At 51.9% G+C, this 69,042-nt stretch overlaps 1 protein-coding gene, 2 long non-coding RNA genes and 1 pseudogene across 7 annotated transcripts; 1 reads left to right on the top strand and 3 right to left on the bottom strand.

The window, feature by feature from the left end:
* Positions 1 to 20,554: 20,554 nt before the first annotated feature.
* Positions 20,555 to 44,660, top strand: LOC123345554. 4 transcript variants are annotated; one of them, XR_006572811.1, is made up of 6 exons: positions 20,555 to 20,692; positions 21,087 to 21,151; positions 21,478 to 21,625; positions 33,342 to 33,440; positions 39,007 to 39,069; positions 42,860 to 44,660. It is a non-coding gene; the product is annotated as an uncharacterized LOC123345554 (long non-coding RNA). The 4 variants fall into 4 exon arrangements; XR_006572808.1 differs by having other exon boundaries at positions 21,087 to 21,625; XR_006572809.1 differs by lacking the exon at positions 42,860 to 44,660 and adding an exon at positions 41,965 to 42,021 and having other exon boundaries at positions 21,087 to 21,625.
* Positions 20,681 to 25,272, bottom strand: LOC123345544 (annotated as a pseudogene).
* On the bottom strand, positions 35,592 to 67,591 carry LOC123345526 (zinc finger protein RFP-like). Of its 2 annotated transcripts, none has more exons than XM_044982503.1 (7): positions 66,949 to 67,591; positions 64,384 to 64,479; positions 63,552 to 63,782; positions 62,934 to 62,956; positions 59,988 to 60,103; positions 58,293 to 58,352; positions 35,592 to 37,243 (listed from the first exon to the last, which is right to left on the bottom strand). In XM_044982503.1, exons 1-7 carry the CDS (start codon positions 67,363 to 67,365, stop codon positions 36,738 to 36,740), a joined length of 1,449 nt encoding a protein of 482 aa, XP_044838438.1. In that variant the 5' UTR covers positions 67,366 to 67,591; the 3' UTR covers positions 35,592 to 36,737. The 2 variants fall into 2 exon arrangements, with proteins under 2 accessions (XP_044838438.1, XP_044838437.1); XM_044982502.1 differs by lacking the exon at positions 35,592 to 37,243 and adding an exon at positions 55,038 to 56,715.
* On the bottom strand, positions 37,953 to 41,988 carry LOC123345550. The gene is made up of 4 exons (XR_006572803.1): positions 41,959 to 41,988; positions 41,320 to 41,342; positions 40,480 to 40,595; positions 37,953 to 38,834 (listed from the first exon to the last, which is right to left on the bottom strand). It is a non-coding gene; the product is annotated as an uncharacterized LOC123345550 (long non-coding RNA).
* Positions 67,592 to 69,042: the final 1,451 nt, after the last annotated feature.

Here is a 69,042-nt window from a genome sequence, read left to right as displayed (position 1 = left end):
CTCTTTTGCTCCTGTGAAGAGTCACTGAGACTTCACAGGACATCAGCAGCCCCTGTCACAATGTGCTTGCAGGAGCAGGGTCTGTGTGTGTCTAAGGAAGGATAGTCAGGCTATTGTGTGTGTGTATCTATAATTTTGATGTATAATATTGGTGTTTGTTTTTAAGCATTTTTTCTTTATTGAGTGACATTTTCATAGTTACAGAATCTGATGGGTTTGAAGCTTTGTTTTTAGATTTTTCTCAATTTAAATTTTCACACTTGTGGAAAATTAGTGGGGGATATGACAATAGCGAGTCAGACTACAATTCTTTAATGATAGCAGACACCGAGAATCCAAAAGTTAAAGCTTTATACCCAGTAAAACACAAATTGTCAACATCACATGTCCAAAGATGCAGAGTAACTCTCCTTAAATCAAACTCAAAGAAGTTCTCATGCAGCACTGTTTCTTTTGTGCCTGTCTGTACATTCTGATTATCGTTGATAGAAATATATTGTCATTGATTTGCGTGTAAAGTGAAATCAACATTTATCACCGTTTACTGATAAACTCTAATCCGTCTAAGCCTAGTGATATTAAATCCACAGGCAAAAAACTTTGTTAATCTGGAGTCCATGTTTCAAAGGCCTGATTCTCAAGGCTGCTCTTCCTCAATGTAAACAGGCCTTAATGCAAGCAGTGTCATCACCTCTCATAATTTTATCATGAGTCTCATTATATTTGGTGCATTTGCTAAAGCCCTGTTACAGGGTTTATTCCATCACCCTCTCACTTCTCTGGTCCTTCTTGCATGAACAGAGAGCAACAATACCCGAAGTCTGAAGGTGCAAACAATTTGATGTTTATTGGGGTGAACTTCCAGCAAGCTTAAATCCAAGTTCCTTTTTCTTTATTTTCGAATCCCAATTTACTTCCTGTTTGCCCCTAATTTATATAGTACTATTCTTAGCTATACCTTAACCAATCATTCTACTGAAATCTATCTGACCAATCCTAACACATTGTAACATAATTCTCTAACCAGTTGTATCCCACTACCCTAATTAACTTACACCTAACAACATTAATTATACAGCAGACAGAAACAATTAGAGAAACAGACAGATTAACAATAGAAAAGTGGGGGCCATACAGATAAAACAGTAGAGAAATGAGGGTTTCACAACCACAACTACTGAGAAGTGATTTCTTGCCAGACAGGATGCTATCAAACTACGTTTTCTTTATCTGGTGGTGTAGCAGGGTGCTTACCCTCCTCCTGCCCTGAAGGGCTTAAAACAGCCCAGGAGGGGGCTGTGGCTGGAGAAAGCAGCTACTAAGCTGGGCTGATTGGGAAGTGGCTGCAGCTGGGTCACACCCAATCAGGCCACAGCTGGCCTGTATAAAGAGGCTGGGAGCCAGGAGCTCAAGAGTCTCTCTGTAGCTGTAGAGGGAGATGGGCCTGGCTGAAGGGAGCTGGACATAGGGTACCTGAGTGAAGCAGGGCTGGGGAAAGGTTGAGGAGCTGGGGAGCTCTAGCCTGGAAAGCCCCAGGCTGCGGCCTAGCATTGGGTTAACAGATACTGGGGGTTGCAGAGGGCAGCCCAGGGGTAGGCAAAGGCAGCAGGTCCAAACCCTCCTTGCCTGTGATGAGCAGGCTGATACTACAGTCTGCCCCACAGTGTGGGGGCTAGACTATGACTGGCAGTAGCCATATACTGAGGCAAGGTGGGGATAGAGGGTGGGGGTTTCCCAGGGAGGGGAGACCCTGAGAGAAAGGGGTTACTTCCAGGGGGCAGCACCCCATATAAAAGGGTCCAGGGAGGGACACGGGGGCCAGAGGACAGGTGGATCACCGGCCTGCAGAGGGCGCTCTGGAGCTGGAATCGAGCTAATTTCCAGAAGTCACCAGCAGGAGGCGCTGCAGGGGTGAGTCCACTCGTCTACAGGTGGTGATAGGCATTATCAGGACAGGACTGTCTTTCTAACAGCCCAATAGCACCTTATTTCAATGTGACTAGTTTGGAATGTGAGGATGTGACCATTCGCTTCCCAGCTTATGGCTGCCTCTGCTGCTTAGCCAAAGGCCTTAGCTTAAGAACAGGGCCTCGGACTGTCACAGTGAGAGAAGGCCCTTACACAGGCAGATTGTGATCTTGATTTTTTTTTATATACCTCTGTCACGGAGAGAATATAGAACATGGTTGCAACCAAAGTCCCGTAGTGGCACTAAATCTTGTATAAAGGGGGTCAAATGAGGTGTCTTAGACAAGGTTATGGTTTGTTGGTTATGATTATGCTGTCTATATGTGTGTATCAATGTTGTAGTTGAAGTTATGAATATTGGCTCTATACTGTCTGTATTTCAAACTTATTCTGTGCTTCTGGGTGACACCCCAGACAAGGTGGTGTTAGCTCTGCCTAGCCTGCTTGATGGCCCATTAAGGACCATCAGCAACACAACTAACCCATTGAGAGAAGGCAGACACTCCTTGTGACTCAGCAAAGTGTGCAGGGACTGGCCCATGTGACTCCAGACTCCATTTTGCTGTAATTTTCCACAGTAAGAACAAAGAGGTTCTTACACCTGGAAAAGACTATAAAAGGCTACTGCCTCATCTCCATCTTGTCTTCAATCCTGCTTCTTACCTCTGGAGGGACTTTGCTATAAACTGAAGCTCCACACAAAGGACTGATGACCCATCCCAGCTGGGGATGTACTCCAGAGACTTGATTTGAACCTGCAGTTTATTTCATCACTGCTACAAGCCTGAACCAAGAACTTTGCCATTACTGTATGTAATTGATTCCATTTGACCAATTCTAGCTCTCATCTCTATCTTTTTCCTTTTATGAATAAACCTTTAGATTTTAGATTCTAAAGGATTGGCAACAGCGTGATTTGTGGGTAAGATCTGATTTGTGTATTGACCTGGGTCTCGGGCTTGGTCCTTTGGGATTGAGAGAACCTTTTTTTTTTTTTACTGGGGGTATTGGTTTTCAGAACCATTTGTCCTCCTAACGAGTGGCACTGGTGGTGATACTGGGAAACTGGAGTGCCTAAGGGAATTGCTTGTGTGACTTGTGGTTAGCCAGTGGGGTGAGACCAAAATCCTCTTTGTCTGGCTGATTTGGTTTGCCTTAGAGGTGGAAAAACCCCAGCCTTGGGCTGTAACTGCCCTGCTTGAAGCAATTTGTCCTGAATTAAGAACAGGAGTACTTGTGGCACCTTAGACTAACAAATTTATTTCAGCATAAGCTTTCGTGGGCCACAGCTCACTTCTTCGGATGCATCTTTTTGCCGATACAGACTAACACGGCTGCTACTCTGAAACTTGTCCTGAATTGATACTCTCAGTTGGGTCCCGCCAGAACCAGCGTCGTTACAACCTATAACTAGCTAAATGATAAACATATACCTAAATTAAAGTATAAAGTATTCTTAAAGTATAGCCTTTACAGACAGGCCTGAAAAGCCCCAGCTCCTGGAAGCATGTGATGAGATGAGACTCTCAGTTTTAATTTTTATGCAATGGAAGATTCTAGCCCTCTCGGGTCACTTTTTATAGATTTTCTCTGCAACCAAGTGCTGCCTACAGGTCTGAGCAACCAAAACCCTAATAGAAACAATCTAATTTATTATTATTACATTTCATAGAATCATAGAAGATTAGGAAAAGACCTCAGGAGCTCATCCAGTCCAATCCCCTGCTCAAAGCAGGACCAACACCAACTTCATGATTTTGAGGAGCTTGACTTGTGCTTTGTAAATGCCTGCGGTTAGCAATACTGTGCCACACGGGTGCTGACTTCTAGTTTTCCTGGAGGTGCTCCACTCCCTTGCCCTCCAGGGCACATCACTCAGGGCAGGCCAGGGGGTGGGAGCTTAGGGAGAAGAGGAGGAGCAGGGGAGGGGCCACTGAGAGGGATCGAGATTCACTGCCGGTTGGGGGCTAAAGGCCAACTTCAACTCCCCCACCAGGAAGAAGCTGGCACTGCCGGCAGGGGCTACACTTCACATCCAGTTTGCTGATCACCTTATCAGCTTCCCCACCATGAAGTGCAGCCCCTGTCGATGCCATTCCACATCTGCCCAAGGCTTTCAGTTTGGGGGGTTAACGTGGCCCCTTCCCACTCAAACAATGCCCATGTTAAAAAGGGGGGGAATAGCCCCTTGGCCCCAACTGGTTCCAGTGCTCCGGTAAACACTGCATTGCTTACATCCTCTGTTACTGGCTTTCAGGAGCCATTCCATAATGCCCCACACTAATAGTATGATCAATACAAGCGTTCCTGGTGAGGACACACACCGCCAACACAAGAAGCAAAGTGCAGACATGCACAAGTGATGCAGTTACCATGGCATCTGTATGCCGACATAAGTTAGGTTGACTTAATTTTTTAGTGTAAACATGCCCTGAATGATAGTCTACTTGCTTTTTATTGAAACAGGTCTTTAACTGCCCACAGCTGGGGAGAATGTTTACCAGTACCAGTGAAAAGTTGGATCCAGTATGGTGAATGTACAGCAGTTTATTTGAGAATGAATTACACAAGCAGTATAAGGTTATCTAATGCACATCTCCCTAGGGAGTCTCAATTCACCAAGCAAAACTCCTCAGTAACTATGCTGGCCTTACACTGTGTCCTGAATGGCAAACAAAGTGGGTATAGCTATCGCTTCTAGATGAAGGCCTCTTCTCTTCTCTTGTCACTTGGCCTGTCAAATATCTCCCAAGGCAGAATCTTGGCTACTCTGAGATTGTCTTATGGCATTACAGGTCTCTTCGGAAGTTAATTAAGGAGCATTTTCTTTCTTCCTTCCTTCTAACCCTAATTTACTTTACTTAATATTTATACCTTTTTTTCCTCCAAGAAGTCATGTGAACCAGAAACATTCCCGGTGGGTGTTTTATTTAATATTTTGGAAAGGGGTGCACAGAGGTACTGACCAAAGATCACTCCATGTTTACCCTCTCATCAGTCATTCACTCAAGCTCTCAGAAGGATGTCTTCCAAAGGGGGTCATTTTGCTCCAGGTCAGCTTGTGCCAAGCTTACTAAACGCTTGTCTTCGTGCATCTGACAAGTGGGTTCCAGCCCACGAAAGCTTATGCCCACATACATTTGTTAGTCTTTAAGGTGCCACAGGACTCCTTGTTGTTTTTGCTGAAACAGACTACCATAGCTACCCCTCTGAAACATGTTTTTTACATTTTCTTTACCTAGTGGGCTGGCTTATTGACTGACTATTCCAAAGGTCAGTATTGAAACATACACACAGAACAGAGCCAGCCAGTGAATTTCCACTTCAATTACCTGATGCTAAGAGAAGAATCCTGTTCCCAGAATCCTCTAGCAAATTCAGACATGTCAAGCCATACCACATTCATTCACAACAACCAAATCATACTAATTCAGCACTGTCCCAACAGGTCTCATTGCCAGGAGGATCAGCTTCACTCCCAGCCTGGATGGAACAGAATGGGACTCAGACTCCGAGTTACCTTAGTTCACTATCCCTGGCAAAGAGTTTCTGCTGCTTTTCTTCATTTCCCCTCCCCAATCAATTATTTTAGGGCAGCAGAAGTGAAACCCAGGAGCAGTGGGGCAGAGACTGGAGAGACAAATTCCTCAGTCTGTGCCAGTTACAGCTATTGGTGCTAATACTATACTTCCCAGAGCGTTTGCCACAGCAGCAGAGTTGAAGAAGGGGGAGATATTGATGCATGTGGCTTTGGCCTAGTTCTGCTTAGCAACCCGGTTCAGCTTAGAAACTGATCAAGGCCTACTGAAAAAATGTACTGGCTGGGGTAGACAGGCCACCTGTACGACCTTGTTAGATAAGAGAATGCTTGCAGAGGCTGGGGAAAATGCTTGCAGACACTTTTTGAAATAATTTGTATTTCTTTGTATTAATCTCGGTTTATTGAGAGAAACAGTTGTTCTTTGTTCTCTCTTGTATGCTGGGAAAGTATAACTGGGAAGGTACAGTGATGATGCGACGTAAGTGATGATGTGAAGGAATAGCTCATAAAAACAGTTTGCATCTGTAGTGGGGGGGCTGGTTCTGTATGGAGTGAGTTGGGCAGTTCTCTGTTGTATGGCATGCTACAATAAAGAACTTAATAGTTGGATCCTTGCTGGTCGTTGCCTGTCTCTTTGCGGTCGGACAACAAAACCTGAGCCGTCTGGGATAAGAGAGATCCCCGACAAATTTGGCAACTCTGCCGGGACCCGTCCAACTCTCCGTAGAGGGGGTCCATCTCCGACGCAACGCAGCGCACATCCTTCGATTGAGAGGAGCCTTGCCCAGGAGTCGGATCTCACGTCGGCGATAAGGCGTTGTCTCATGAACCAGCCTGGGCCCATTTAAATCCAGCAACATCCACCTGCCCTTTGAGCAGGAGTCCCGGGAACTAGGTAAGTGAGCGCTTGGTACAGGAAATGGGACAAGGTGGCAGTAAATGCCCGGGGGATGACCCATTATCTCTCATTCTGAGAGAGTGGAAGGATATATCTGGGACGGCTGGATTGTCCAAGGCTAAGATGAGAAATTTGTGTCGCCTCCAATGGCCGTCATTTACCTTTCATTTATCCCTGACTAGAGACTGGCCGGAGTGTGAAACCTTTTCCACAGATAGGATGAACTCCTTAAGGGATATTTTGGTCGATCTTAGGCCGGGACAAATAGATTATTTGTTTGTGTGGTATAATTATAAACCCACGGAGTGACGGGTAGCTTTTGAAGCTGTTTGTATGGAGAGCTCTTGTAAAAATCCCCCACCATACGCCCCAGAGCCACACTGGGAGGAGGACGACTTTGTTCCTGTTCGTCCCCCTGTCCGGCGGAGTTTCAGGCTTCAAAAACAGCAGGTTAGGGACAGTTCAGGGACAGAGGAGAATCAAGGGGGGGCTCAGGGTGATGTTGCCTCATCCTCAGAGGGATCAGGCAGCCTCACCCCCTCTGTGCAGCCTTCAGCCAGCCTTTTTCAAACTTGGCCAGGGGCTGCTTCTCAAACACTCCCAATATTACAGCAGCCCTCGTCCTCGCTCTTGCGGACCCCCTCCAGGTTACTTAACTCCATGAGGGAGGATGTTTCTGAGGCACCCCTGATATTACAAGCCCCGTTGAGAACTTATCCAGTTCCACTGGTTGCTGGGGGACACGAGATGGTTTTTACCCATACCCCATTTGCAACTTCAGATTTGCTTAATTGCCAGTGCACTATGCCTCACCTACGAGACAATCCTGAGGCAGTGGAAAGAATGTTCCACACAATCTTTTCCACTCATGTGCCCACATGCCTGACAGAGGATGAAAGACAAAAAGTAAAAGAAAAATCTAGAACCCATTTGAATGCACCGTGGCCAATTGATGACCCTAAGTGGGATCCCAAGAATTCAGCTCGTAAGACAAGTTTGGATAATTTTTTGAAAGCTATTTTGAAAGGCATTAGGGATGCAGGGGAAGCTACTCCAAATTGGAGCATGGTGTCTGCTTGTGTTCAGCATCCAGATGAGCATCCCTCTGACTTTTGTGCCTGACTGATTTGTGAAGTTAGAAAGCATGGGAATTTGGATCCTGAAACTGATCATGGAAAGGATATACTTAAACTGGTTTTCATGTCACAATGTGCAGAGGATATTGCTAAGCGATTTAGAGAGCATCCAGACAGTATACAAGGGAAAAGTTTTGCCTGAGCTAGTTAGCATCGCTACTAGAGTGTTTAATGGAAGAGAGGAGAAGAAAGAAAAAGAAAAAAGGAAGGAAAAGCAGAAGGATATAAAGGAGCAAGTGTCACTGTTGGCAGTAGCAATGACCGGGGGAAAGGGAAGAGGTCGTGGATGGAACAGAGGTGGATGGAATGGAAGGGGAAGAGGAGGAGCAGCGAGAGGCAGAGGACGTGGAGAAGGAGTTAGAAGTGGTGGTTGTCATTATTGTGGTGCAGAAGGACATTGGAAAAGAGAGTGCTGTAATGGAGTAGGAAGCACAGACTGTCTGTGCGGGGGAGGGGAGAGCCAGAGGTTTAGGTGAAGATGCAGGAATTCAACTGTGAGCTGAGCTTGGCCTGGGGGAGGGGAGATGACACCTCTGGCCAGGGGAGACAAAGGAAAGGAGCTGAGGAAAGAGGAGGGGCCGGAGGGAATGGGCAGACGAGTGCTGGCTGGAGAACAGAGGGGAGACAGGGAGACCGAGCTCTGATCCCCAAGGGGGGCTGTGGGGCCCCCCAAGATGGACCTATCCGGGGGATCCGGTTATCTGTGCCTGCAAGACCTGTGTTGGACTGTGTTCCTGTCGTCTAAATAAACCTTCTGCTTTACTGGCTGGCTGAGAGTCCTGATGAATCTGCAGGGAGTCCGGGGGTGCAGGACCTGACTCCCCCACACTCCGTGACAACTGGTGGCAGCGGTGGGATCGGCGGCACCCCGTGGACGGCGCTTCCTGCAGTAAGTGACTGGGGAGCAGTAAAACGAAGGGGCGAGTCACCCCTGGGCGAGTGTGGCCAGAGAGCAGGACTTTGCAGTAACAGGGTCCCCCGGGGGATCACAGCGAGCGATCCCAGGGGCGGAGGAGTCTGCAGCTCGACCCTGGCAGAGAGGTGGTGAGCTCAAGGACTGGCACACTAGGGGTCCCCCTGGAACCCGTGGGGAGCGGCGAGCACCCCAGCCTGCGAGTGGCCAGCAGGAAGATGTATTCCCAGAAGCGCAAGTGTGAGCTGGTGGAGCTGTGCAAGCAGAGGGGGCTGCACTGTGGGAAGCTCACCAAGGCCCAGCTGATTGCCCGGCTGGAGGAGAGAGATCGCAGGAATGAACCGGTCCCTGTCTCTGAGGGAAGCAGCCGGGCAGATGCAGCGCAGGCACCAGTGTCTGTCCCCGCTGGGAGTGGTCAGCCGGCCGCTGAGGGCGTCCCGAGACCCCCCACCCCTAGGCCTAGGGGGAGGGGGAGGAGGAGCCCAGCTACGGAGGGCACCGTGACTCCCCGGCCAGCAGGGGATCGTCCCGGCGACGCTCGGCCTCCGTGGAGCGCAGGCGGCTGGACTTGGAGAGAGAGATCAAACTGAAGGAGATGGAGATGGAGGACCGGCAGAAGCAACGGGAATACGATGAGAGGGAGAAGGAGAAGCAACGGGAATACGATGAGAGGGAGAAGGAGAAGCAACGGGAATACGATGACAGGGAGAAGCAGCGCAGTCATGAGCTGGCCATGGCCCAGCTGAACAACAGGGAGGCCCCGGCTGCGGTGAGTGAGGGGGGGCCCAAGCCTACAAAGAGCTTCGGTAAGAGCTTCCTGGCCCCGCGTAAGGAGGGGGAGGACATAGACACCTTCCTGACGGCCTTTGAGAATGCCTGCGAGCTGCACCAGGTTGACCCCGCAGACAGGATCCGGTGCCTCACCCCCTTACTGGACTCCACCGCCGTGGAGGTGTACAGCCGAATGAGAGGGGAGGAGGCGCGGGACTACAACCTGTTCAAAGAGGCCCTGCTCCGCGAGTTTGGGCTGACCCCGGAGATGTACCGGAAGAGGTTCCGGGGTCAACGTAAGACCCGGGAGGGCACATACCTGCAACTGGTCAACCGGGCGCAGGGGTACGCCCGCAAGTGGACGGCTGGGGCCCAAACTAGAGAGGACCTGCTTGACCTAGTTGTACTGGAGCACCTGTATGAGCAGTGCCCATCTGACCTGAAGCAGTGGCTGATGGACCGGAAGCCGGAGAACCCGCAGCATGCAGGCCGGCTGGCCGACCAATACATGGACAGTCGGGCGGGGGATGGCAGGGAGGCGTCTCGAAGGAGCAGGTCTGCCTCAACGCAGAGAGAGAGTCACCATGGGACCTCCCAGAAGGAGCCGAGGGAGGGCCCCCACCAAAGGGAAGCATCTGGCGTCAGGTCCAGCCGTCCCACTCGAGGGGACCCACGAGACATGGGCTGCTATCAATGTGGCCAACCGGGCCACGTACGGGGCCAGTGCCCCAAGCTCCGGGACAAACTGAGCAGACCAACCCCACACCGGGTCAACTTGGTAGAGACCCAGCCGGATGAGGGGCAGCGTTCGCACGAAAGGGGGGTGGGCCGCGTACCCCCTGCGAAGGAGGGAGGGGGGCCCCGGGTTGACCCCTCCGAGGGGCTGGATGCTCCCAGCCCTGAGTTTGGGGTTTACAGGGTGGGCACGGGACTACCCCTCCGGAGCGAGTGCCTTGTTCCCCTGGAGGTAGACGGGAAGGAGGTCACTGGGTACTGGGATACGGGCGCAGAGGTGACGCTGGCCCGGCCGCAGGTGGTGGGCCCAGATCGGATGGTGCCCAACACCTACCTGAACCTGAGGGGTGTGATCGGGACCCCATTCAAGGTGCCTGTAGCGAGGGTGCACCTAAAGTGGGGGGACAAGGAGGGCCTCAAGGACGTGGGGGTGCACCCATATTTGCCCACGGAGGTGTTAATGGGGGGGGACCTCGAGGACTGGCCAAGTAACACCCAGGGTACCCTGTCCGTGAACCGTAGTCAGGGTCGACGCAGGGCTCTGCACCCTGACCCCGGGGAAAGTACTTTGGCCGAGACACCGGACCCTGACCCGGTAGGGAGGGAACGCCCAGGGACGGGGCTCAGAGAGGCTGTGGCCCCATACCCAGCCGGTGAGAGAGAGCAGATCCCCGCCCCTGCCCCAGCGGCTGAGTACCAGGCCGCGGTGCGGGAAGACCCCTCCTTGCGGAGGATAAGGGACCTGGCCAACCTCGGGGGGGGACAGACCATGGGACGAGGTGGCCGGAAAAGGTTCCTGTGGGAGAAGGGGCTCCTGTACCGAGAATGGGCTCCCCCAGGGAAGATGGAGTCAGGAGGGATCAGGAGGCAGCTGGTGGTACCCCAGGAGTATCGCCACCAGCTGCTGTGCCAGGCCCATGACATGTCCCCCTCAGGGCACCAGGGAGCCTGGCGTACCCAGCAGAGGCTGCTGCAGAACTATTACTGGCCTGGGGTCTTTGCCCATGTCCGGCAGCACTGCCGCTCCTGTGACGTCTGCCAGAGGGGGAGGAAGGCCCGGGACAGGGGGGAGATGGCTGTAAGGCCCGGGCCCCACCCCGAGGAGCCTGTCCGGAGGGGGGGCCAGGGTCAGGAGGGGGGCTCTGAAGCGAGAGAGCCTGAATCACAGCCCCCCAGACTGGAACGTGGGGGGAAGGCCCCAGCCCCGTGTGCACCCCAGGGGTACTGGGGTGGGGAGAGGGCGCGGGCGGCATAAGGTTGTAGGTGGGTCCGAACTTCCCCGGGTCACTGGCTGGAGTGACCCCGCTCAGTTCAGTCTCGGAGGGGGGAGAGGTGTAATGGAGTAGGAAGCACAGACTGTCTGTGCGGGGGAGGGGAGAGCCAGAGGTTTAGGTGAAGATGCAGGAATTCAACTGTGAGCTGAGCTTGGCCTGGGGGAGGGGAGATGACACCTCTGGCCAGGGGAGACAAAGGAAAGGAGCTGAGGAAAGAGGAGGGGCCGGAGGGAATGGGCAGACGAGTGCTGGCTGGAGAACAGAGGGGAGACAGGGAGACCGAGCTCTGATCCCCAAGGGGGGTTGTGGGGCCCCCCAAGATGGACCTATCCGGGGGATCCGGTTATCTGTGCCTGCAAGACCTGTGTTGGACTGTGTTCCTGTCGTCTAAATAAACCTTCTGCTTTACTGGCTGGCTGAGAGTCCTGATGAATCTGCAGGGAGTCCGGGGGTGCAGGACCTGACTCCCCCACACTCCGTGACAAGTGCCCAGTGCGCCCTAAGGAGGAGTATAAGCCAGAGGCAGCAGGGCAATTTGCGGAGGACAGCAACTGAAGGGAGGCGCTGCTCCCCTGGAGTCCTGAGATTTATGAGGCTGGACTTGTGCAATTTAAATGTGATACCCAGTCCCCTGTGATTCCCCTTAAAATAGGGAACAAGACTTTTGAACTGTTAGTGGATACCAGCGCTACTCATTCAGCAATTCCCGAGGGAGCGGCCCCAAAAGGAAATATTGAAAAATGTGTGATAGGAGTTACTGGAGAGACAGAACAATGTTTTATGACCAGCGAATGCATGGCCACTTTAGGTCCTTTAAATATCCAGCATTCCTTTTTGCTTATGAATGGACCAGTAAACTTGCTTGGGCGAGATTTGCTGTGTAAACTGCATGCTCAAATTTTTTGTAATCCAGATGGCATCATTCTAAGGTTCCCATTGGAAAAGGCATATTTGTTGACAGGGCTGGAAGTTCAAAGCCTCCCTGTGCGAGTGCAAAATGAAGTTAACCCTATAGTGTGGGGAGGAAAACATGCAGTGGGACTAGTAAAGTCAGCTCCCTTTTTAAATCTGACAGTGAAAAGTGACAAGCCTTCGCCTGCCCAGAGACAAGACCCTCTGAAACCTGAAGCTCTTCAGGGGCTAGGGCCCCTCATACAGGATTTAAAAGAGAAGAAAATTCTGGTGCCATGCGTCTCCCCTTGCAATACCCCTATTCTGGCTATTAAGAAGCCTCAGCCTGGGCCAGATGAAAAACCAGTGTATCGAATAGTTCAGGAATTAAGACTGATTAATCAATATGTGATCCCAGAACACCCTGTAGTGCCAAATCCTAGCACCATACTGGCAATGGTGCCGCCAGATGCAAAATGGTTTACTCGTCTGGATCTGGCAAATGCTTTTTTCTCCGTACCGGTTGCCCTAGATAAACAGTACCTTTTTGCATTCACCAGGAAAATACCAGGTGCAGCTGGGCAAAGGGGGGAGAAACAGGAAATTCCACCCCCAGGGCAACTTATGTGGACTAGAATGCCCCAAGGTAGAGGCACCAGGAATGTTTGCTAAAATTTTAGCAGATTTAAAAGATGTCCAGTTACCCCGCGGCTCTACTTTGGTAACTTATGTTAATAATAACTTAGTGGCATAAAAAATGCAGGAAGATAATGAAACTGATTCCATCTCTCTACTTAATCAGTTGGCAGTGAAGGGACACAAAGTCAGCCCCACAAAACTGCAGTGAGCAAGACAAGAGGTGAAATATTTCGGGTGTACTTTAGGGCCTGGAATTCGTTGCATAGAGCCCCAGCGGGTAAAAGCGATATTAAATATTCCTTTTCCCACAACAAAACAAGCAATAAGAAGCTTTATTGGAATAACTGGATTTTGTCGTTCATGGATAATGGCTGCAGGTGAATTATTAAAGCCTTTACATGAGTTAACTAAGGAAGGGGCAGAGGAGCCTTTACAGCCAAATGCTGAGCAGTTAAAAGCCTTCAGAGCACTCAAGGAGTCCCTTGTTCAGGCCTCCGCTCTAGGGCTCCCTAATTATAACAAACCCTTTGGCTTGTATGTCCATGAAGCTCAAGGAGGGGCGCCGGGAGTGTTAACACAGTTATCTGGAGGTTCCCCTCGACCTGTTGCTTATTTGTCAGGACAATTAGATCCTGTAGCTCAAGGCCATCCAGGCTGCCTAAGAAATGTTGCAGCAGCTGCTCTCCTTGTGGAAAAAGCTCAAGAAATGGTACTAGGGCACAGCCTCACAGTGCACACGCCCCAGGCTGCGGCCAGCCTGTTAAATTCACAACAGCACAAGCATCTGACTAACGGACGACTGTCGAAATATGAAATTGCTCTCCTAACGACTCATGGGGTAACCCTCCAACGATTTGCCGCGTTAAACCCAGCTTCTTTGTTGCCCCAGGAGGGAAGCAGTGGGTATGTGCATGATTGTCTGCAGGTTTGGGACTTAATTTCCACCCCTCGCCCTGACCTTACTGGTGTTCCCCTCCAAGCCCCTGAAATGGAGTTGTTTGTGGATGGATCTGCCTTTGTCCGTGAGGGAATCAGACACTCTGGATACACAGTTACTGATAGCAAGACTGTATTAATAGGGAAAGCTCTTTCGCCCGGGGTGAGTGCCCAAGCAGCAGAGCTTGAAAGCCCTGACTGCAGCCTGCCTCTATGCTAAAGGGAAGAGGGTAAATATTTATACGGATTCAAAATATGCTTTTGGGGTGTGCCACGCCACAGGTGCAATTTGGAAGGAACGAGGTTTCATTACCTCATCTGGAGCTCAGATTGCCCATGGAAAGGAAATTGCTGAACTGCTTCAAGCCATTCAGGCTCCTAGGGAGACTGCGGTGATACACTGCAAAGCACATACCAGGCAGACTGATCCAGTCGCAATGGGAAATCGCTTGGCTGACAGGCCAGCCAAGGCAGCAGCCTTACAAGGGGCCCAATTAGACCTGATTTCTCCCGTAGCTCAATGGCAATTACAAGCTTCAGATACTGAAAAGGCAACATGGGAAAAGTGGGGTGCACAGTTTAATCCAGTGGGAATCTGGGAATGTGATGGTCGTCCTATCCTACCTAGAAGCATCAGCATGAGGTACTACAGAAGGCTCACAGTAACACCCATCTAGGAGCGAATAAAATGGTTCAAATCGTTCTTAGGCAGTTTGTATCTCCTGGATTAAGTGAAATGGCTAGAGGGGTAGTGGAAAGTTGTATTCTTTGTCAGCAATGTAATCCTAAGGGCACACGCTGACAAGCGCCACCCGGTGGGCTCATAGGCCCATGCAGCACATTCAAATTGATTTTACTGATTTACCTTCTTCAGAAGGAAAGAAACATCTGTTAGTGATCGTGGATCAGCTTTCAGGATGGGTAGAGGCCTTTCCCACTGCCCAAGCCACAGCCAAAGCAGTCTGCAAGGTGCTTCTTAATGAGATCATGCCAAGATTTGGCCCTCCTGAAAAGATTGATTCTGACCATGGAACGCATTTTACAGCAAACATTTGCAAGGAACTCACAGAGGCAGTTGGGACGATATGGGTTTTTCATGCCTTCTGGCATCCTCAGAGTTCAGGCCAGATGGCGCGTATGAATGGAACTCTAAAGACCATCCTAATTAAGTTGTGTAAGGAAACTAAAATGGACTAAAGTTCTTCCTTGGCTTTGTATATTGTCCGGACTACCCCGAATTCTAGGACTAAGCTAGCGCCCTTTGAGATACTTTTTGGACATGTACCCCCTTCCTTTACTACTTTGGTTTCAATGCCTAGTGACACTGATCTGACTTGTGAAACAGAAGTTTATGTAAAAGCATTGCAGCAGCATTTAACAACATTACAACAGTACTCAGCACAGTCTCAATCTTTACCATTGTGGGAAGCTGTTCATTCTATTTTGCCAGGTGACCCGGTGTGGATCAAAACTTACCGAAAGACTCCACTTCAACCCCAGTGGCTAGAACCGTTCGAGACTATCCTGGTGAGCCCTACTGCTGTTTGGGTCAAGGAACTTCCCACTTGGATTCATCATACCAGAGTCAAACGGAGCCTCGCTAGGGAGCCCGACCTGGTAAAGGGTTCCCCAGAAGCAGACAGCATCGGACTTCGAGGGAGCCACGCATGTTCACCCCACCGCGAACCGGGTGAGCCAGAAGCAGACTACCTCCCTGCCCAGGACAAATGGACTGCTACCCCTTTGGGTGACCTGAGATTAAAATTCAAGAAGTATACTGGTGCCGTTCCCCAAGGAATGGCAGCGAATAATCGCCTGGGGAGTTGGTGGACTCATTTGTGTATTGTTTGTTTTTCTTTTGTGGTGGTTGAACTAACTAGGGGATATGAACATAAGTCCTTTATTCGCTTTGCTCATGAAATGAAAGCCCGTATGCCAGCACTGAATAACATTTCATGTTGGGTATGCTCCTTAATGCCAGTAGATCGTCACTGAGGTCTTCCCATGATCCCCATACCTCTTAGCCCTATGAATATGACATGGACTCCTTCATGGAAGGACTCCTCAGGCTTGCAGAACCTAACCTGGGCAGATTCAGGAATCAGATTAATAGATACCTTATGGTGTGGAAGCGACCTGGTGAGTGGTGTTTCCTGGGCTCAGGAAATGTGCCTGTAGGAATTAGCAATTGTAAAGTCTATTTTAATGGAACCCATTTTGGTGAAAGATGGGGACCTGATTGTACTCTTGTACAAGGTTTACCCTGATCTGGAAAGTCCTGGTATGTTTTCCCTGCTAACTTTTGCAGCTTGTTTAATCGGTTGGTATTGGATAAACCTTATGTGTTTACCATGTGTATACGTTGCTTTATAGCACCAGATCTATTGCACACTAATTGCACCGCAGTGCTTGAGCATTCAGAGATCATTCACATACGCTGCATAAAAAAGCATTCTTTTAATTCTTCAGGTACTGAATACTCTATGTCAGTGTACTGATAATGCTACTAATAGTTTTCAGTCTCTCTGCCTGGTCTGGATGGTATTACAAACCCCAATATACTGCATGTATTATATCTAATCCCTTGTTTAGAGTCTATTGGGTGTGTGGAGAAAAGGCTTATTTTAGCTTGCCTGACTCCTGGAAGGGGTCATGCTATTTGGCCTGGTTAGAAACCCCTGTCCTATATCAAGATCACCTTTCTTCTGGACGTTTAAGAAATGTGTGAGGTGCCAAAGAGGATGTTGACTGGTCTCGACCCCTTACCTGGAAAGCACTTAATGATTGGACAGGAACCTGTGCAGCCTTTTTCTTTGCATGTGGAGATGCTACTTACCGTATAGGCAAGATATAATGAGATTACAAGGAGTGTTAGAAATAATGGCTAATACCACTGGTGAGGACCTCATTGATCTGGCTACCGAGCAAAAACAGCTTAGGCAAATGATTCTTCAAAATAGAATGGCCCTGGACATTTTGTTAACCTCACAAGGAGGGACATGTGCCTTAATAGGACAATAATAATAATAATTGGAGATATACCAATCTCCTAGAACTGGAAGAGACCTTGAAAGGTCATCAAGTCCAGCCCCCTGCCTTCACTAGCAGGACCAATTTTTGCCCCAGATCCCTAAGTGGCCCCGTCAAGGATTGAACTCACAACCCTGAGTTTAGCAGGCCAATGCTCAAACCACTGAGCGTGTGCAAGCAGAATCAGGATGAGCGCTACCCTGACATCTGGTGGTGAATTATGGGGAGTGTGGAAAGAATTTCGGGGAGTGTGAAAAGGAATTTCTGGTGTTTGCATTGGCACACCCACCCTGCGTAGCATAGCCCTTGGCAGCCTGGGATGGTTATTTTAACAGCTCTGGGATCCCCAATTTCTTTGTTATTGGAGCAGGAGGAATAAAGTGTGTCACCCTGATTATGTGAATGAGGAACTATGAGACTGCTTTATGACAGAGAATCTCACCATCAATTAAGTAGCACTTGCTAGACAAGGGACATGGGTGCCAAAACCCAGTGAATTGAGAGAGGTTGGGGACTGGTGTGTGTATCTGATGGTATGGGCCCCCCTTTGAGGGCCTGGACCACCAATTGCACCTCTGTCACTCTCCGCTGTTAAAGAGCAGAGCTAATTTTGATTCCATTAGGAGTCCATCTAGAGGCTGCTGAGCTGAATTCACTTTGGGCCAATGGTGCACCAGCACCGGGGCTCCCCTACTACAAGCTGAAATCACTAAAAGAGCTAAACTTACTGAGCTGAGAGCACTGAGTGCTGTGTTAACTAGTGGGGGAGCCTGAAGATCTATCGCTAAGCGGCTGGCAGAGCAGAGCAGTTGCAGCACAGTTGGAACAGCCCACGGAACAGTGAGCGGAGTGGAGTGGTTTGCGGGAACGGCTGGAGCGGCTCATGGGTCAGCTGGAGGAGTGGCACACAGTGAGTGGTGTGGAGCCGATCGTGGTGAAGGCTGCAGCAGAACTCCATGGAGAGGCGGGGCAGTTGGCCCTGGCCCACGTAGGGTGCCCCTAAGTCCCTGTGGGCCCACCCCATTTCCACCCAGGCTAGGGGGGTAAAACTCTGCAGATAAACTTTTGAACTCTGGGGCGGTGCTGACCAGGGACAGAGACTTTTGGGTTGTTGGACTGTGGGGTGATTGGACTTAAGACCCTAAGGGGAAAAGGACATTGCCAAAACTTACTTGGTGGGTCTTTTGCTCATGGTTTATACTATGAATCCTATTTGTGGTGTTTCCCCAATATGATGCCACATTGTTTCCCTCCTTTATTAAAAGGATTTTGCTACACTCAGACTCTGTGCTTGCGAGAGGGGAAGTATTGCCTCCTAGAGGCGCCCAGGGTGGTGGTATGTAATTGTCCCAGGTCACTGGGTAGGGGCTCGAGCCGGTTTTGCATTGCGTTATTGAAATGGAACCCCTGGATACTGAACCCGGCCCTTGTTGCTGCCAACTCAGAGGGGCAGAAGGGTTACACATGTATATTCATGATGTTTATAACGCCACATGGGAGAGGGCAAAACATCTTGAAAAAATTGCAAGGGATCATGGAGAGGAGCACCCAGGCTGGAGCTCCTGGTGGAGTGATTTATTTAGCTGGTTGCCTGATGTAGGTGGATGGCTGCATAACTTGCTTAAAAGCACTGTTATTTTTATGTGTGGGTTACTACTGCTTTATATAATTATAAAATGTGGGTGCTGTGTAACTGCTCAACTCTGCAGAACAGCCCCTAAGGTCAGGCAACCTTATCATGTAATGTAAGTTGTGTTCCTTGAGTCCCCTTAGTGGGTCCTCTAGGAACAAAGGGGGGACTTGATGAGTGTAGTTTTGGCCTAGTTCTGCTTAGCAACCCAGTTCAGCTTAGCAACCGATCAAGGCCTACTGCAAAATTTACTGGCTGCGGTAGACAGGCCAGCTGTGTGACCTTGCTAGATAAGAGAATGCTTGTAGAGGCTGGGGAAAATGTTTGCAGACACTTTTTGAAGTAACATGTATTTTTTTTTTGTACTAACCATGAAGTTATCAGGACATAACAGTTGTTCTTTGTTCCTCTCGATCCTTGCTGGTCATTGCCTGTCTCTTTGCGGTCGGACAACTAAACCTGAGCCGTCCGGGATAAGAGAGATCCCCGACACCCTCTTGCTGTCCCCTGCTGCTCTTGGTTCCCCTGTCAGGGATATTTTCCTGTCACTCTTCTCATTTCTGTTCTCCACCATTTCTCACAGACTCTCTCCCTTTATTCTTGTTTTATTTAAATTTACATTTTTCTTCTGGCTTCTTCTAATTCCCTCTGGTTAAACCTGCCCTGCGGCAGGAGCTCTGGCTGGGAGACCCCAGTGAGATCTAATCCCACAGATCTGTACAAACCGCTCCCTGCTGCTGCTTCTCCCCAACCCCCGAAACCCTGATTGATTCACGCTGTGTCCCTGCCCCCTCCTACCTCTGCCTGCCCCCTGCCCAGCCCCCACCTCTGCCCCTCAGGGCCCCTCTGCCCCTCCTGCAGACCCAGGGGTTTTTCCCCCTCCCCCTTCCATCCCTGGAGCTGCAGGGAAGGGGAGAGGCTTCCACAGGTCATAGAGATGAGGAGCCAGGAGCTGAGTCATAGAGACTGGGGTGTGTGAGGCTAGAAAGGCTGATTTCGGTTCCCCCGTGGGATATTCCCCCCCACCCCCTTCAGGGACACAGGCAGAGCCGGGATCCCCGCCCCACCCAGAGCCAGGGTCGGATTCTCCCCCCAGGGACGGAGCCCGGTGGGAAAGTGAAGATCGGGGCCTCGTCACCAGCATCGATAAATGTCACCTGCCCCCGGTCACAGTCCAGACAAACCCGGATCCTGCTGGGGGCCCGGCTCAGGGGCAGGGGGGGCTCAGGGGAGGTGAGAGCCTGGAACTGATCCCCCCACTGCTCCACAGCCCAGATCCCCCCCTCAGGGCTGAGGCTGATCTCTCCCTTCCTCCTCACAGACTCTCTGGCCACCCCCACAGCCCAGTATCCCCCAGCCCCCACCTCCACCTCCCAGCAATGTCTCCCCGAGGTGAATCCTTCACAGCCCAGCACACAGCCCCAAGTATCATATCTCTCAGGGTTGTTGGGCAGTCGCTGCCGTGTGTCTCCCCATCTCACACTTTTCTGATCCTCAGACAGGACGAGGTTGGGATGAGCCGTGTCTGGATCCAGAGTCACATTCGCTGGGGAGAGAGAGAGAATCAGACCATTGGGGCAGAGCTCTACCCTGGGGGAGGCTGGGGCCATTTCTCACACTCCCCAGCAGCCCCGTCCTGGCTGGGACAGGCCTGGATCCCAGGGAGCTGCCTCTGCCCTGGGCACCTGAGACTGAGCAGGGACGTCACTGCAGTTCTTCAGTCAGTGTAATAGGACCCACTTCATTCATTTTTCATTTGCTTGCTGACGCTTCAGCTCTCTGCTCCCTCTCTTGGAGCTGCTCCATTCCCAGCACCAGAGACCCAGCAAGGAAGGTTTTAGTGAGGAGGGAGCAGAGGAGGCAGGTACCAGCTTTGAACCCCGGAGCTAAGCTCCCTCCCGTAAAATGCAGCCTCCACTCCCCAGCCAGAGAAGGAAGAGCCAGTTAAGAAAAGAGAGTAGGAAATGGATTGGGTGGGGTGGCCTCCACTCCCGGGCCAGGGAACAGAGAGGAAGGTGCAACTTTGGGGAAGAGCTGATTAAGAGCAGAGAGTAGGAGGTGGCATTGGGTGGGGAAGCCCCATCCCCAGCCCAGAGAGAAGGGAGGAGCTGCCAGCATCACAGGGAGAGCATCTCCCCAATCCAGGAAGCAGGGAGCAGCTCTAGCCCTGCCCAAAGGAAAGGCAGGATGTTGGAGAAGAGTGATGGGGAGACCCCTGCACTGGGATAAAGCAGAGGGATGTGTCAGCCCTGAGGGCAGAGAGCTCTGTTCACATGCTGCTCACAGAGAGCTTTTCTGTTCAGCAGCATGGGCATGAACTCAGCACTAAGGTTGGTGTCAGGAGTGTTTGTGTGACTTCAGCATGGGAGCGCCTCACTGTTCAGTGTGTTGTTTTTAGGGGTCTGTGTGTCATGGTCAGTGTTGGTTTGGTTGGTAACTTTATCAAAAAATGTCTTCATGAGACTGTAGCTAATTTAAAGAATCTCAAGCTGCAATCTCACTCTGTCTGAATGTTCCTAGGGATCCTCCTCTTTTTGTCTCTAGTGCAGATGGCAGAGTGTCTGGAGGAGAAAGGAGATGAGATTTCAGGATTTCACATTCATAATAGCATTTCCACTCTCAACTCCTAGAACTGTCTTTAATTATGACAGAGAAACACACCAAGAAACACTCAGATATTTATATAAAAAGGTTCTGAAACTGTCTCTTTCCTCTCTCATTCAGCCATTTCCCAGCAATGGAACCAGCATCCTTGCAGCCTTACAACCATCCCAGGACAGACAATGTCGGTGAGATTTACTTTTCCCCTTCTCACCCCCTCCCCCACTTCAGACTCCAGTTGGTATGTCTCATTTATTTACTGCCTTTTGTCATAACCTAGACCCAGAGCCTGCAAAGACTTTGGCATAAAAGTAACTTTACTCACTCCATCTTCTTCTACCCCCTCCCTCTTCCACCCACTCTCACCACCCCCACCCCATTCCCAGCCCTCTCCGGAACATGCCTTGTGCCTGCAGCTGCTGGGGAGGAGGCTCTTGTTCCTCCAGGAACTGCCGCAGTTGCTGAAATTCAGACATAATCTTCTGCCTCTTGGTTTGTGTATTTCTCTGTGAAGGAAAATAGGGAAAGGACTGGGACACATGTTTCTACTGAAGCTGGAACTCAAAACAGTAAACAAAGATTGCACAAGAGGATTCCTCAAGATATAATTGAACATCCCCCAAACTCTGAGCTAAGAGAAGATTGAAAACTGTGAAACTGAGGTATGAATGTTTAACAGTGAGGGTTTGTTTTAGTGCACTGGATTTTCTAAGTCAAAATTCTGTCATTTCATTAATGTAAATTGTTTCCTATGAAGAGAGTAATTACACTAACAGTAGTTAATATACACTAGATAAGAATAATAGTTACAGTAGTTTATGGCAGTGGGTTTCAACCTGTGGTTGGTACAGATAATAGATTTCCAAAGGGGTCTCTGCACCCCCAGTTCAAAATTATCAAATGCAAAAAGGTTGAAACCCACTGGTTTGTGGTGTAGGCCTAAGTAGTAATTCCTGCTAAAACAGCTAAATCAAAATTACTTGTGATTATTCCCCACTTAACGGATTTCTGCTTTACCAGCCCCAACTGATTGAGATAAAACATAATTGGGCCTCTAAATTGCCCCTGCCTCTCGTTATTGCTCTGATTCAGAACGCCCCTCCATCCGGCTCATTACAAATGCAGTTTAATAACAGGCACCTACCAGATGTTCCTGGCTTCTCTTTTCTCCACTCACTTTATATCCCAGGAGCTTTTCTCTGTTCCCTCAGCATCTTCAAATGGGCCTGAATCTTTTCCTGAAGAAACAAACTGATTTGAGTGATGTTATGTTTATTGTTAGGAGTCAGAGTGTGGGTGGGAGCTTTTCCAACACAAACACTCTACTGATGAATGGAGAACCCAGTAGGTTTACGGTATCAGTGGTACCAAGGAATTGAAGTCATATTAATGGACGCTGGGAGTGTTTCATTGTTTGACCCTTCCCCCTACTTGATTTATACCAACATGACACTGGCGTCACATCCTTGGAGTTTTCTTTCACTGTGTGAAATATTCTGTTTTTGAGGAGGCTTAACAAACAAAGTGATACAAATCCCAGAAACCTCCAGGGCTTGAAATATGGCCCAGGATTCTCAAAGGAGCCCGATTTCCACTGAATTTCAGCCCTGAACCCCTGGGGACTGGACTGGGTGGATAGAATTGGCTTGGGCATTAGGGCAAACCATATTCGATGTGTTCATTTTTGTCAAGAACAGTCGGGGTTTGCCCTAGTTCTGTCCTGGACCCTTATAGAGGCAGGGCTGCCTGGGTGCCTCTTCCCCAGCTCAGCTCCCAGAAGCAGTGAGTTCTAGAGATTTCAAAATGCCGCACAGTGGGAGAGCAGTGTGAGGATTAATGGAACCAGTTCGGCTGGTTCTTCAGCCTGACCCTGGTCACCACCACCCAGGGGTTAGTTTTGCTGCAACCCAGACTAATCCCCATGGTATTTGGCATGGACCTGCGCTGCCTGGAGCCCTTTTGTGTGAGGACTCAAGGTGCTCAGAGTCCACACAGTGTTTAGTCCAGTGATCTCCTCTAGTGCAGGCCGGCAGCATCTGAGTTTAACCCCTCATGGAGCAGCACAGGAGTTCAGAATCCACAACCCATCTACAACTTCCCATGATTCACTGGTGGGTCACAAGCCACCATTTGGGAAATAGCACCCAAGGAGGCCTCAGCTCCCTTACCCTGATTCTGAAGTCTCTGCCAAGCCCACAGGAGAGAGAAGAGATTGGGCCATGGACTCCCCCTCGTGACTACTGCCACTCAGCACCTAAAACATTCCCCATAGAAAAGTACAGGCATCTAAGTCTGCACCATGGAAAATGGACAGCTTTGAAATATGGATGACCTATCGTGATTACCAGTGTGTGCAAACACAAGCCTCTTTAACTGTCCCCCGCTCCCAGCCCCGGTTCTTTCTTTATCCACTTGCTGCATATCGTCTTCATTAGACTGTGACTGTGGGCCCTTTGCCTGATTTGTCTGTACAGTGCCTGGCACAACAGGGCCCTAATCCCTCATTGGGGCCTGGAGATGTTACTGCAGTAGAAATCAGAACATTCTATTGGTTATGAATTCTTATTGTTATTGATGTCAACATGGAAACCTTTGTGGGCACAAGGTTCCCACACTGAAATCTACGGCCAAAATTTCCAGACTGAAAATTGCAAGATGGGGACTATCTCCCTGTGTCCTCAGGAGATATGAAAGAGGGACGATGCCAGTCACAGGGTGTCTGGCCCTATAAAGAGAGAGGGGTCTCAACCCCACCTGTGATAAACCAGTTCTCCTCCCCAGGCGAGCACAATGAAGGAGTGGTGATCACGGCTGGGTGTGACATAGCCAGTTCTCCTCCCCAGGTGGGGAGAATGAAGGAGCAGTGATCTGGAGAGAGGGGGGTGTCATGTAATCCAAACAGCCCTGGGATAGGTAAAATAGAGGCCTATGGAGAGCCAGAGAGAGGAGACCCGTGGAGAAGGCAGAGGGAGGCCTTGGGATCTTCTTCAGGGTGATAAGGCCGAACTCCAGACCAGAAGATCTGGGAGTCACTACTGGGAGAGCAGGGGTGTTTCTGGCCACAGAAAAGCCTTTGTGGATTATTTCTGGGAACCTCAGAGGGAAAATGAGGTAGGGCTACCCCAGGCCACGAGGGGACACTCTGGAAGCAGTGACCCTGCTACAGTGCCCCATTGCTCTGCTGCCTGCTCCCACCCAGTCCCTGCTTCCTGCAATCCCATCTCTGATTATATCAGACAGACTTGCTGGGGTTTGCAGGACTGGAGCTCCACTCCTGTGCTCCCCGTCAGTCTCATGAGGGTGGGGCTCCCTTCCTGTCTGTGTGAGGAGCTCTGCAGGAGAAGGGCAAAGGGGATGTGTGCCAAGCGGGCAGCCCCAGCTGCTCCCTCAGCCCCAAGGAGAGTAGGAGCACGGACGTGGTGTTTATAGTTTTGGGAAGGGGTGGAAGTGGGGAAGGGCAGAGAAGGGGGGTTATTCAGTGCCCAGAACTCTGTGTATGAGGAGCGGGTGGGGTGGGGTGGGGGTTCCTCACTCCCCCTCCCTCCAGCATGGAAGCCTTACTTAGGATGTTTATCAAGGGCCACAATTCTCCATCTGCATGAGTCTTTGGAGGATTCCCAGTTGCTGGGAAACCTCCCTAGGCCTGAAACCCCTCGTTCCTCTCCAGTGGAGCTCACTGACTGGCTGTCTGGGGCTAACGGAAACTCTAATGCCGGGGGAAGGTGAGTTCCCAAAGGCTCTGGTTATAAAAATAACAGTTGGTGATTTCCTACCTTGAATTCTTCGGCAGCTTCCTCTGCAGGAATGACGGTGTGAGCTCTGTGCTGCTTGGATCTGTCACACACCAGGCAGACGGAGATTTCATCCTCTTTGCAGAACGGTTTTAGAGGCTCTTTGTGTTTCCCACACAGTCTCTCCGGTTCTGGTTCCCTCCCTGAGGGCAACCCGAGTTCTCTGGCTGCTTCCACAACATTCCTGAGCTGCCTGTTCAGCCTGAGGTTCCTCTGGGGAAAGATCTCTCTGCACCGAGGGCAGGAGAAGTGTGTAGCCAATCCCCCCAGCACTGGGTGATGCAGGCTCGGCAGAAATTGTGATCACAGTCTAGAGACACCGGATCTTTAAAATAGTCCAGACAGATGGGACAGGTCAGTTCACTCCGGAGAGTTTTTGCTGGATTCGCAGCAGCCATGGCTTCTAGTGCAGGAAAGAGACGTAAGTGGGGGAATGGTACCAGTATTGTGGGCAACTTTCCTGGCTTACACACTACCCCGGTGAAATGGGCCAGCAGAAGGATCTGAGTCCTCACTCCCACCCCCTTTACCCAGATGCCTGCCTGACCCTGAGGCCTCCCTTCCACTCTCCTCTGTGGCAGAGTCCTTGTAACCCCGACAAGTCTGGGCCCAGGATTCCTGGGAGGCTCGACCTCCGACCCTGTCATGGTCACTTAGGGCAGGGACTAGGGTGTCCCCACTCTGGGGTACTCTCTGCACTGGACACTTCTCTGACCACTGATCAATACATACAATTTAAAGCAAATACAATTTATTTAAACAGCAATCAATACAAATAAATAAGGGAAAAAATGGGAAAGGTTAAAGGTAAACACATAACCCAGCTCTGTGGCAGGGAACATCACAAGCAGTGTCTCTGGGATTTAGGGCAGTTCACGCTCTGCTCCTCACATGTCCCAGGCCCTGGCTGTGCTGCAGGGACCCTGTGCTTGGACACTTGCTGTGGTGATGGCCCCACACCTCCAGGCTCTGGGTGGTGGGACCCTTCTTCCCAGCATCAACCTCCCCGTCTGGTTATGATTCCCCTCCCAGTCTAGCCTGCAGGACCCTTGTCTGCCCAGAGCCCCCATCACTCTCCTCAGCTGCTCACCACACCCTGCTCCAGCCCCAGCTCCACTCTCTGCTGTTCTGCTTCCAGGCCCTCTGCCTCTCGCCCCTCTGGCTTTGTGGCTGCAGCCCTGCTCCCAGCACAGGATCTGCTCTCCCAGGCCGTGTCTCTGGCTTTGTGGCTGCAGCTCTGCTCCCAGCTCAGCTTGGGCCCCTTCCCTCTCCTTAGCGGGCCCCACTCGGTCTGCCTGATCCAGGGAGATTCCAGCCCACATGGACAACGGGATCTCCCTGATCCCCTGCCTGCCTCATTAGCCTGCTCACCCTGTCAATTGGTCTCTCCCCATTGCCCCTGGGGACTGTCAGTCTCAGGGTCCTGGTTTCCCATTGACCCCTCCCCTTTCTTTTCGAACTGGGAGCCAGCCAGCCAGAACGTCCCCAGAGTGTTAGTTAGGCCTGGTCTACACTAGGAGTTTCTGTCGAATTTAGCAGTGTTAATTCGAATTAACCCTGCACCCGTCCACACAACGTAGCTATTTAGTTCGACATAGAGGACTCTTTAGTTCGATTTCTGTACTCCTCCCCGACGAGGGGAGTAGCGCTAAATTCGACATGGCCATGTCGAATTAGGCTAGGTGTGGATGGAATTCGACGTTAATAGCTCTGGGAGCTATCCCACACTGCACCACTCTGTTGACGCTCTGAACAGCAGTCCGAGCTCGGATGCTCTGACCAGCCACACAGGAAAAGCCCCAGGAAAGTTTGAATTCCTTTTCCTGTCTGGCCAGTTTGAATCTCATTTCCTGTTTGGACATCGGGGCGAGCTCAGCAGCACTGGCAGCGATGCAGAGCTCTCCAGCAGAGGAGTCCATGCAATCTCAGAATAGAAAGAGGGCCCCAGCATGGACTGACCGGGAAGTTTTGGATCTGATCGCTGTGTGGGGCGATGAGTCTGTGCTTTCGGAGCGGCGCTCCAAAAAACGGAATGTAAAGACCTATGAGAAGGTCTCCAAAGCCATGGCAGACAGAGGATACAGCCGGGATACAACGCAGTGCCACGTGAAAATCAAGGAGCTGAGACAAGGCTACCAAAAAATCAAAGCGGCAAACGGACGCTCCGGATCCCAGCCCCAGACATGCCGCTTCTACGAGGCACTGCATGCCATTCTCGGTGGGTCTGCCACCACGGCCCCACCAGTGTGCGTGGACTCTGACGATGGGATAGTGTCGACGGCCGGTTCCTCAGAGATGTTCGCAGACGGGGAAGATGAGGAAGCAGATGAGGAGGACGAGGCAGTCGACAGCGCTTACAGCGCTGATTTCCCCGACAGCCAGGATCTCTTCATCACCCTCATGGAGATCCCCTACCAACCGTCCCCGGCCGTTAACCTGGATCCTGAATCAGGGGAAGGATCAGTCGGTAAGTGCTTTAAACATGTAAACATTTATTTCTAACAGAACAGGAATATTAACTATGCGAAAAGAAGGTCAATATATATGGGGATAGAACAGAAATCCTCTTCGGAGATCTCCACGAAGCTCTCCTGGAGGTAATCGAAAATCCTCCGCATGAGGTTCCTGGGGAGAGCTGCCTTATTGGGTGCTCCGTGGTAGCACACTTTTCCGCGCCAGGCTATCCTCAGGTACTCTGGGAGCATTGCCTCCACGAGCATGGCAGCATAGGACCCCGGTTTGTGCTGGCTTTCACGCAGCATTCGCTCTCTATCTCTTTCAGTGATCCTCCTCAGGATGATCTCGCTCGGCGACTCCTGCATTGAATTAGGTCAATTAGGGTAATGTTAGTATTGGGAATGCTTCACTGTTCCTTTGCATAACAATAAGCATCGGTTTACAGCCACGTGGTGGAGGCTGCAAAGGGGCAGCATACAGGGATCTTTCCCGGGGACAGCCGTGAGGGGGTGGAACAGGGGCAGAGTTCATGCTTTCCGGATTGCCTGCAGCAGGAGGTCACTGCTATACATTAAGTTTTAAGCAGCCAAAAGTCTACGGCTTACCATGCCTGCCTGCTCCACGCATTCTGCTGTCCTGCCCCGCTTGTCTGATCTCCAGTGCAAGACCCCAGGCAATGAATGCGAAGGCCGAAAATTCGAACTTGTCCTGAGTGCGCATGAGATAGGTGCTGTGCATGGTCTTGTTCACAGAGACAGACTAGACTATGTTCATTGTTCGCAAAAATGTATCTTTGTAAGGAATTCACTCCCTTTTTCCCATCACACAGCTGCGACTGTCTCCCGACCTGCCCCAGCATCCCCCTCACAGAGGCTGGCGCAGATTAGGCGGCGAAAGAAAAGGACACGGGACGAGATGTTCGCTGAACTTATGGGCTGCTCCCGAGCCGAGGTGGCCCAGCAGAGCCAGTGGAGGGAGACCCTCACTTAGTACCAGTGCTCACACAGCGAACGGGAGGACAGGTGGCGTCAAGAGGTCCAGCAGGTGACTCAAACGCTGCTTGGACTAATGAGGGAGCAAACTGACACGCTCCGGCGCCTTGTGGATGTTCTGCAGGACCGCAGGCAGGAGGACAGAGCTCCCCTGCAGTGTATCTCTAACCGCCCTCCCCCACCACAAAGTCCCATACCCCCCTCACCCAAAGTAACAAGAAGGAGGGGTGCCAGGGGCCTTGCACTGTCTCTCCACCCCTGCAGAGTGCTCAATTACCAAAAAGCTCTCATTCCCTAAATTTTGAGAAGTCCTTCCCTTCCTGACTCACACAAGCCCCAATCCCAGTTTCATCCCCTAACTGTCTAGTTGATTATTAAAAATACTTTGCTGTTAATTACTGTTTCCGTCATGTTCTTGTACAGAAGACTGTATTTGAAGGGGGGAGGAAGGGGGTTGGTAATTGCATAGGACAGTCACCTTTACCAGGGTACAGACACGGGGGCAGGATCAGCAGCAGGTCACACACACAGTGCAGTCAGTAGGCACCCTGGTCGGTCTGGGAAGTGGTTTTCATGTTCTGTGTGGGTGGGGGGGGGTATGTGACTTTGTGGCGGGGGAGGGCGGTTACAGATCTTATGCAGCGGTCCTTGTCCTGGATCACAGAGCCACGCAGCAGGGGAATCTGTAACTGTCCTCCCCCGCCACAAGATCACATAGCCCCCACACACAGAGTCCCGAAAAGGAGGGGTGGCAGGCTCCGTTGAAACAACCAGTCCGCCACTGCGGACCGCTCTAGGAGCAGGAGCCTGTCATTCCTCGAGTTTAGAAGCGGTCTTTACATCACTACACACCCTACCCAGCACAGTCTGCTTCCCAGTTTCAACCCTTTAACGCGAAGTCATTAATAGAGAAAACGTTGTTAATTAACAATGTTCCATGTATTTTATTTTTAAACGTGTGTTGGAAGGGGGGAAACGGGGTGAACGGGGTATGTAACTGCAGAGGATAGTCAACAGTAACTGAGTAAAGAAACAGGGGCAGGTTCAGCTTCTCTGTAAAGAAACTGAACAGTCACAGGTCACGCTGCTTGCTGAGGAACCTAGCTTTCAAAGCCTCCCGGATGCACAGCGCTTCCCGCTGGGCTCTTCTAATCGCACAGCTGTCTGGCTGAGCATAATCAGCAGCCAGGCGATTTGCCTCAACCTCCCCATCCCGCCATAAAGGTCTCCCCCTTGCTCTCACAGAGATTGTGGAGCACACAGCAAGCTGCAATAACAATGGGGATATTGGTTTAGCTGAGATCCGAGCGAGTCAGTAAACTTCGCCATCTCCCCTTGAGACGTCCGAAAGCACACTCCACCACCATTCTGCACTTGCTCAGCCGGTAGTTGAAGAGTTCCTTGTCGCTGTTCAAGGCGCCTGTATAGGGCTTCATGAGCCAGGGCATTAGCGGGTAGGCTGGGTCCCCGAGGATCACTGTAGGCATCTGCACATCCCCAACAGTTATTTTGTGGTCCGGGAAGAAACTACCTTCCTGCAGGCGTCTAAACAGACCAGAGTTCCTGAAAACACGTGCGTCATGAACCTTGCCCGGCCACCCGACGTTGATGTTGGTAAAGCATCCCCTATGGTCCACCAGTGCTTGCAGCACCATTGAAAAGTAGCCCTTTCTGTTAATATACTGGCTGGCCTGGTGGGCCGGTCCCAGGATAGGGATGTGAGTTCCATCTATAGCCCCACCGCAGTTTGGGAATCCCATCACGGTGAAACCATCTATGATGACCTGGATGTTTCCCAGGGTCACTACCTTTGAGAGCAGTAGCTCAACGATTGCGTGGGCTACTTGCATCACAGCAACCCCCACGGTAGATTTGCCCATGCCAAAGTGGTTCGCTACTGACTGGTAGCTGTCTGGCGTGGCAAGTTTCCAGAGGGCTATGGCCACTCGCTTCTGCACAGTCAGGGCTGCTCGCATCCGGGTGTCCTGGCGCTTCAGGGCAGGGGACAGCAACTCACAGAGTTCAAGGAAAGTGCCCTTACGCATGCGAAAGTTTCGCAGCCACTGTGCTTCATCCCAGACCTGCAGCACTATGCGGTCCCACCAGTCCGTGCTTATTTCCCGGGCCCAGAATCGCCGTTGCACAGCATGAACATGACCCATTGCCACCATGATGTCCACGGCGCGGGGTCCCGTGCTTTGTGAGAGGTCTGTGCCACTCTCACACTTCATGTCCTCACCGCGCTGCCGGAGCCTCCTCGCCCAATTTTTCAGCATCTGACTGTGGAATAGGTGGACGATAAGGTGCGAGGAGTTGACAACGGCCATAAGTGCAGCGATGATCGCAGCGGGCTCCATGCTCGCAGTGCTGTGGCGTCCGCGCTGTCACTGACCAGAAAAGTGCGCGAATAGATTTCCCGCCGGTGCTTTCAGGGAGGGAGGGCGGGAGTGACGGTTGAATGATGACAGTTACCCAAAACCACCCTCGACACATTTTTCCCCCCAGCAGGCATTGGGGGCTGGCCCCAGAATTACAATGGGCAGCGGGGACTGCGGGAACTGTGGGATAGCTTCCCACAGTGCACCGCTTCCAATGTCGACGCTTGCCCCGTAGGTGTGGACTCACAAAGTCGAATTACTCTCCTTAGTGTGGATACACACATTCGACTTTGTAAGGTCGATTCCACAAATGCGACTTAAGTTAAATTGAACTACTCTGGTAGTGTAGACATACCCTAAGAGGCCAACAGTCCCCTTACAGAGATAAAAGAAGTTTTGTTTCACTTCCTTCTCAGACATGGGCTGATTGAATATCAGATGTTTCCTTAGTGGATGTGTGCTCATGGGATTTCTTTTTTGTGGACTGTAAAGCAGGGCCGGCTTTAGGAAGTGCGGGGCCCAGTTCGAACATTTTCGGCAGGGCCCCAGCAGAGATGACTAAAAAAAAAACCACCTTGTTTAAAAAAAGCCTTTCATTTCTTAGCAACCGGTTCCCTATAAAAAGTTCTGATTTAAGGGAATGCCACAGTATGTATTTTTTTGTACCACTAGGGTTACCATACGTCCGTATTTTTAAAAATTCCTCCCGGATGGCAATTTAAGAACCAAAAAGCTGGACATGTCTGGGAAAATACGGATGTATGTTAACCCTGCCTAAAGTTCTTTTTTAAAAAGATGGGCCTGAACTAGAAATGAGCTCCGTGTCACATGTGTGGGTCCCTGCCACTCCCTGGGGGTGTCCTAGGGTGACCAGATGTCCTGATTTTATAGGGACAGTTCCAATTTGGGGGTCTTTTTCTTACATAGGATTCTATTACCCCCCACCCCCTGTTCCAATTTTTCACACTTTCTGTCTGGTCACTCTAGGGTGTGCACATGTGCAGATCCCAGCTGCTCTCTGCCCCATCATTGAAGCAGGTGTGCAGGGTTACTGCCCTGGGAACTGCAGGGCACCAGTGAACATGGGGCTGACTGGAAGTAGGATCTGGCTGCAGGCAGGGCAAAGGGTGCAGGACTGGCTGGAGACAGGGGGATGTGGGATGGGGTGGGCTGGCTGGCTTCAGGCAGGACCACAGGGCGGGTGGTGTAGCAGGGGTTGGCAGGGCTGGAGACAGAGGAGTGCAGGACTGGCTGGTTTCAGGCGGGGCGGGGGTGCGGCAGGGGTTGGCTGGAGACAGGGCAGGCGGTGCGGGGCTGGTGTGGGCAGGACGGGGTGTGGGGCTGGTGCAGGCAGGTGGGGTGCAGTAGGGGCTGGCTGTGGGAGAGGGTGTGGGTACAGGGGGTACAGCCCACCCTGTAGGGTAAGTGCCCTCTCCTCCTCCCTCTCGCATCGGGATAGTAGCAGCAGCAGCCCAGGGCTCAGGAACTATTTAAAGGGCCCATGGCTCCCCCTGATTCCACCAACTCGGCCCTTTGAATAGCCACAGGAGCCCTGGGGAAGCGATGGGGCTCCAGGGGCTATTTAAAGGACTGGGGCGGCAGAGGCAGGTGGAGCCCCCTGCTACCCCAGGGCTCTGGGGGTTATTTAAAGGGCCTGGGGCTCCCCTGCTTCTACCGCGCCGGCCATTTAAATAGCTCTGGGAGCCCTGGGGAAGGAGTGCTGCAGAAAGGGATCTATGGGTCATAATGGACCACAAGCTAAATATGAGTCAACAGTGTAACGCTGTTGCACAAAAAGCAAACATCCTTCTGGGATGAATTAACAGGAGTACTGTAAGCAAGACATGAGAAGAAATTCTTCTGCTCTACTCCACGCTGATTAGGCCTCAACTGGAGTATTGTGTCCAGTTCTGGGTGCCACATTTCAGGAAGGATGTGGACAAATTGGAGAAAGTCCAGAGAAGAGCAACAAAAATGATGAAAGGTCTAGAAAACATGACCTAAGAGGAAAGATTGAAAGAACTGGGTTTGTTTAGTCTGGAGAAGCGAAGACTGAGAGGGAACGTGATAACAGCCTTCAAGTCCTGAAAGGTTGTTACAAGGAGGAAGGAGAAACATTATTCTCCTTAACCTCTGATGATAGAACAAGAAGCAATGGGCTTAAATTGCAGCACGGGAGGTTTAGGTTGGACATTAGGAAAAAATTCCTAACTGTCAGGGTAGTTAAGCACTGGAATAAATTACCTAGGGAAGATGGGGAATCTCCATCATTGGATATCTTTAAAGGCAGGTTAGACAAACACCTGTCAGGGATGGTCTAGATGGTGCTTGGTCCTGCCATGAGAGCAGGGGATTGGACAAGATGACCTCTCGAGGTCCCTTCCAGTTCTATGATTCTATGACCGGCCGCAGAATTCTTTTCTTCTGCAGAAAATACATTCTGCCCGAGAAGTGCTGCACTTTCTCCTTTCACCCACCACAGTCCACCGTGGCACCAGAACAGATTAATCTATTTGTGAAAAAAAATTACCAGAATCTTTTTTTTTTGTCTGTTACAGACATAGTTGCTGACAGGTATTTTGGAATAAATTACCAAAATAATGGAAACTGGCATGATTAAATTGAGTTATTTTGACAAACAAAATATGCAGAATTGTAAAATATTGTGTGCAGAATTTTAAACGTTTTTGGTGCAAAATTCCCCCCGGAGTACGATATCTAGGTCCCATCATGGATCTTTCTTTGTCTCCAACTCAAAAGGAGAGAACAAAGTAACCCAGCATGTAGCAGCTTCATGAGGTCGGGAGCCCTGCCTGCTTTTCCTGATCCCACATGGCCCCCAGGACTCCCTAGGGAAAGGTAAGCTAACGAGGAGCACTGCAAATAGGTTGGTTGTTTTGTGCTACGTGATCTGCTCTCTCCTGTGCTTAATATGGTGAAGTGAAAAAGCAATAATGTGTTGGACTTGTGCAAAGAGTCTCTCTCTGTATTAAATGCTTCACAACTAGTGAGTGCCTCCAGAGAGAGTTCAGCTGAAAACCAGCAGGCTCTCACCTTGGCGTGGAGTTCTGGGAGATGGTGTGTTTAAGCATTTGGGAGTCTAGAGGGTCAGTTCTGCACCACGGGATTAGGTAGCGGGTTCCAGGCCTCAGGATACGAAGCTATTCCTCTTCCGGTCCCAAAAGCTTGAATTATCTGGGGATCCTGGGGGTCAGATACGAGGCTTTCCCTTACAGCAGTCTGGTGGCACCTAACAATTTCTGGGACACACACACCAGTAAACAGAAACCTTCTCACTGCCTAGCATTCAAACACCCTTAACTCTGACCATGTGAGTTCCGGTGAATATTTCTACATATCTGAAATATGAAATTCAGAGACATGAATGGGGAGGTCTCCCCCTCAGGGCTGTCACATCCCTTCGCCTTTGGCGGTAGGAGGCTCTTTCCTAGATGCTTCTCCTTGTTTCTGTGTTAGGGAGAGGCTCTCCCTCCAGTGCTGCCACCTCCTGCTCCCTTTGCCTTGGGTTGGGAAGGGATCTTCCTGGGCTGGGGAGAGACTTCCACCATTCTCTGTGGCTAGGCTAGAGCAGCTGGTAACTTTAACTCACACCTGCCATGTCCTGCCCCTCCCCTCCCCCACCCTCTCCCCACAAGACCACCCCCTCCTGCTTATCACATCCCTCCTCACACCGCATCCCCATGTGACCTGCCCACCAGTTGCCACATCGTCCCTCATCCCTTTCCCTTAGAGGCCCCTCCCCCTATCACCACGTCCCTTCTCAACCCCTATCCTCACAGGGGCAGGAGAAGAGGGATGCAGCGATTCATGGCAGCTGAGCAGGGAGAAGGTGGAGACTGGAGTGGAGCAGGAGTGGAATGTGGGTGCAAAAGTGGGACAGGGAACTAGGCTCCCCCAGGGGAAGCTTCACCCACCGCCATGTTACAGCTGTTTTAGTGCTTGTGGGGTTCACACTTAATACCTGGCGAGTGAAATCTAAACACAGAACTCACAACCCATCTGGGGTTTGTGCCCTGCTTTGTAACTGCTCTGAGGTTGGCACTCACATTCCTCAGTTACTCTAGACTAGGGGTTTTCAAAGTCTGGGTTGTGGCTGGTCAGGGAAAGCCACTGGCAGGTTGCAGATGCTTCGTTTACCTGAGTGTCCACAGGCACCGCCGTTCACAGCACCCAGTGGCCGCGGTTTCCATTCCCCTTCCCCTGACCAGCCACGACCCAGACTTTGAAAACTCCTGCTCTAGACAGCATGATGGGAGAACTGAACCTGAGTCTCCCACATGCCAGCTGAGTGCTCTAACCATGGGAGTAAACATTATAAGCTGGTTGACATCATCAAAACCACATTCTCCTTCCCCCTGCCTCTCACATTTTGTGTGGAGCGAGGCAGGTGCCTACCTCATTCCAGCAAGAAACACTTTAGGAGCCTGAGCCACCTGACATCAGGCGCTGGGTTCCCATCTGTGGGTTGCTAAGCAGACATAGATGTCCCTCTGCAGCCCTGATTTAGGCACCTGTCTGTGAGAGAGGGCAGGGCTTAGGACACCCCTCCCTTGTCAGCATCGCCCATTGACAAGCTCAGATGGCTCCCCCGTCCCCACTGAGCTGGCTTTTGTGAATCACACTGTAAGGTGCCTGTGATGTCCATTCACTGTGTAGGGAGTTCAGAGTTGCAGAGATGCAGATTGTGATTTTCTGGTTGTCTACAAATTAGACCCTGCCATGATGCTCAGCATTGCAACACCAAGTCCCTTCATGGATCACACCCTGTGTAACCAGTCACCTCTCTGCAGAGCACAGCTGAGCAATTCCTGATTGACATGGGTGTGCACAGGACAGAGCACAGGCTGGATAGTTAGTGACACACCACAGTAAAACCCAAACTCTCTTCCTAGAGGCACGATAGTCCCTGTGGGGGCTGGGGGGTCACAACCAAGTCAGGAAGCAAATCCCATGTTGCTGCCCCCGGCAACTGCAGCTGGGACAGTAAAGTGGAACAAACAAGAACTGTTTTTAATGTTTTATTTACAGAATTAGGGTTGCCAACTTTCTCACCAAACAGCCTTGTCCCAACCCGACTAATAATCACAGCACAGAAAGGAGATCCTCAGCTACCAAGAACAGTTTTCTTAATGGCACAACAGTAGTACACTTGCTCAGGAATTAATGAGTTACAGTCTCTTTCAGTAATGTGTAATAAATCCCTCTGTCCCCCTCATATTCCCTTTCCTTCTCCCTTTTCTTTCATACCACCATTTTCTACTCAGCATTTTTGTAGCCCTCACTTCCCAGCCCTGTTTATTTTCCTCTCTCACTATCCTCTCCTCCCTCCCACAGATCATCCCCCATGGCTGCTCCATTCTTTTCTCTGCTTTTACCCTTTCCCCTCTTGCAGAACGGCTCATTCCCCAATCCCATCAGGGATATTTTCCTGTCACTCTTCTCATTTCTATTTTGCACCATTTCTCCTGGACTCTCCCTTTATTCTTGTTTTATTTTCATTCACATTTTTCTTCTTGCTGCTTCTAATTCCCTCTGGTTAAACCCGCCCTGTCCCTGCCTCCCCCACTGCTGCCAACCTCAGGAGTTAAAAAACAAATAAATCACGAGATTATTAACCTTAAAAAATTGTGTCAACGTTTTTTTTTTGGTCAATCTGCACCCATCTCACCCTCCCCGCCACCCTTTTGTGACAGTTACAGGGTGTTACCAGCTGTCCTGTGGTTACAGGGGATGGTGACCTGGGCCCCTGCGGAAGGAGCTCTGGCTGGGAGACCCCAATGAGACCTAAGGACACAGATCTGTACAAACCGCTCCCTGCTGCTTCTCCCCAACCCTGATTGATTCATGCTGTGTCCCTGCCACCCGCATCTCCGCCTGTCCCCAGCCCGGCTGTTAGTGCTGCCCCCTGCCCAGCCCCCACCTCTGCCCCTCAGGGCCCCTCCTGCAGCCCCAGGGGTTCTTCACCCCTCCTGCTTCCATCCCTGAGGCTGCAGGGAAGGGGAGGGGCTTCCATAGGTCACAGAGATGAGGAGCCAGGGGTTGGGTAGACAGGAGTCCTCCAAGGTCATAGAGACCAGGGCGTGTGAGGCTAGAAAGGCTGATATCCAGGCCCCCAGTGGGATATTTCACCCCATCTCAGGGACACAGGCTGAGCCGGGATCCCCGCTCCCCCCAGAGCCAGGGTCGCATTCTCCCCCCAGGGACGGAGCCTGGCGGGAAAGTGAAGATCGGGGCCTCGTCACCAGCATCGATAAATGTCACCTGTCCCCGGTCACAGTCCAGACAAACCCGGATCCTGCTGGGGACCCGGCTCAGGGGGGTCGCAGGGGAGGTGAGAGCCTGTAACTGACCCCAGCACCGCCCCACAGCCCAGATCCCCCCATCAGGGCTGAGGTTGATCCGTCCCTTCCTCCCCACAGACTCTCTGGCCACCCCCACAGCCCAGCATTGCCCATCCCCCACCTCCACCTTCACCTCCCAGCAATGTCTCCCTGAGGTGAATCTGTCGCAGCCCAGCACACAGGACCAACAGTCAAATCTCTCAGGATTGTTGGGCAGATTCTCTCTCCAGCTCACACTTTTCCGATCATTACACAGGTGAAGTTTGGGATGAGCCGTGTCTGGATCCAGAGTCACATTCACTGGGGAGAGAGAATCAGAGCGTTAGGGGCAGAGCTCAGCCCTGGGGGAAGCTGGGACCATTTCTCACACTGCCCAGAAGCCCCGTTCTGGCAGGGACAGGCCTGGATCCCAGGGAGCTGCCTCTGTCCTGGGCACCAGAGACTGAGCAGAGATGTCACTGCAGTTCTTCAGTATGTGTAATGGGAGACACTTCATTCGTTTTTCATTTGCTTGCTGAGGAATCAGCTCCCTGCTCCCTCTGTTGGGGCTGCTCCATTCCCAGCATCAGAGACACAGCCAGGAAAGTTTTAGTGAGGAGGAAGCAGAGGAGGCAGGTACCAGCTTTGAACCCCAGAGGAAAGCTCCCTCCCCTAAATGCAGGCCAGAGCAGGGCCCGTTCAACCATTTAGGCAAACTAGGTGGCCGCCTAGGGCGTCTAGTGGTTGGGGGCGCCTAAAAGTCCCCTCAGGCGAGGAGGTGGAGAGGAGCTGAGCTGGGGGGGGGGAGGGGCGCGGGGAGGGCTGCCCGCAGTAACGGGGGGGGGGAGGGGAGGCGCACAGGGGAACCGCTCCCCGCCCCAGCTCACCTCCGCTCTGCCTCCTCCGCTGAGCACACAGCCCAGCTCTAAGTCTCCTCCAATCAGCGCCGCAAGCCTGGGTGGGGAGGAGAATTAGAGCAGCGCTGGGGAGCTCAGCGGAGGAGGCGGAGCCGAGGTGAACTGGGGCGGGCTCCCCAGCAGGGTTAGCTTCCGCGGGGGGGGAGGTCTCCACAGGCAGGGTTAGCTGCCGTGGTGGTGATGGGGGAAGTCTCTCCAGGCAGGGTTAGCTGCCGTGGGGGGACAGGGGGAGTCTCCCTGGGTGGGGTTAGTTGCCGTGACGGGACGGGCAGGAGAAGGGGTAGCTGTCGTGGTGGTGGGGGGTAGCTGCTGCGGGGGGGGCTCCCCAGGTAGGAGGCTGAGTTATCTGCCATGGGGGGGCGGGGTTAGCTGGGTGGGGGGTGCAAGGTGGAAGTTTCGCCTAGGGTGCAAAACTTCCTTGTACCGGCCCTGGGCCAGAGTAGAAAGAGCCAATTAAGACCAGAGAGTAGGAGGGGGCATTGGGTGGGGTAGCCCCATCCCCAGCCTAGAGTAAAGGGAGGAGCTGAGCCTTGGGGCACGAGGGCGTCTCCCCAGTGCAAGAAGCAGGGAGCAACTCCAATGGGAGAGCCCAGCCCTGCCCAAAGGAAAGGGAGAATGTTGGAGAAGTACGATGTGGGAGACCCCCTGCACCGGGATAAATGAGAGAGATGTGTCAGCCCTCAGGGCAGAGAGCTCTGTTCACATGCTGCTCAGGGAGAGCTTTTCTGTTCAGCAGCCTGGGCATGAACTCAGCACTAAGGTTGGTGTCAGGAGTGTTTGTGTGACTTCGGTGTGTGGGAGCTCCTCACTGTTCAGAGTGTTGTTTTTAGGGCCGTGTGTGTCATGGTCAGTGTTGGTTTGGTTGGTAACTTTAACTACAATCTCTTGAAGACGTTTTCTGATAATTTAAAGATAATCTCCAGCTGCAATCTCACCCTGTCTGAATGTTCCTAACGATCCTCCTCTTTTTGTCTCTAGTGCAGATGGCAGAGTGTCTGGAGGCGGGAAGGAGAAAAGAGATGAAATTTCAGCCTTTCATATTTGTAACAGCGTCCCCACTCTCAACTCATAGTAATCTCTTTTAACTATGACAGAGAAACACACCGAGAAACACTCAGATATTTTATATAAATAGGTCTGAAACCGTCTCTTTCCTCTCTCATTCAGGCATCTCCCAGCAATGGAACCAACATCCTTGCAGCCTCACGACCATCCCAGGACAGACAATCTGTAAGTGAGATTTACTTTTCCCCTCTTCATCCCCTCCCTCCCTTCACACCCCAGTTGGTTTGTTTCATTCACTTACTGCCTTTTGTCATAACCTAGACCCAGAGCCTGCAAAGATTTTGGAATAAAAGTAACTTTACCCACTTCGGTCCCTCTGACACTAAGGGGATATTGAGAGTTTGCTTAAATCCTGGCTCTAATTGTGAGCTGTTGGATCTGTTTACTCAGCGTCTCTACAGAGAGCAGCATGACGGGGCCTCGTCCTCAGTAGGCAGAAATAGAAATAATAATAATAATAATTTTATAATTGTGGAAATTGAGGTGGGGAAGGTTAACTCAATGGGACAAATTCACCCCTGTGCATGCAGGAGAGGGGTGACTCTGCTGTTCAGTGGCTGCAGGGGCCGGTGCAGAACTTGGCACAGGCTGAGGAAGTTCTGAACCAGCCAGAGTTACATCCCTGTGACAATGGGCCCCGTGTGTCTTCCCCAGCGTGCAGAGTGTCTGAGGCCCAGCTTTACACTGCCCACCTCCCTCTGTCCCTCGTCCAGCCCCCTCCCTCTTCTTTCCACCCTCACCACCCCCACCCCATTCCCAGCCCTCTCAGGAACACGCCTTATGCCTGAAGCTGCTGTGGAGGAGGCACCAGAGGCTCCTGTGCTGAAGGGATCCCTGAACATGGGGGAGGGGCTTTCTCCTTCTTTACAGCCCATTTGGCCCAGACTAGCTGCACACAGGACCTGAGCCCAGTGATGGGCTGGATCCGCCTTTGAGAAATGTGCCCCATGGCTGGTGATGGGGCAGTAGACGGGGAGGGCTCTGAGCTATAGAGAGTTCTTTGCCGCATGTTTGGCTGTTGGGTCTTGCCAAAATGCTCGGTATCCAACTGACCACATCTGGGGTCGGGAAGGAATTTCCCCTAAGTCAGATTGGCAGAGAGTCTGGGGGGTTTTCTGCCTTCCTTTGCGATGTGGCGCATGGGTCACTTGCAGATTTAAACTAGTGTCAATGGTGGATTTGCTGTAACTTGAAGTCTTTAAATCATGATTTGAGGACTCCAGTAACTCAGCCAGAGGTTAGGGGTCTAATGTAGGAGTGGGTGGGTGAGGTTCTGGGGCCTGCAATGTGCAGGAGGTCAGACTGGATGATCATTATGGTCCCTTTTGGCCTTAAAGTCTATGAGTCTGAGTCATTTCTTTCTTTAACAGTAATTGTCATGGCAAGACATATTTTTGGTAGAAATAAAGGTTTGAATTAATCAACCTAAGTGACTTGGACCTCAAGTGCGTGACATTCTCACCCAACAATTAAATAGAAGCATCATCTAATTGGGAACCAATTGGCCAGAGACACTCTCCTCCCTCACTCTCAGAGGCTCATCCCAATTTCCATTCCTAGATCCCTTCTAGGTACCTTTGAACTTCCCCAGAGTCTCCAATAGCACAATCGTTTTCTGGGAGAAACCACTGACTCGCTCTTCCAGTTCAGGAGAAACCTCCTCTGGCTGCTGGAACTTCCCCTTCTCACACCTGGAGAGAAACAATTTCCCGTCATTATATTTCATTGTGTGACTCATTATAAGTTCTGGTTAGGGAGTCGCTGCTCTAATGGGCCTAGAGTTAGAATTCCTCGACTTCTCCCAGCCTCAGAGCAACACAACCCAGGGCCAAGAAACCTTCCCTTCAAAAGTCATTAATATTCTTCAGTTCTGGTCTGGAGAGACCAGCTCTGGGGACAAAAGGGGAATTGAGTCTCCATGGCCAATTCGCTCCTTGGCCTCCATGCTCTGAGGGACAGGAGGTTCCCAGGGGAAGTGCTGTAGAAATCTGCCCTCTAGGAACTAGACTGAGACACCAACTCCCCCATCCCCATCTCATTCCACACAGGTCTCCAAACAGTCCTCAGTTGGGGAAGACTCTTGGTCGCTGCTGCTCTGGGCTGAATAGTGACCAGGGCCCCAGCAGTGACAGGTCCATATTCCATACCCCCCAATCCTGAGGCAGCCAGTCCCTCAGGGATGTGACATCTCTAGGAAATACTTGAGGTCAGTCCTTCCCACTGAATGGAGAATTCCAGAGTCTTCTATACAAGGGTGAGAACCTCAGGATGAAGTTGATCACAGAGATTTGTATCCAACATGTGACCTTCCCCACACATTTTCCTGTAGAGCCCTGGGGAGATGCAGTGCTAACATCACCATCAAGCTCTTTCCCAGCGTTGTGAGGTGTGAGGGGGAGTGAGAGAGCCACGTACCTGCCTAAGGTGCTTCTAATATCCTAGAGGAGAGAGAGAGAAAAGAATTTCAGTACAGTCTGACACACACACACAGGGAATCTAAGGGAAGGGATTTTGCAAATATGGGGAAGAGAGGCCCTGCCCTGGCCCCAGGGCCATGGATTCCCTGAGCTAATGGGGGTTTTCCATCTCTCATATCTCTGTGTCTGTGACTCTGCAAAGAACAATAGTTATTCACATGTCAGCAATGCACATGCCGAATTACACTAATGTCTCCAAATGCTCAACCCCAGTGCGTAGGATTCAGGAGCCCTCCCTTCCCTGTGTGGGATCTGGCATGTTTCTAATGACAGGTGCTGGTTTTCAATTGTCCTGGCGGTGTTCAACCCCACCCTCCACTCCCACTCCAAACCTTCCCACAATGCCACACCCCAGGCCAACCCTTCCTGCTCCCACTCCACCCCCACCCTGCCTCTGCCCCACCTCCTTTCGTGAGCACACTCCCTCTCTGCTCCTCCCAGCCTCTCCTGCACACAGTGGAACAGCTGATCGCAGCAGGCCGGAGGCGCGGGAGGGAGGGGGAGGAGTTGATCGGCAGGGCAACCAACCAGTACTGAGCGTGGGAGCTGGCTACCTATGTTTCTCATTCAGTCTCACCTGCAGGAATTCACTTGCTGGCTTCTGACACTTCCCCTCCATCTTACTGATCAGCTCACTGAGATGGGAAATCTGCTCGGAGAGTTTACTGACTTTTTCATTCTGGATCCTCACAATCTCCTCGTGCAGCTTCTCCAGCTGGGCCAGCAGGAGTCGCTCTTGTTCCTCCAGGAACTGCCGCAGTTGCTGAAATTCAGACACAATCTTCTGCTTTTCGGTTTGTGTTTGTTTCTGCATGAAAATAGGGAAAAGAGCTGGTCAGGGACATATGGAGGGAGCCCGGGGTCTTTCATGGAGAGCTGAGTGTGCAGGAGGCTGAATTTCTTTGAAAATCATAAGATTTCTGACATTTGACTTTACCCTGTGCGTAGTAGGCAGGGGATTATCTCGCACCTTCCCCTTTTACCCCTGTATCCTTCTGAAATGGATGTTTCTCTGCCTGTCATGGTCAGCATATGCTGTTATTTATGGTCTCTGGAAATCCTGACCCAGAGCAGCAGGAGGCAGGACTCACCACTGCACTGATAGAGACGCCAGAGGAGTTAGAAGAAAACATTTTAAAAATACACAAAATGACCAGACACAGGGGACAGAACTTCACGGGGACATTCAGTTCACTTGGGGGTGATTACTCTGAAAGCCACAAGGGCTAGACATTAACTCATCAACTACAGCAGAAGCTTAGGGCTTGTCTACACATGACCCTAACCCAGCAATCCATGGTCATGGAGAAACACACACAAGCCCACGTTCACCAAGGCCACACAGGAGTCTGCCTCCAAACAGACCTCCCACTGCCAGTCCCTGCTGGTTCATAACAACAGGCACCTACCAGATACTCCTGGCAATTCCCCTCTCCAGTCACTTTCAATCCCAGCAGCTTTTCTCTCTCTTCCCTCAGAGTCTTCAAATGGGCCTGGATTCTTTCCTGAAGAAACAGAAATGATTTAGGAGGTTTCATCTGGATAGTTGAGAGGTGCTTGGAAGTGGGTGTTTTTCCACCCAAAACCCAGGACGACTGTGGTTCTAATCGCTTTGTGACATCAGGGCCACTAAGGAGATGAAACCTCATTAATGGAGACTGGGAGCATGTTCTATTCTGACTTGTTACCAATTCCGGTTCAGTCTTTTTAGTAATTAGAGAGAGATCTCAATTATAACCAAGCTTTACAGGTATTTGTGAACTGATTAGTGGCACAGCACATAACAGGACACATGGGGGTGAATCAATAAACCAGTTTTGTAGAAGGTTTAACAAACCGAAGCCACCAGGGTTTAAATAGGGGCTGGGATTTCAGCCCTGAAGCCCTGGGGACTGCACTGGTTGGACAGAGCTGGTTTAAGCACCAGGGCAAATCCCATGAGACGTCAGGAGGCCATTCGTCTGATTAGAAGCTGCACAGTCCAGTTTTGTGGAGAACTGTCCCTATCTGGCAGGGACCCAGAACTGGACGTGGCTTTGTGTGGTGCAAAAGGGAGAGGAGGAGACTGAGGCTGCAGGAGGACACCCGTGAGGGTGGGGGCAGGGCTGGGGTGGCACCTTCATGCAGAATGATGCAGGCGGGGACACTGAAAAAAACGGTGGTGGGGTCCACACAGTGTGACTGATACTGGCGAGGACGGGTTCATGCAGGCAGGCGTGGCCATGTCCTATGTTCTGGGGATTCCTTGGTGACCTCCCTAATTAGACATGATGCAGATTTGTATAAAGGATGGGTTGGGGTTTGCCCCAGTGCTGTCCTAACCCCTTTCCGTGGCAATGCCCCCTGGGCAGGTACCCCACGGTCCCATTCCCTGGTAAAGATCCCAGAAGCAGTGCATTCTGGGAGATTTCAAAAGGCTGCCTGGTGGGACTAATGGAACCACTCTGGCTGGTCCCTGCCCAGGTACACAACAGAGCAGGTCAAACTGGCACCGGTCAGCTCCAGCCTGGGGTTGGTTTTGCTACAACCAGTGTAATCCCAGTGGTACTTGGCATGGACCTGAGCTGTCTGGAGCCCTTTTGTGTGCGGACTGAAGGTGCTCAGGGTCCCACACAGTGTTTAGCCCAGTGATCTCCTCTAGTGCAGGCCATCAGGAGTTTAACCCCTCATGGAGCAACACAGGAGTTCAGAATCCCAGCGAGAAACCTCCTCTCCCTGGTGGGCCTGGGACCTTTATCAAGGCGTCTCTCCCTCCTAACGGACACAATTCATCACTGGGTGGGGTGATGTGAAGATGGCAGCATGGCAAAGTGGTTCAGGTTTTGGTCTGAGGAGATCTGTGTTCTTTGCTAATTTCTGTCACTGACATGCTGGGTGACTGTGGGCAACTCGCTGCCCCACTTTGTGCCTCAGTTTCCCTTCCCACCTTTTGTCTAGCTAGACCAGCGATCACCTACCGGTTGATTGCGATCTACCAGTCGATCCTGGAGACTTTCCCTGTCGATCGCAATCTCCGGTGGCACAGCGGGGTTGCCTGTCTGCCCCAGCCATACGGCATTCCCTGCACTGCCTGCAGTCACCGCCCCCGCAGCTCCCATTGGCCGGGAAAGGGGAACTGTGGCCAGTGAGAGCTGTGGGAGCGGTGCCTGCAGAGAGGGGCATCACACAGACCCACATGCCTCCCCTGGGGCCACAGGGGCACCTTGGCCCCTTCTGGGAGTGGCGAAGGGCTGGGGCAGGCAGGGAGCCTGTGTTAGCCTCGCTGCACCACTGACCAGGGGCCTCCTGATGTAAGCCCAGCTGGAGCCAGCACCCCATATCCCCTCCTTCACCCAACACCCCATACCACCTCCTGCACCCTAACCCCCTGCCCTAGCCCTGACCCTCCTCCCAGAGCCAGGACCCCCTACCCATTCCTGCACCCCAACACTCCGCCCCAGCCCAGAGCCCCCTCCTGCACCCAAACTCCCTTCCAGAGCTTGCACCCATCACCCGCTCCTGCACTCCAACATCCTGAGCAAGGCTCAGCACAGAGCCCCCTGCCACACGTGAACCCCTTGGCCTTAGCCAAGAGCCAGTACCCCCCCTCGAACCCCAACCCCGTGCCCCAGACCAGTGATATTGAGCGAGGGTGGGGGATGGAGAGCAATGGAGACATGGGGGTATGGAGTGAGTGGGGCTTTGGGGTGGGGAATGGGAGGGGCCTTGAGGAAGGAATGGGCTAGATTCTACTTTCAAGACTTGATATTTTGCCTCTGTTGCTGCGCTGCCAGATCATTAATTTTGTTACAGCATCTCTCCTACAATGAAGACTTTACAGAGCTAAATGATGAATCACACCCGTGACAGGGAACTCTCAGTGAAGTTAGCCTATAATTAAAACCCAAAAGTTAACCCCTTAAATTTTACAGCAGTTCCCTACCTTGTACTCCTGGGCAGCCTCCTGGATGGGAACCACCGTGTGAGCGCGGTGAGCCCGGGATCTGTCGCACACCACACAGATGGGGGTTTGATCCTCTTCACAGAACAGTTTCAGAGCCTCCTGGTGCTCCCCACACACCCCGTCCCCTCCTCTTCCCTTTGCTGCCTGTAAACTCAGTCGCTTGGTGATTTCTACCATGTTTGCCAGCTGCCTGTTGGGCCTGAGGTTTCCCTGTTGCACAGTTTCTCTGCACTGAGGGCAGGAGGCGGCTGTAGCGGATCCCTCCCAGCACTGGCTGATGCAGGCTCGGCAGAAATTGTGCCCACACTCCACACTGACAGGTTCTGTGAAATACTCCAGACAGACGGGACATGTCGCTTCCTCCTGGAGACTTTCCACGGGGTTCTCTGCAGCCATGGCTCCCTCTGGGCAGTTTGTAACAGGCTTTGTTTCAAATTCCTGAATTCAAACTATGCCCCGCCTGCAGCAGCAAGGGGGTGTTTCCTTGCCTGAAAATGACTAATGCTGTTTGCTGAGCAGGAAGGACCCAGCCAATTTCACCCCTGGAGGCTTTAGTGAAAAAATGTACAATCACACCTGTGACAGGTAACTTTCAGTGAAGTTACCCTGTAATTAAAACCCAAAGGGCTCCTGGTCTCCAGTCAGTCCCTGAGCTGGTGTGAAGGGTCACAGAGGCATCTTCCTGTGAGGATGAGCCTGCAGGAGCAGGAGCAGGAGCTGCGTGTCAGTGATAGGCTGGGCAGAATTTTTTTATAATACATAATTTTGACAGATGACGTTTATTTTAAGCAATTTTTAGATTTATTGATTTAAACTTCCACAGTTGCACAAAAATCTGAGGTTTAAGCATTTCATTCCAATTAAAATGTTCACAGCTGTGGGAAATTATGGGGGGATCAGACAATATTTTGGTCAGACCAGAACTATTTAATGACACTAGACCAGGGGTCGGCAACCTTTCAGAAGCAGTGTGCCGAGTCTTCATTTATTCACCTTTCATTTATGGTTTCGGGTGCCGGTAATACATTTTAATGTTTTTTAGAAGGTCTCTCTCTATAAGTCTGTACATTATATAACTAAACTAGTGTTGTATTGTAAAATAAACAAGGTTTTCAAAATGTTTAAGAAGCTTCATTTAAAATGAAATTAAAATGTTGATCTTACGCTGCTGGCCTGCTCAGCCCACTGCTGGTCTGGGGTTCTGTTCAACTAGGCCGGCAGCGGGCTGAGCGAGGCCTGTGGCCAGGACCCCAGCCGGCAAGGGTCCGTCAGCCTGAACCCAAGACCAGCAGCAGGTTGTGCGGGGCCGGGACCCAGAGGGCTGCGGGCAGAGGGCTGGAGTCAGGGTTGGGGGCTGGGTATGTGGGGGGGTGTAGGTGTCAGGGCAGAGGGGGGCTTGGGTATGGGTGGGGGTGCCGGTGTCAGGGCTAGGGTTGGGGGGGGGATGAAGGAGTCAAGCAGAGGGCTGGGTGTTTATGAGGGAGGTACAGGGCTCAGGGCAGGGGGCTGAGGGGTGTGCAGGGCTCAGGGCAGAGGGCTGGGTGACTGCCCCCCTAAGAACTCCCAACCCCGCTGCTCCTTGTCCCCTGACTACCCCCTCCTGGGACCCCTGCCCCCCAGAACCTCACCCCCTATCTAAGCCTCCCTGTTCCTTGTCCTCGGACTAGACCCTATCCCCTCATGTCCCCTGACTGCCCCGACCCTTATCCACACCCCAGTCCCCAGCCAGACCCCCGGGACTCCCATGCCCTATCCAACCACTATCCGCCCCTGACAGGACCCCCAGAACTCCCGACTCATCCAACCCCCCCGACTCCCTGCCTGCGCTCACCCCTCTCCAATCTCCTGCCTCCTGACAGGACCCCCAGAACTCCCAACTCATACAACCCCCCCAGCTCCTTGTCCCCTGACCACCCCCTCCAGAGACCCCCCACCCTAACTGCAACCCCAGGACCCTCCTTGCTCCCAGTCCCCTGACTGCCCTGACCCCTATCCACCCGCTGCCCCCTGACAAAACCCGGGACTCCCATGCCCCATCCAACCCCCCCTGCTCCCTGACTGCCCCCTCCAGAGCCCCCGCCCCTAGCCCCCGAGATCCAACCTCCCCATCCAACCTCCCCGTCCGCTGACTGCCCCCACCCCTTATCCAACCCCCCCAGCCCTGGGCCCTTTACCTTGAGGCTCCACGCAGAGCCAGACACGCTGCCCCGCGGGAGAGCACAGCCCCGGCCCTCAGAGCGCTGCGCGCAGCGGCAGCAGAGCTCCGGGTGAGCGGGGAGCGTGTCTGCCTCCCCGCGGAGCCAAACGCTGCCCCGTGGGAGCGCGCAGCCCCAATCCCCAGAGCGCTGCACACGGCAGCAGGGCTCCAGGCCAGGGGAGAAGGCGGCAGCTTGCTGCGCTTGGCTGGCGCTCCGGCCCGGGAGCGCGGACCCCGCAGCTTGCCGTGCCGGGAGAGTGGGGCCATTTGCCCACCCCGTGCGCAGGGCTATGCTTCTGCTCCCTGCTCCCGCGGGGAGAGAAGAGGGCAGAGGAGAGCGGGTGAGACTGGGCAGGATTTTTAATGGCATGCTGGAGTCCGGACAGGCTCCAGCGTGCCATTAAAAATTGGCTCGCGTGCCATAGGTTGCCGACCCCTGCACTAGACACTGAGATTCAAGAAGTTGAAGCTTTAGAACTGTTAAAATTGTCTGTGAGCAGGTAAGTCTCCTCCCTCCCTTAGCAGCGCGGCCAGGGCAGTAACCCAGTGCCTCCCCCCCCACCACACGGACCGAGGCTGAAAGTCCATCTGATGGCGGCTTTGCGGCCTGTGGAATGTGCTGGGAGCTCAGCCTGGGCCCCAGTGGGGCAGGTGCCCCTGTAACACAACCACACCCAGCAAGGCCTGCACCCAGGGCCACCCAGAGGATTCAGGGGGCCTGGGGCAAAGAAATTGTGGGGGCCCCTTCCATAAAAAAATTGCAATACTATGTTCTTGGGGGGCCCCTGCAGGGACCAGGGCAAATTGCCCCACTTGCTCCCTCCCATGGGAAAAATAAACCTTCTGTATCTCAGCACAAACCCAGTTTTGGGAAAACTTCTTTACAAGGTATCACTGGTTCTCAGCACCAGCTAGTGCTAAAAGGCACTAAAGCTCATTAAAAGGGTTGGACAAATATTTTCCATCAAAACTTTTTCTGGATCGAAAACTAGGGGTTTTTAAAAAGCAGAAAAAAATCACGGACAATGTCTGCTTTCCTTCAAAATTTGTTGTGGTTTTTTTTTAATTGAAAAGCTGAAATTAGTCTGCCAAAACCTGAACATGGTTTGAGATTTCAGAAGTGTGTGGCCAAATATTTGCTGCTTGCTGTGTTTGATTGTTTAAAGAAACACTCAAAAATTCTGCTTAAAAAAAAATCCAAAACTTTTGAACCACCTCAGCTTGTAACCAGCTGAGCCCATCCAGGCAGAGATTTTTCCAGGTTTCTGATACTCTGCTGGCTTCCTTGACTCATATCTGTCTCCATAAACTTCATGTAGGTTAGAACATAAGAACAGCCATACTGGGTCAAACCAAAGGCCATTCAGCCCAGTATCCTGTCTACTGACAATGGCCAATGCCAAGTGCCCCAGAGGGAGTGAACCTAACAGGTAATGATCAAGTGATCGCTCTCCTGCCATCCATCTCAACTCTCTGACGAACAGAGGCTTGGGACAAACATAGGCTTCCTTACCCATCCTGGCTAATAGCCATTAATGGACTTAACCTCCATGAATGTATCTGTTTCCTAGAGACTGGCTCCATGGGGTCCCTCACAAACTGAAGACGGTTACTGTGGGTTTGTCTTTAGTATAGCTTATGTACATAGTCCACAAACTGAGCATTTGAGCTTGTTCCAGAATCTGGGATGAGCCTATGTTGTCAAAACTGAAATGCTCAAAATAGGACATGCATGTGAATGGACACAGGGTGCTAAAATTAAATTAACCCAGGGGTTCTCAAACTGGAGGTCAGGACCCCTCAAGGGGTCACAAGGGTATTACTGGGGGTCGTGAGCTGTCAGCCTCCACCTCAAACCCCGTTTTGCCTCCAGCATTTATGATATTGTTGAATATATAAAAAAGTGTTTTCAATTTATAAATGTGGGGGGGGTTGCACTCGGAGGTTTGCTATGTGAAAGGGTCACCAGGACAAAAGTTTGAGAACCACTGAATTAACCCCTCTGAAGCCTCAGGGAATGCAGGGGAGGGGGGGTCTCCCTTGGTAGGCTTGGGAAGGATATTGCTCTTCTCATGTGATCCCTCCCCCAGTGGCTAATTTTAAATGAAGCTACCCTCCCCTGACATGAATCTCCCTATGGCACTGAAATTAAATATAGACTATAATTTGGCATTTGAGAAGTGAAAGGGATGGTAGCCCTAATGGAAAAGCTAACAGCTTGGCTCTTCTGCAAGCCTCAAACTGCTGAATGAGCTTTAGGGTAGGGCAGGCTGTGCCTCCCAAACAGCCTGGCCCTGCCCCCTATCCGACCCCCACTCACTCCGTGCCTCTTGACTGCCCACCCTCTCCCAAAATCCCCAACCCATCCTGCTCCTTGTCCCTTCACCGTCTCCCAGAGACCCCATCCCCTCCACTACCACCCGAGGACCCCACCCCTGTTCCCTGAATGCCCCGACTCCTATCCACGTCCCCACTCAGTCCTGACAGACCCCCAGAACGCTCACAATCCAACCCCCCCATTCCCTATCCCCTAACCACCACCCCCAACCTCTGCCCAGTCCCTGTGCCCTGACTGTCCCCAGGACTCCCTGCCCCTTAGCCAACCCCCCCAGCCCCAGGCTCTTACCCCCGGTTCCCTCCTCACCCGGAGCAGATCGCTTCGCTGAACAGCTGCAGCATGTGTCTGGCGGGGCCTGAGCTCCGCCCCGCTCAGAGCCGTGTGGTCAGGGGGCGGGGCTGCAAGCTTCCTCCGCTCGGCCTGGAGCTCGCAGCCCCGCTCCCACCAAGCGGCTCAGAGCGGGGCGGGGCTCAGGGGCTCCTCCGGAGCAAGCCGCAGCGCTGTGCGGGGACACTGCTTGATGCGCTAAGGCTCTAGAAGAGGGGCGGAGGTGGGGGTAAGGGGCCGGGGCGGGAGCCTCAGCCGTTGTTGTGGGGGCCCCTGCGGAGCCAGGGGGCCAGGGCAAATTGCCCCACTTGTCTGTTTATCCCACACCATGTGCCCTGTAGCCCCTACTGCGAGCTCCCCGCACACCCGCTGCCCTCCGCCATTGGGTCCCAGCCCTCACCTGGGGGACAGGAGCTTGGTCCAGGGCCGCCCAGACGGAGGGGCAAGTGGGGCCAACAGGCCCCTTACAGAGACAAAAGAGAAGTTTACTTTCACTTCCTTCTCAGAAATGGGCTGATTGAATATCAGAAGTTTCCTTAGTGGGTGTGGGCTCATGGGATTTCTTTTTTGTGGGCAGTAAAGCAGGGCCGACTTTAGGAAGTGTGGGGCCCAGTTCGAACATTTTCAGCAGGGCCCCAGCAGGGATGACTGAAAAATAAATCGTAAAAAAAAGCCTTTCATTTCTTAGCAACTGATTCCCTATAAAAAGTTCTGATTTAAGGGATGTGCCACAGTATGTATTTTTTGTACCAATAGGGTTACCATACGTCCATATTTTTAAAAATTCCTCCCGGATGGCAATTTAAGAACCAAAAAGCTGGACATGTCTGGGAAAATACAGATGTCTGTTAACCCTGCCTAAAGTTCTTTTTGAAAAAGATGGGCCTGAACTAGAAACAAGCTCTGTTTCACGTGTGTGGGTCCCAGCCACTCCCTGGGGGTGTGCTAGGGTGACCAGATGTCCCAATATTATAGGAACAGTCCTGATTTGGGGGTCTTTTTCTTACATAGGATTCTATTACCCCCCACTCCCTGTTCCAATTTTTCACACTTGCTGTCTGGTCACTCTAGGGTGGGCACGTGGGTAGATCCCAGCTGCTCCCTGCCCCCTCATTGAAGCAGGTGTGCAGGGTTACTGCCCTGGGAACTGCAGGGCACCAGTGGACATGGGGCTGGCTGGAGGCAGGGCAGGGGCTGGCTGGAAGTAGGATCTGGCTGCAGGCAGGGCAAGGGGTGCAGGACTGGCTGGAGACAGGGGGATGTGGGGTGGGGTGGGCTGGCTGGCTTCAGGCAGGGCCGCAGTGGGGGGGTGCAGCAGGGGATAACAGGGCTGGAGACAGAGGAGTGCAGGACTGGCTGGCTTCAGGCGGGGATGCGGCAGGGGTTGGCTGGAGACAGGGCAGGCGGTGCGGGGCTGGTGTGGGCAGGACGGGGTGTGGGGCTGGTGCAGGCAGGTGGGTGCAGCAGGGGCTGGCTGTGGGAGAGGGTGTGGGTACAGGGGGTACAGCCCACCCTGTAGGGTAAGTGCCCTCTCCTCCTCCCTCTCGCACCGGGATAGTAGCAGCAGCAGCCCATGGCTCCCCCTGATTCCACCACCCCAGCCCTTTGAATAGCCACGGGAGCCCTGGGGAAGCGGCAGGGCTCCAGGGGCTATTTAAAGGACCGGGGCGGCAGAGGCAGGTGCTTCCCCAGGGCTCTGGGGGTTATTTAAAGGGCTTGGGGCTCCCCTGCTTCTACCACGACGGCCCTTTAAATAGCCATGGGAGCCCTGGGGAAGGAGTGCTGCAGAAAGGGATCTATGGGTCATAATGGATCACAAGCTAAATATGAGTCAACAGTGTAATGTTGTTGCACAAAAAGCAAACATCCTTCTGGGATGAATTAACAGGAGTGTTGTAAGCAAGACATGAGAAGAAATTCTTCTGCTCTACTCCACGCTGATTAGGCCTCAACTGGAGTATTGTGTCCAGTTCTGGGTGCCACATTTCAGGAAGGATGTGGACAAATTGGAGAAAGTCTAGAGAAGAGCAACAAAAATGATGAAAGGTCTAGAAAACATGACGTATGAGGAAAGATTGAAAGAACTGGGTTTGTTTAGTCTGGAGAAGAGAAGACTGAGAGGGAACGTGATAACAGCCTTCAAGTCCTGAAAGGTTGTTACAAGGAGGAAGGAGAAGCATTATTCTCCTTAACCTCTGATGATAGAACAAGAAGCAATGGGCTTAAATTGCAGCACGGGAGGTTTAGGTTGGACATTAGGAAAAAATTCCTAACTGTCAGGGTAGTTAAGCACTGGAATAAATTACCTAGGAAAGATGGGGAATCTCCATCATTGGATATCTTTAGGGCAGGTTAGACAAACACCTGTCAGGGATGGTCTAGAAGGCGCTTGGTCCTGCCATGAGTGCAGGGGATTGGACAAGATGACCTCTCGAGGTCCCTTCCAGTTCTATGATTCTATGTCCGGCCGCAGAATTCTTTTCTTCTGCAGAAAATACATTCTGCCCAAGAAGTGCTGCACTTTTTCCTTTCACCCACCACAGTCCACCATGGCACCAGAACAGATTAATCTATTTGTGAAAAAAAATTACCAGAATCTTTTTTTTTTTTTGTCTGTTACAGACATAGTTGCTGACAGGTATTTTGGAATAAATTACCAAAATAATGGAAACTGGCATGATTATATTGAGTTATTTTGACAAATAAAATATGCAGAATTTTAAAATATTGTGTGCAGAATTTTAAATGTTTTTGGTGCAAAATTCCCCCAGGAGTACAATATCTATGTCCCATCATGGATCTTTCTCTTTGTCTCCAACTCAAAAGGAGAGAACAAAGTAACTCAGCATGTAGCAGCTTCATGAGGTCGGGAGCCCTGCCACATGGCCCCCAGGACTCCCTAGGGAAAGGTAAGCTAATGAGGAGCACTGCAATTAGGTTGGTTGTTTTGTGCTACGTGATCTGCTCTCTCCTGTGCTTAATATGGTGAAGTGAAAAAGCAATAATGTGTTGGACTTGTGCAAAGAGTCTTTCTCTGTATTAAATGCTTCACAACTAGTGAGTGCCTCCAGAGAGAATTCAGCTGAAAACCAGCAGGATCTCATCTTGGCGTGGAGTTCTGGGAGATGGTGTGTTTAAACATCTGGGAGTCCGGAGGGTCAGTTCTGCACCACGGGATTAGGTAGCGGGTTCCAGGCCTCAGGATAGGAAGCTATTCCTCTTCCAGTCCCAAAAGCTTGAATTATCTGGAGATCCTGGGGGTCAGATACGAGGCTTTCCCTTACAGCAGTCTGGTGGCACCCAACAATTTCTGGGACACACACACCAGTAAACAGAAACCTTCTCACTGCCTAGCATTCAAACACCCTTAACTCTGACCATGTGAGTTCTGGTGAATATTTCTACGTCTGAAATATTAAATTAAGAGACATGAATGGGGAGGCCTCCCCCTCAGGGCTGTCACATCCCTTCCCTTTGGCTGTGGGGGGGCTCTTTCCTAGATGCTTCTCCTGGTTTCTGTGTTAGGGAGAGGCTCTTCCTTCAGTGCTGCCACCTCCTGCTCCCTTTGCCTTGGGTTGGGAGGGGTCTTCCTGGGCTGGGGAGAGACTTCCTCCTGTTCTACATCTTCCACCATTCTCTGTGGCAAGGGGAGAGCAGCTGGTAACTTTAACCCCCCTGCCACCACATACACCTGCCATGTCCTGCCCCTCCCCTTCCGCATCCTCTCCCCATGAGACCCTCCCTCCTGCTCATCACATCCCTCCTCACACCCCCATCCCCATGTGACCTGCCCACCAGTTGCCACATCCCTCCTCACCCCTCTTTCCCTTCAAGGCCCGTCCCCCCATCACCACGTCTCTTCTCAAACCCGTATCCTCACAGGGGCAGGAGAAGAGGGATGCAGCGATTCATGGCAGCTGAGCAGGGAGGAGGCGGAGCCTGGAGTGGAGCAGGAGTGGAATGTGGGTGCAAGAAGTGGGACAGGGAACTAGGCTCCCCCAGGGGAGCACAGGCACCGCTGTTCACAGCACCCAGTGGCCGCGGTTCGCCGTTCCCCTTCGCCTGACCAGCCATGACCCAGACTTTGAAAACCCATGCTCTAGACAGCATGATGGGAGAACTGAACCTGAGTCTCCCACATGCCAGCTGAGTGCTCTAACCACGGGAGTAAACGTTAAAACCACATTCTCCTTCCCCCTACCTCTCACATTTTGTGTGGAGCGAGGCAGGTGCCTACCTCATTCCAGCAAGAAACACTTTAGGAGCCTGAGCCACCTGACATCAGGCGCTGGGTTCCCATCTGTGGGTTGCTAAGCAGACATAGATGTCCCTCTGCAGCCCTGATTTAGGCACCTGTCTGTGAGAGAGGGCAGGGTTTAGGACACCCCTCCCTTGTCAGCATCGCCCATTGACAAGCTCAGATGGCTACCCCATCCCCTTTGAGCTGGCTTTTGTGAATCTCACTCTAAGGTGCCTGTGATGCCCATTCACTGGGTAGGGAGTTCAGGTCCCAAGTCAGCTTTGCAAAATTGCAGGCTGTCATTTTCTAGTTGTCTACAAATTAGACCCTGCCATGACACTCCATGCAACACCAAGTCCCTTCATGGATTGCACCCTGTGTAACCAGTCATCTCTCCGCAAAGCACAGCAGAGCAATACCTGATTGACATAAGTGTACACAGGACAGAGACAGAGCACAGGCTGGATAGTTAGTGACACGTCCCAGTGAAACCCAAACTCTCTTCCTAGAGGCGCGATAGTCCCTGTGGGGGTTGCAGGGGGGTATCACAAACAAGTCAGGAAGCAAATCCCAGGACTCTGCCCCCAGCAAGTGCAGTTGGGACAGTAAAGTGGAACAAACAAGAACTGTTTTTAATGTTTTATTTACAGAATTAGGGTTGCCAACTTTCTCACCAAACAGCCTTGTCCCAACCCGACTAATAATCACAGCATAGAACGGAGATCCACAGCTACCGAGAACGGTTTTCTTAATGGCACAACAACAGTACAGTTGCTCAGGAATTAATGAGTTACAGTCTCTCTTTCAGTAATGTGTAATAAATCCCTCTGTCCCTCTCATATTCCCTTTCCTTCTCCCTTTTCTTTCATACCACCATTTTCTACTCAGCATTTTTGTAGCCCTCACTTCCCAGCCCTGTTTATTTTCCTCTCCCACTATCCTCTCCTCCCTCCCACAGATCATCCCCCATGGCTGCTCCATTCTTTTCTCTGCTTTTACCCTTTCCCCTCTTGCTGAACGGCTCATTCCCCAATCCCATCAGGGATATTTTCCTGTCACTCTTCTCATTTCTATTTTGCACCATTTCTCCTGGACTCTCCCTTTATTCTTGTTTTATTTTCATTCACATTTTTCTTCTTGCTTCTTCTAATTCCCTCTGGTTAAACCCGCCCTGTCCCTGCCTCCCCCAGTGCTGCCAACCTCAGGAGTTAAAAAATAAATAAATCACGAGATTATTAACCTTAAAAAATTGTGTCAATGTTTTTTGTTTGTCAATCTGCACCCATCTCACCCTCCCCCCGCCCTTTTGTGACAGTTACAGGGTTACCAGCTGTCCTGTAGTTACAGGGGATGGTGACTTGGGCCCTTGCGGCAGGAGCTCTGGCTGGGAGACCCCAATGAGATCTAAGGACACAGATCTGTACAAACCGCTCCCTGCTGCTGCTTCTCCCCAACCCCGCAACCCTGATTGATTTACGCTGTGTCCCTGTCACTTCCACCTGCACCTGTCCCCAGCCCGGCTGTTAGTGCTACCCACTACTGAGCCCCCACCTCTGCCCCTCAGGGCCCCTCTGCTCCTCCTGCAGCCCCAGGTGTTCTTCACCCCTCCTGCTTCCATCCCTGAAGCTGCAGGGAAGGGGAGGGGCTTCCATAGGTCACAGAGATGGGGAGCCAGGGGTTGGGTAGACAGGAGTCCTCCAAGGTCATAGAGACCAGGGCGTGTGAGGCTAGAAAGGCTGATTTCAGGGCCCCCAGTGGGATATTTCACCCCATCTCAGGGACACAGCCTGAGCCGGGATCCCCGCCCCACCCAGAGCCAGGGTCGGACTCTCTCCCCAGGGACGGAGCCCGGCGGGAAAGTGAAGATCGGGGCCTCGTCACCAGCATCGATAAATGTCACCTGCCCCCGGTCACAGTCCAGACAAACCCGGATCCTGCTGGGGACCCGGCTCAGGGGGGTCGCAGGGGAGGTGAGAGCCTGGAACTGACCCCAGCACCGCCCCACAGCCCAGATCCCCCCATCAGGGCGGAGGCTGATGCATCCCTTCCTCCCTACAGACTCTCTGGCCACCCCCACAGCCCAACTTCCCCCATCCTTCACCTCCACCTCCACCTCCCAGCAATGTCTCCCTGAGGTGAATCTGTCACAGCCCAGCACACAGGACCAATAGTCAAATCTCTCAGGTTTGTTGGGCAGATTCTGCTGTGTGTCTCTCCAGCTCACACTTTTCCGATCATTAGACAGGAGAAGTTTGGGATGAGCCGTGTCTGGATTCAGAGTCACAGTCACTGGGGAGAGAGAATCAGAGCGTTAGGGGCAGAGCTCAGCCCTGGGGGAAGCTGGGACCATTTCTCACACTCCCCAGAAGCCCCGTCCTGGCAGGGAGAGGCCTGGATCCCAGGGAGCTGCCTCTGTCCTGGGCACATGAGACTGAGCAGAGATGTCACTGCAGTTCTTCAGTATGTGTAATGGGAGACACTTCATTCGTTTTTCATTTGCTTGCTGAGGAATCAGCTCCCTGCTCCCTCTGTTGGGGCTGCTCCATTCCCAGCATCAGAGACACAGCCAGGAAAGTTTTAGTGAGAAGGAAGCAGAGGAGGCAGGTACCAGCTTTGAACCCCAGAGGAAAGCTCCCTCCCCTAAATGCAGGCCAAAGCAGGGCCGGTGCAACCATTTAGGCAAACTAGGTGGCTGCCTAGGGTGCCTAGTGGTTGGGGGCACCTAAAAGTCCCCTCAGGCGAGGAGGTAGAGTGGAGGTAAGCTGGAGGGGGGGCACGGGGAGGGCTGCCCGCAGTAACTGGGGGGGGAGGGGGGCGCACAGGGGAACAGCTCCCCGCCCCAGCTTACCTCCACTCTGCCTCCTCCGCTGAGCACACAGCCCAGCTCTAAGTCTCCTCCAATCAGCACCGCAAGCCTGGGCGGGGAGGAGAATTAGAGCAGCGCGGGCGTGCTCAGCGGAGGAGGCGGAGCCGAGGTGAGCTGGGGCGGGCTCCCCAGCAGGGTTAGCTTCTGCGGGGGAAGGTCTTCCCAGGCAGGGTTAGCTGCCGTGGTGGTGAGGGGGGAAGTCTCCCCAGGCAGGGTTAGCTGCCGTGGTGGTGAGGGGGGAAGTCTCCCCAGGCAGGGTTAGCTGCCGTGGGAGGACAGGGGGAGTCTCCCTGGGCGGGGATAGTTGCCGTGAGGGGACGGGGGGCGGGGGGAGAAGGGGTAGCTGTCGCGGTGGGGGAGGGGTAGCTGCTGCGGGGGGGGGGGGGAGGCTCCCTGGGTAGGAGGCTGAGTTATCTGTCATGGGGGGGGCGGGATTAGCTGGGTGGGGGGTGCAAGGTGGAAGTTTCGCCTAGGGTGCAAAACTTCCTTGTACCGGCCCTGGGCCAGAGTAGAAAGAGCCATTTAAGACCAGAGAGTAGGAGGGGGCATTGGGTGGGGTAGCCCCATCCCCAGCCTACAGTAAAGGGAGGAGCTGAGCCTTGGGGCACGAGGGCGTCTCCCCAATCCAGGAAGCAGGGAGCAGCTCCAATGGGAGAGCCCAGCCCTGCCCAAAGGAAAGGGAGAATGTTGGAGAAGTACGATGGGGGACCCCCTGTACCGGGATAAATCAGAGGGATATGTCAGTGCTCAGGGCAGGGAGCTCTGTTCACATGCTGCTCAGGGAGAGCTTTTCTGTTCAGCAGCCTGGGCGTGAACTCAGCACTAAGGTTGGTGTCAGGAGTGTTGGTGTGAGTTCAGCGTGGGAGCTCCTCACTGTTCAGTGTGTTGTTTTTAGGGCCGTGTGTGTCATGGTCAGTGTCGGTTTGGTTGGTAACTTTAGCTACAATCTCTGGAAGATGTTTTCTGATAATTTAAAGATAATCTCCAGCTGCAATCTCACCCTGTCTGAATGTTCCTAGGGATCCTCCTCTTTCTGTCTCTAGTGCAGATGGCAGAGTGTCTGGAGGAGAAAGGAGATGAAATTTCAGCCTTTCATATTTTTAACAGCATTTCCACTCTCAACTCATAGTAATCTCTTTTAGCTATGACAGAGAAACACACCGAGAAACACTCCAATATTTAATATTAAAAGGTCTGAAACCGTCTCTTTCCTCTCTCATTCAGGCATCTCCCAGCAATGGAACCAATGTCCTTGCAGCCTCACAACCATCCCAGGACAGAAAATCTGTAAGTGAGATTTACTTTTCCCCTCCTCATCCCCTCCCTCCCTTCACACCCCAGTTGGTTTGTTTCATTCACTTACTGCCTTTTGTCATAACCTAGACCCAGAGTCTGCAAAGACTTTGGAATAAAAGTAACTTTACCCACTTCAGTCCCTCTGATACTAAGGGGATATTGAGAATTTGCTAAATCCTGGCTCTAATTGTGAGCTGTTGGGTCTGTTTACTCAGCATCTCTACAGAGAGCAGCATGACGGGGCCTCGTCCTCCATACGCAGAAATAGAAATAATAATAATAATCATTTTATAATTGTGGAAATTGAGGTGGGGGAAGGTTGATTCAATGGGACAAATTCACCACTGTACCAGCAGGAGAGGGGTGACTCTGCTGTTCAGTGGCTGCAGGGGCTGGTGCAGACCTTGGCACAGGTGGAGGAAGTTCTGAAGCCAGCCAGAGTTACATCCCTATGACAATGGCCCCTGTGTGTCTTGGCCAGTGTGCAGAGTGTCAGAGGCCCAGCTTTACACTGCCCACGTCCCTATGTCCCTCGTCCACCCCCTTCCCTCTTCCACCCGCCCTCACCACCCCATTCCTAGCCCTCTCAGGAACACGCCTTGTGCCTGCAGCTGCTGTGGAGGAGGCACCAGAGGCTCCTGTGCTGAAGGGATCCCTGATCATGGGGAAGGGGCTTTCTCCTTCTCTCCAACCCATTTGGCCCAGACTAGCTGCACACAGGACCTGAGCCCAGTGATGGGCTGGATCCGCCTTTGAGAAATGTGCCCCATGGCTGGTGGTGGGGCAGTAGACGGGGAGGGCTCTGAGCTATAGAGAGTTCTTTGCCACATGTCTCGCTGTTGGGTCTTGCCAAAATGCTCAGTATACAACTGACCACCATATTTGAGGTTGAGAAGGAATTTCCCCTAAGTCGGATTGGCAGAGAGTCTGGGGAGGGTTCTGACTTCTTCTGCGGTGTAGGGCACAGGTCACTTGCAGATTTAAACTAGTGTCAATGGTGGATTGTCTGTAACTTGAAGTCTTTAAATCATGATTTGAGGACTCCAGTAACTCAGCCAGAGGTTAGGGGTCTATTGCAGGAGTGGGTGGGTGAGTTTCTGGGGCCTGCAATGTGCAGGAGGTCAGACTGGATGATCATGATGGTCCCTCCTGGCCTTAAAGTCTATGAGTCTGAGTCATCTCTTTCTTTAACAGTAATTGTCATGGCAGGACATATTTTTGGTAGAAATAAAGGTTTGAATTAATCAACTTGAGTGACTTGGACCTCAAGTGTGTGACATTCTCATCCAACAATTAAATAGAAGCATCATCTAATTGTGAACCAATTGGCCAGAGACACTCTCCTCCCTCACTCTCAGAGGCTCATCCCAATTTCCATTCCTAGATCCCTTCTAGGTACCTTTGAACTTCCCCAGAGTCTCCAATAGCACAATTGTTTTCTGAGAGAAACCACTGACTTGCTCTTCCAGTTCAGGAGAAATCTCCTCTGGCTGCTGGAACTTCCCCTTCTCACACCTGGAGAGAAACAATTTCATGTGATTATATTTCACTGTGTGACTCATTATAAGTTCTGGTTAGGGAGTCACTGCTCTAATGGGCCTGGAGTTAGAATTCCTTGACTTCTCCCAGGCCTGGTCTACACTACGCGTTTAAACCAGTTTTAGGAGCGTTAAACCGATTTAACGCCACACCCGTCCACACTAAGAGGCCCTTTATATTGATATAAAGGGCTCTTTAAATCGATTTCTGTACTCCTCCCTAACGAGAGGAGTAGCACTAATATCGGAATTACCATATCAGATTAGGGTTAGTGTGGCCGCAAATCGATGGTATTGGCCTCCGGGTGGTATCCCACAGTGCACCACTGACCACGCTGGACAGCAATCTGAACTCGGATGCAGTGGCCAGGTAGACAGGAAAAGCCTCGCGAACTTTTGAATATTTCCTGTTTGCCCAGCGTGGAGCTCCGATCAGCACGGGTATCGATGCTGTCTGAAATCAAAATACCAAAAGAGCTCCCGCATGGACCATGCGGATGTGATTGCTGTAAGGGCAGGCAAATCTGTTCTATCAGAGCTCCGTTACAGAAGACAAAATTCCAAAGCATTTTTTAAAAATCTCCAGACAGACGCCATAGCAGGGACTCAGCGCACTGCTACGTGACAAGCGTAACGGAAAGCCAAAGAATCAAATGGACGCTCATGGAGGGAGGGAGCGGGGACTGAGGACTGAAGCTATCCCACAGTTCCTGCAGTCTCCGAAAAGCATTTGCATTCTTGGCTGAGCTCCAAATGCCTCTAGGGTCAAACAAACAGTGTCCACAGTGGTTCAGGGCATAGCTCGGCAATGTACCCCCCCACACTCTCCCCAGAAGTAAAAGGGAAAAAATCCTCTCTTGACTCTTTAACATGTCACCCTATCTTTACTGAATGCTGCAGATAGACGCAATGCTGCAGCAGTCAACACCAACATCCTCGCTCTCCCCTCCCCCGCCATGGGTGGCTGATGGTGCAATATGGCTGATATCCATCGTCATCATCAGCCTTTTGGCACGTGATGCAGTGCAAAAGGACTGGTAACCGTTCTCATCAGCCCGTGGGGGCACCTAATTATTCCTGGTAGATGGTGCAGTAGCACTGATAACCGTCTTCATCATAGCAACAGGGGGCTGAGCTCCATCAGCCCCCACCCTTCATGTGTAAAGAGAAGATTCAGTTGTCCCTGGACTAGCAGCGGGATGCTGGGCTCCTCTCCCCCACACTATTTAATGTCCTGTCTGGACTATCATAGCAGCTGGAGGCTGCCTTCCCCTCATATCTCACTAACAAGTCACTGTTTCTTATTCCTGCATTCTTTATTACTTCATCACACAAGTGGGGGGACACTGCAACGGTAGCCCAGGAAGGCTGGGGGAGAACGGAATCAACAGGTGGGGTTGTTGCAGGAGGACCCCCTGTGAATAGCATACAGCTCATCATTTCTGCGGGATCTGACACAGAGCAGCTGTGCTCTCTGGTTCTATGATGCACTGGATCTCTAGTGCACTTTCCCCATATTCTAGGCAGGACTGATTCTGTTTTTAGATACCAAAAAGGAGGGATTGACTCAGGGAGTCATTCCCAATTTTGGCTTTTGCGCCCCCGGCTGATCTCAGCCAGGGGCACTTATAACAGCAGCAGAAGGTGCAGTGCAAAAGGACTGGTAACCATCATCTTATGGTACAGTAGGACTGATAACCATCTCTGCTGTCATGCAAAAGCAAAAGCATGCTGCTGTGTAGCGCTGCTGAATCGCCTCTGTCAGCGGCATCAAGTACACATACGGTGACTGTCACAAAAGGCAAAACAGGCTCCATGATTGCCATGCTATGGCATCTGCCAGGGCAATCCAGGGAAAAAAGCCGCGAAATGCTTGTCTGCCGTTGCTTTCCCAGAGGAAGGAGTGACTGACGACATTTACCCAGAACCACCTGCGACAATGATTTTTGCCCCATCAGGCACTGGGATCTCAACCCAGAAATTCCAAGGGGCGGGGGAGGCTGCGGGAACTATGGGATAGCTACGGGATAGCTACCCACAGTGCAACGCTCCAGAAGTCGATGCTAGCCTCGTACCGTGGACGCACATCACCGATTTAATGTGTTTAGTGTGGCCTCACGCACTCGATTTTATACAATCTGTTTTGCTAAACCGGTTTATGTAAAATCGAGATAATCCCGTAGTGTAGACGTACCCCCAGCCTCAGAGCAGGTGCAACACAGCCCATGGCCGTACAACCTTCCCTTCAAAGGACTCATTAATATTCTTCAACTTTGGACTGGAGAGATCAGCTCTGGGATAAAAGGGGAATTGAGTCTCTATGGCCAATTCACTCCTTGGCCTCTATGCTCTGAGGAACAGGAAGTTCCCAGGTGAAGTGCTGTAGAAATCTGCCCTCTAGGAACTAGACTGAGACACCAACTCCCCCCTCCCCAGCTCATTCCACACAGGTCTCCAAACAGTCCTCAGGTGGGGAAGACTCTTGATCACTGCTGCCTTGGACTGAATAGGGACCTGTGCCCCAGCAGTGACAGACCCATATTCCATCCCCACAATCCTGAGGCAGCCAGTCCCCCAGGGAGGTGACATCTCTAGGAAATACTTGAGGTCAGTCCTTCCCACTGAATGGAGAATTCCAGAGTCTTCTTTACAAGGGTGAGAACCTCATGATGAAGCTGATCAGAGAGATTTGTATTTAGAATGTGACCTTCCTCACACATTTTGCTGTAGAGCCCTGGGCTAACATCACCACCAAGCCCTTTCCCAGAGTTGTGAAGTGTGAGGGGGAGTGAGAGAGAGACACGTACCTGCTCAAGGTACTTCTAATATCCTAGAGGAGAGAGAGAGACAAAAGAATTTCAGTCCAGTCTGACACACACACACAGGGAATCTCAGGGAAGGGATTTTGCAAATATGGGGAAGAGAGGCCCCGCCCTGGCCCAAGGGCCATTGATTCCCTGAGCTAATGGGGGTTTTCCATCTCTCATATCCCTGTGTCTGTGACTCTACAAAGAACAATAGTTATTTACATGTCAGCAATGCACATGCCGAATTACACTATGGTCTCCAAATGTTCGACCCCAGTGCGTAGGATTCAGGAGCCCTCCCTTCCCTGTGTGATTTCTGGCATGTTTCTAATGACAGCTGCTGGTTTTCAATTGTCCTGGCGGTATTCAATCTCACCCTCCACTCCCACTCCAAACCTTCCCACAATGCCACATCCCAGGCCAACTCTTCCTGCTCCCACTCCACCCCCACCCTGCCTCTATCCCACCTCCTTTCGTGAGCACACTCCCTCTCTGTTCCTCCCAGCCTCTCCTGCACACAGTGGAACAGCTGATCACAGCAGGCCAGAGGCGCGGGAGGGAGGGGGAGGAGTTGATCAGCAGGGCAGCTGGCTACCTATGTTTCTCATTCAGTCTCACCTGCAGGAATTCACTTGCTGGCTTCTGACACTTCCCCTCCATCTCACTGATCAGCTCACTGAGATGGAATATCTGCTTGGAGAGTTTACTGACATTTTCATTCTGGAGCCTCACAATCTCCTCATCCAGCTTCTCCAGATGGGCCAGCAGGAGTCGCTCTTGTTCCTCCAGGAACTGCTGCAGTTGCTGAAATTCAGACACAATCTTCTGCTTTTCGGTTTGTGTTTGTTTCTGTATGAAAATAGGGAAAAGAGCTGGTCAGGGACATATGGAGGGAGCCCGGAGTCCTTTCATGGAGAGCTGAGTGTGCAGGAGGCTAAATTTCTTTGAAAATCGTAAGATTTCTGACATTTGACTTTACCCTGTGCCTAGTAGGCAGAGGATTCTCTCACACCTTCCCCTTTTCCCCCTGCATCCTTCTGAAATGGATGTTTCCATGCCTGTCATGGTCAGCATATTCTGTTATTTATGATCTCTGGAAATCCTGACCCAGAGCAGCAGAAGGCAGGACTCAGCACTGCACTGACAGAGACGCCAAAGGAGTTAGAAGAAAACATTTTAAAAATACACAAAATGACCAGACACAGGGGACAGAACTTCACAGGGACATTCAATTCACTTGGGGGGATTTCTCTGAAAGCCACAAGAGCTAGACATTAACTGATCAACTGAAATGGAAGCTTAGGGCTTGTCTACACATGACCCTAACCCAGCAATCCATGAGCATGGAGAAACACACACAAGCCCACGTTCACCAAGGCCACACAGGAGTCTGCCTCCAAACAGACTTCCCACTGCCAGTCCCTGCCGGTTCAGAACAACAGGCACCTACCAGATACTCCTGGCAATTCCCCTCTCCAGTCGCTTTCAATCCCAGCAGCTTTTCTCTCTCTTCCCTCAGAGTCTTCAAATGGGCCTGGATTCTTTCCTGAAGAAACAAAAATGATTTGGGCGGTTTCAGCTGGATAATTGAGAGGTGCTTGGAAGTGGGTATTTTTCCACCCAAAACCCAAGATGACTGTGGTTCTAATCGCTTTGTGACATCAGGGCCAGCAAGGAGATAAAATCTTACTAATGGAGACTGGCGGTACAGCTACACTTGCAACTTCAAAGCGCTGCCATGGGAGCGCTCCCGCGGCAGCGCTTTGAAGTGCGAGTGTGGTCGCAGCGCCAGCGCTGAGAGAGAGCTCTCCCAGCACTGCACGTACTCCACCTCCCCGTGGGGATTAGCTGCGTTCCCAGCGCTTAGGCACTGTTTACACTGGCGCTTTACCGCGCTGTAACTTGCTGCGCTCAGGGGTATGTTTTTTCACACCCCTGAGCGAGAAAGTTGCAGCGCTGTAAAGTGCCAGTGTAGCCAAGGCCTGGGAGTGTGTCATATTCCAACTTGTTACCCATTCCAGTTCAGTCTTTTTAGTAATTAGAGAGAGATCACAATTATAACCAAGCTTTACTGGTATTTGTGAACTGATTAGTGGTACAGCACATAACAGGACACATGGTGGTGAATCAATAAACCAGTTTTGTAGAAGGTTTAACAAACCGAAGCCACCAGGGTTTAAATAGGGGCTGGGATTTCAGCCCTGAAGCCCTGGGTACTGCAATGGTTGGACAGAGCTGGTTTAAGCACCAGAGCAAATCCCATGAGATATCGGGTGGCCATTCATCTGATTGGAAGCTGCACAGTCCAGTTGTGTGGAGCACTGTCCCTGTCCGGTAGGGACTCGGCACTGTACGTGGCTTTGTCTGGTGCAAAAGGGAGAGGAGGAGACTGAGGCTGCAGGAGACCTGTGAGGGTGGGGGCAGGGCTGGGGTGGCACCTTCATGCAGAATGATGCAGGTGGGGACACTCTGAAAAAAGCGGTGGTGGGGTCTGCACAGTATGTCTGCTACTGGTGAGGACGGGTTCATGCAGGCAGGCGTGGCCATGTCCTATGTTCTGGGGATGCCTCGGGGACCTCCCTAATTAGACATGACGCAGATTTGTATAAAGGACGGGTTGGGGTTTGCCCCAGTGCTGTCCTAACCCCTTTCCGTGGCAATGCCCCCTGGGCAGGTACCCCACGGTCCCATTCCCTGGTAAAGATCCCGGAAGCAGTGCATTCTGGGAGATTTCAAAAGGCTGCCTGGTGGGACTAACGGAACAGCTCTGGCTGGTCCTTGCCCACGTACACAACAGAACAGGTCAGACTAGCACTGGTCAGCTCCAGCCTGGGGTTGGTTTTGCTACAACTCAGTGTAATCCCAGTGGTACTTGGCATGGACCTGAGCTGTCTGGAGCCCTTTTGTGTGTGGGCTCAAGGTGCTCGGGGTCCCACGCAGCGTTTAGCCCAGTGATCTCCTCTAATGCAGGCCAGCAGGAGTTTAACCCCTCATGGAGCAACACAGGAGTTCAGAATCCCAGCGAGAAACCTCCTCTCCCTGGTGGGCCTGGGACCTTTATCAAGGCATCTCTCCCTCCTAACGGACACACTTCATCACTGGGTGGGGTGATGTGAAGATGGCAGCATGGCAAAGAGTTTCAGGTTTTGGTCTGGAGAGATCTGGGATCTATACTAGGGTCTGTCACTGACATGCTGGGTAACTGTGGGCAACTCGCTGCCCCACTTTGTGCCTCAGTTTCCCTTCCCATCTTTTGTCTAGCTAGACCAGCGATCACCAACCAGTTGATTGTGATCTACCAGTCGATTGTGGAGACTTTCCCTGTTGATCGCAATCTCCGGTGGCACAGTGGGGTTGCCTGCCTGCCCCAGCCATACAGCATTCCCTGAACTGCCTGCAGTCACCCCATATCCCCTCCTTCACCCAACACCCCATACCACCTCCTGCACCCTAACTCCCTGCCCTAGCCCTGACCCTCCTCCCAGAGCCAGGACCCCTTACCCATTCCTGCACCCCAACACTCTGCCCCAGCCCAGAGCCCCCTCCCGCACCCAAACTCCCTCCCAGAGCTTGCACCCATCATCCCCTCCTGCACCCCAACATCCTAAGCAAGGCTCAGCACAGAGCCCCCTGCCACACGTGAACCCCTTGGCCTTAGCCAAGAGCCTGTACCCCCACCCAACCCCCAACCCCGTGCCCCAGACCGGTGATATTGAGCGAGGGTGGGGGATGGAGAGCAATGGAGAAAGGGGGGTATGGAGTGAGTGGGGCTTTGGGGTGGGGAATGGGAGGGGCCTTGGGGAAGGAGTGGGCTAGATTCTACTTTCAAGACTTGATATTTTGCCTCTGTTGCTGCGCTGCCAGATCATTAATTTTGTTGTTACAGCATCTCCCGTACAATGAAGATTTTACAGAGCTGAATGATGAGTCACACCCATGACAGGGAACTCTCAGTGAAATTAGCCTGTCATTAAAACCCAAAAGTTAACCATTAAATTTTACAGCAATTCCCTACCTTGTACTCCTGGGCAGCCTCCTGGATGGGAACCACCGTGTGAGTGCGGTGAGCCCGGGACTCTCTGCAGATCACACAGATGGGGGTTTGATCCTCTTCACAGAACAGTTTCAGAGCCTCCTGGTGCTCCCCGCACACCCCGTCCCCTCCTCTTCCCTTTGCTGCCTGTAAACTCAGTCGCTTGGTGATTTCTACCATGTTTGTCAGCTGCTTGTTGGGCCTGAGGTTTCTCTGCTGCACAGTTTCTCTGCACTGAGGGCAGGAGGCAGCTGTATCCGATCCCTCCCAGCACTGGCTGATGCAGGCTCGGCAGAAATTGTGCCCACACTCCAGAGTGACAGGTTCTGTGAAATACTCCAGACAGACGGGACATGTCGCTTCCTTCTGGAGACTTTCCACGGGGTTCTCTGCAGCCATGGCTCCCTCTGGGCAGTTTGTAACAGGCTTTGTTTCAAATTCCTGAATTCAAACTATGCCCCGCCTGCAGCAGCAATGGGGTGTTTCCTTTCCTGAAAATGACTCCTGCTGTTTGCAGAGCAGGAAGGACCCAGCCAATTTCACCCCTGGAGGCTTTAGTGAAAAAATGTACAGTCACACCTGTGACAGGTAACTTTCAGTGAAATCAGCCTGTAATTAGAACCCAAAGGGCTCCTGGTCTCCAGTCAATCCCTGAGCTGGTGTGGAGGGAGACGGAGGCATCTTCCTGTGTGGATGGGCCTGCAGGAGCAGGAGCTGTGTGTCAGTGATAGGCTGGGCAGAATTTTTTTATAATACATAATTTTGACAGATAATGTTTATTTTAAACAATTTTTATATGTATTGATTTAAACTTTCACAGTTGCACAAAAATCTGAGGTTTAAGCATTTCATTCCAATTAAAATGTTCACAGCTGTGGGAAGTTATGAGGAGATCAGACAATATTTTGGTCAGACCAGAACTATTTAATGACACTAGACACTGAGATTCAAGAAGTTGAAGCTTTAGAACTGTTAAAATTGTCTGTGAGCAGGTAAATCTCCTCCCTCCCCCAGGGCAATGACCCAGTGCCTCCCCCACCACCACACGGAGACGCTGAAAGTCCATCTGATGGTGGCTTTGGGGCCTGTGGAATGTGCTGGGAGCTCAGCCTGGGCCCTAGTGGGGCAGGTGACTCTGTAACACAACCACTCCCAGCAAGGCCCTGCCCCCATTTTCTCCCTGTTTGTCAGTCTCAGCAGAGAGACCAGGGACTGTGGCTCCTGTCCCCAGGTGAGGGCTGGGGCCCAATGGCCGAGGGCAGCGGGTGTGCGGGGAGTTCGCACTAGGGGCTGCAGGGCACATGGTGTGGGATAAACAGAGACCTCTCAGGCCACTTGCCCATTGCGGCTGCAGGAGGGGATGTGGGGACAGACTGAGGAGGCCTGGGGCAGTCTGGGAAGCTGCCATTGGGGACAAGGAGAGGGAATTCAGCTGTGGTGGGGGAGTCGTGCTGCGCAGAGATGCTGCTGCGGATGCAGCTAGTTACTCGAGTCCAGTGTTGCAGCAGTTTAACAATCTGGTTAATAGACGTTGCAGCTCAGCAGAGTACAAGAGGTGCAGCTTCACCCTGGCCACACCCCTCTATCCCCTTCCACCCCTTCCTCCTCCAGCCTGTCCCTGCCCCAACCCCACTCCCTCCGGCCCCTCCCAGGAGCGCTCCCTGTGCCTGCAGCTGCTGGGGAGGAGACACAAACAGGAGCCAGAGCACAATGATGGGCTGGGACCAAATATCAAGAATCTCTTTTGATTTAGGGTTCAAATTTGGGTACTGACCTAAGTGCCTAGGGGCTGGTTCTCCAAGGGGCTGGGCACCCGCAGCGCCCACTGACTCCGGCTGCAGCTGCGAATGCAGGTGGAACAAGTGCCCTGAACTCCTGTATTTTGAGGAGATAAACCGAGACACCCAAAATAAGGCCACTTCCGCAAATTTGGGCCTTACTGACTTGCCCATTAACAGCAGGACGTGGCTAAGTCTCATTGTAAGTCACTCTTTATATTTGGTCACCGCTCGGTCCTATGATTGTAGCAGCAGAGGTGCTGACCCCATGGGTGCTCCGGAGCTCAAACACCCACGG

Source organism: Mauremys mutica, chromosome 12, assembly GCF_020497125.1.
Source record: "Mauremys mutica isolate MM-2020 ecotype Southern chromosome 12, ASM2049712v1, whole genome shotgun sequence".
Classification (NCBI taxonomy): domain Eukaryota; kingdom Metazoa; phylum Chordata; order Testudines; family Geoemydidae; genus Mauremys; species Mauremys mutica.
The sequence above is the reverse complement of the archived record's forward strand: the minus strand, read 5'-3'. Positions and strand labels throughout refer to the sequence as shown.

Excerpts from the sequence above, each read along its gene's own strand:
- LOC123345526 (XM_044982502.1), bottom strand. The coding sequence starts at position 67,365 with ATGGCTGCAGAGAACCCCGTGGAAAGTCTCCAGAAGGAAGCGACATGT. Across the intron at positions 64,480-66,948 it reads AGGCTGCCCAGGAGTACAAG|GAAAGAATCCAGGCCCATTT; the intron begins GTAGGGAATTGC and ends TTGTTTCTTCAG. Across the intron at positions 62,957-63,551 it reads CAGCAAGTGAATTCCTGCAG|GATATTAGAAGTACCTTGAG; the intron begins GTGAGACTGAAT and ends TCTCTCCTCTAG.